Genomic DNA, 64,334 nt, shown 5'->3' with positions numbered 1-64,334 from the left:
CCAGGTATGCCACCTCAGACCCAGGGGAAATGAGCGGTAAGGTTGTGGCTAGAGGCCTAGGTTGGGACTTGTGTCATGTTCTCCAGGAACACAGATGGCTGCGGAAGGGTCAGGGAAGTAATGGACATTTAAATATGGTCTCCAGTTCCTTCCTGTGTAATTTGTCTGATATCATTTTTTTTTTTTTTTTTTTTTTTTTTTTTTTTTTTTTTTTTTTGCCTCTCAAGGTTTTAGTCTTACCCCACCCCACTCTGATTTCCTCACTTCCTCTTGCCTGAGGAAAAACCAAAACAGCTCTCATTCATCTCCAAATCCCATGGTGAGCTCAGACGTGTGATGCCTTCTGTGTAAGACCCAAGGCATTTCCTTCTCTCCACGTTCTTCTCACCAGTTTGTCCCAGTTTTGAAGGTGACAGTAGCTATGGAAGTTGTGATCTGAGAAGCTGTGTAGGGACAGTAAGAAATTATAAGAATAATTCTTGTAATTATTGCTTGCTGCAGAAAGGGCATTTTCCCCCAGGTGAGATTGCTGGCTAAGAACATTTCTCAGCCCATTTAGCCTATGGTTGCCATCAGTTCTGTGGGATTTAGGTAATGATTTTTCAGGGAGTGAGAACTGCAAGTCCAGCTTAAGCATTGCAGGCCCCTGCTCCCATCCCATAGCTAGAAAGCATAGACAGAAGCTCTGGGTGGTTGAAAGTACAATGACCTGTGCTGGTCTTTCAGCCGATTGCATCCATGGGTAAAATCCACTGATTGATTTCATCACTCTCCATGATGTAACACCCAGGCAAGCAGCTGTGAGAGTGGGGTTGGGCGTGGGAGGAGAGGGGGTGGTCTGAAGCTGGGACTCCCCCAACCCCAGTGGAGGGTTCCCGAAGAATCTGGACGTCAGAGTGAGGCCACAGATGACCACCACAGGGCAGGCTCTCAAAGCCTTTCCCGGTTAACTTTTCCTCTGAGAGACAAGTTCTCAATGGGGGTCCCCTTTCACTTAGAAGTCTTCTTTGTTTTTGGACACAGGGTTTCTCTGCGTATCCTTGGCTGTTCTGGAATTCACTCCTCAAAAATATCAGACAGATTACACAGGAAGGAACTAGAGATGATATTAAGATATACAGGCTGGCCTTGAACTCAGAGACTCCCGTGCCTCTGCCTCCTAAATATTGGGATTAAGGCTGTGTACCACCTCTGCCTGACGACTTTTTTTTTTTTTTTTTTTTTTTTTTAGTTATAAAATGCTTTGTGAGTTTGCATTTCATCTTTGCACAGGGGCCATGCTAATCTTTTCTCTGTTTTTCCAATTTTAATAAGGTGCTGATGAAGCAAGTACCTTTTGAGACAATTTTAAGCTGCCCAAATGAGCTTCTGGCTCAAATATTATTACTAGGATTCTGTGATGGGTCTGCCTACCTTTCGATGAAACAGTTCCAGCAACTGAGAATTAGCTTAGTGTGGGGGAGAAATGGTTTGTCTACCCAGGACAGATATAAACGGAATAAGGGAATTGGGAGGAGGATGCATGGGGGGGGTCTGCTTTATTTTGTGTGCAATGTCTCATATTCTTTTGATACCTCTGGTCACAAATGTTCAGACAAGTGTCCTCACAGATAGGAGATAAAAGGTGAGGAGAAAGATAAGGAAATGGAGGTGGGAAGAGATTGCTGGGGTGAGTTGGAGGCACCGGGCCTCAGCTGTTTCACTTCCTGATGCTTTAGTAGTTGAGTAGTAAGCCGGGTTGGTGGGGCAACTCCACAGTTGCTGTCTCGCAGCTGGAACCACTTCCAAGGCTGCCACTGACCTAGAACTTCAAGAAGCCCTTGACGTCAGCGGGTTCTCAACCGTTATGCAAATCGCATTTGGAAGACACTCCTAGACAGGCCTTTCCAGAAGGATGCCCAGACTCCCAATCCAGCTGAAGTTCCCCTGGGTGGTTAATGACTATAGATAATTCGTGTCTAACTCTCACTTTATGCCATGTACCTTCATGGTCTAAGCTCTTTACAAGCATTAACCTAAGTCTCAATAAATTCTGTGTAGTACATCTTATATTATGGATTACTAGGGAAACTGAGGTGCAAAGATAAGTCATTTAATAAAGACCACGGAACTGGGAAATGGCTAGACGTATTGCCCACCACAAAATTCTACTTTTAACAAGCTGTAAGGGCACAATAACTGAGCAGTTACTGCTGTATATTTCACCTTCTTTTCTAATCTGGATACCTCCCAGTGTTTTAAGGCTTTCTCTGCTACAGGTCTTTTTCTCATGGTGTCTCTTGGACTCTCTCCCTGAGGCTCAAATTCTACTTTAAAAAACCATTTGAAATTATTGTGTGTGTAGGTGTCTGTGTGCCTCAGGATGCCTGTGGGCATCAGAGGGCAGTCTGTCCAGGTAGCTCTCTCCTTCCACCTTTGTGTAGGTTCCAGGATGGACTTCAGGCTGCTAGTCTTCCGATGCATGCTAGGCAAGTGTTCTGTCTGTCATCATATCCCCAGGGATGAAGTCATGAGTGCTTTATCCGCCCACACCCAGTTTAGAGCTTCTCATTTAAAGTCTCCTAACTGAGCTTTAGTAGCAAGGATTATGGACCAGCTCATAATCTGCAGTTCAGTTGTTGTTCTTGTATTTCTGTTTTGTCATTTGGTTTTGAGACAGTTTCATTTAGCCTAGGCTGGCTTTGGATTTTCTGTGCTGACAATGAGCTCTTGATCCCCCTGCCTCCTCTACCCAAGTGCAGGTGTGTTACAGACATTCTCTACCACGATTAACTTCGTTTAAACTCCCTGTTCCATTATGCTGGATACTGTGAGGAAACTCAAGTGGAAGTAGATTTTGGCTCAGAGTTTATTGAGTGTAGTGTGGCAGTGCCTTGCTGAATACTCAGTTCTGGGGTCATTAAGAAGGGAGGCTTACAAGTTCAAGGCTAGTTCTGGCTCCCTATGGAGAATTTAGTTCAACAAACCAAAAAGTAACTGATTTACTCCAAGTATCTCAAGCTCCTTAACTCCCATGGGTTGTAAGGTCTCTCTCAATTATGAGAATTGTGAGCCTTCATTATGGAGATTTCTGTGAAGGGACTGCTTAGGTCTCTTAGCACCTAGGTTCTTTTTTCTTTTATTGGATACTTTTTTATTTACAATTCAAATGTTATCTCCTTTCCTGGTTTCCCCTCCAGAAACCCCCTATCCCATTCCCTTTCCCCTTGCTTCTATGAGGATGCTCCCCCACCCACCTACCCACTCCCTCCTGCCTCCCCGCCCTGGCATTCCCCTACACAAAGTATGGAACGCTTCATGAATGAATTTGCGTGTCATCCTTTCTCAGGGGCAATGCTAATCTTCTCTGTATCGATCCAATTTCAGCACCTAGGTTCTTATATGAAAATTTAAATCTACAGACTGTGAAGACAGAGGTCCTTTGAGTTAGGTGTTCTCTATTTTGGTGTAGGATCCCTTGGTATGTGGAATATCAAGTGCCTGTGTCCCCTTGCCCACCCCATTACTGTTTTGTTTTGTTTTTAGATAGAGTTTCAGGTGGTCCAGGCTGGTGTAGAATTCACTATGCTGCAGAGACTCCATAGTTGATCCATCTGCCTCAGGGTTCTTTCATGAAATTCTACTTGTCTGCTTTTATTTAAAGAGAGGAATCACACACAAACGGACACACATGAGAGAGAGAAACACAGACTTAAATTTATAATGTATGTGTGCCACAGTATGTATGTGAATGAGGACGGGGCTGTTGTCAAACTCACAGAAATACTTTCTGCCTCCTGAGTGGTAGGACTGCAGTCCCACTTAGCTTGGTTTTTGTTTGTTTAAAACAGAGTCTCCTGTAACCTAACTAGCCTGGGACTAGCTATATAGAAGAAGCTAACCTTGAACCGTAACCCTCCTGCCTATATCTCGGGATTACTGTCCTTACAAATGTACCTCCACTATGCCTGGCCCAAGAAATGCTTTAAGAGTTTATTATTGGTGAGTTCTTCCACAGGCACCCCACTTTATGCTACTTGTTTGATGGAAGGGTATTCACTGTACAGTTACTGGAAGCCTGTTCCTTGCTGTGTAGCTTAGGCTGGCCTTGAATTTGTAAGGGATGCCAGCCTCTGCTTGAACAATGCAGGGATGGTATTGGTACAGGGCCTTTAAAAACAGAAATGACACCCGAGTTTGAGGAACCTAAGACATTTCACAGCCTGGACCAATTCCAAAGCAGTTTAGTACACAGTCAATATCCCAGAATGTTAGACATGGTGACACGCTCTCACAGGAGAGGCAGACACGGTAGGATCTCTGAGTTGGAGACTAGTCAAGAATCCCTCAGCTCAGTAGACTCAGTTTACTGTTTGTCTCTCCGAGGGTCAATGTCCAGCTCCACGGTCTAGGGGGAATTTTGACAGTCTAGGAGACTTGTTTCTTAGGAAAATTAGGGGACCTCTGGGGACGATACAAACATGTTTGGGAATTTCAGATGGATGCCTTTAGAAATAGAGAAAAGGTGGCCACTTGGGCCACACTAGAAATCTGGCTCCCGCTTCCTTTTTCTTCCCCATATCTAGAAGTCATAGGAAATGCCAGAGAGTTTCGGGAGCACAGGGTCAGAGGTATTGGAACGGCTCACAAACACAACAAGATGAAGGTCTATAAGCCGGGAATGATGAAGGCCACGCTGGGAATACCCACCGGGCGAGTCCCAATGCTTTGCCTCGGGCGTCCCTTAGTCTAGTCACTATTCATGGAGCGTAAAAGCTTGTTTCTAAGTCTAAAGTTAATTTTGTTTAACAAAACTCAAGAGCGAAGGGATTACTTTTCGTAACACCAAGTAGGTCTGTGCCTGACTCAGTTTGTCCACGGTGGCATTCCGTAACCTTGTTTTGGCGGCGGAGCTTACGTCACAGCCTTCTCCGGAGCCGCCTGTACCTGGCCCCTTCTGATTGGCTGAAAGGAGCCCGTGGCCCCTGCTGATTGGTGGCGATGACTGCCAATCCGCCGTCTGTCTTGCTTGTGTTAGGTTGAGCCGAGGCGGGGGAGTAGTAGGGAAACTGGAATTTCCCGCGGAGCTGACGGCGTTTTCTCTTCCCCCTACTCGTTTGAATTCCACGCGCTCCAAAATATCCGCCATGGAGAAATCTTGGTAATGACCCATTCCCCGTAAGCATCCCAGGAACACGTCTTGACCTTTGCCCTAATCCTTCCCCTCCTGTCCCCTGCGCTGGGGGAGAATTCTGGGTAACCAGTTTCTCTGGTTCGCTCAAAGAATTCTGGGTAGCTATCCGTTTCCATTACTCCCCCGCCCCCCCGCCCAGTTTGTGGATAACTGGCCGTTCTTGTTACCCACCCCCTGGAGAATGCTGGGTAACCACTGTAAAGGATTCTGGGAAACTGACTTGTCTTGATCCCTTCACTGCCCAGCCCCTTTGTCTCATGTCCAATTCTAGGAAACAAGCAACTCAGCTCTCCACCAAACTTCAGCCCCTGTCATACCCGCTTCCTTCACCTTGTGGTTCAGAAGATAGGGAAGTCAAGAATTAGATCATTTGGTGGGGTGGTAGAAAACTTAGAAAGTTTAGAGGTGCGGAGTAAGGGTCACCGTTGTCTCACTTTACAACATTGCCCGTGTCCCCTTCCTGCATGCTTCCTTCCTTGCCTGGCAGTCTCATCCCTCTGCCTGCCTCGTTGCCCTGTCCACATAGAAGACACTTTCAGTACTTAGGCCTATCCCTGACTGAGCTGCCTCTTTCCCTTGCAGGCAAGGATGTCCATTCTAGGTTCACTGGTGCTGTCCTGCTGAAGCCTGGGTCAGGTGTCTGTAGGAACCCCAGCAAGGGAGGGTGTGTCTCAGGTCTGACCAGCGGCCATTATCGTCATGAACTTTGAGGGTCTGGATCCCGGACTGGCCGATTTTTCTCCAGCTATGCATTCTACACTGGACCCAGTCCTGGATGCCCACCTGAATCCAAGTTTGCTACAGAATGTGGAGCTGGACCCAGAGGGGGTGGCCTTGGAGGCACTGCCCGTCCAGGAGTCGGTGCATATAATGGAAGGTGTCTACTCTGAGTTGCACAGCGTGGTGGCTGAAGTGGGAGTGCCTGTGTCTGTCTCCCACTTTGATTTACAGGAGGAGATGCTGTGGGTGGGGAGCCACGGGGTAAGAACTATACCCCTTTCTGAAGGCTGAAAGGGTGTATTAGAAATCTCTATCTGGCCTTGCCCAAGAACAGCTGTTTGATGGGAGTCAAAACCGAGTTGAAGTGATTAGAGTTAGCTGGGTCTCTCAACCAAGAGGGGAGTGGAGAATTGTGGAATCTAGGCTCCAGAGATTAACTACATATTTAGTCTCATAAGGCATTCCACTCTGCCAGTTTGCCCATCACTTACTGTGTGATATCTTTCTCTATAGTCCAGACTGACCTAGAACTCAATCCTGCTTTTGCTTCCGAAGTGCTGAGTTTACTTGTGTGCAGCCATATCTGACTGCTGTTGATTGTTTTTTTAAGATGGGGGTCTCCTCTATCCCAGTCTGGCCTTGAACTTTATGTATGGCCAAGGATGGTCTTGAATTTCTGATCCTCCTGCCTCTGTCTTCTGAGTGCTGAGAATATAGGCACCAAAACTTTATTTAGTGTATGTCATGCTTGGATAAAACGCAGGACCTTGTACACAGCAAGGAAGCACCATGCTCACTTCTACATGTTGAATCCTGTTTTTGTCTTAAGATGGGGTTTTGCTGTGTAACCCAGGCTGGCCTCAGATTCACAGTCCTACCCTCATCTCCAGAGCTGAGGGGATGGGCACACCACTGACCGAGCTCAGCCATGTTTTCAGTACCTGTACCCATCCCTTCGTCTTTAGTTTTTTACCCAGTTTAGAATTGGGTGTGGGGTCGGGGTTTGAAACAGTTTTACTCTGTAGCACCTTCTGATCTGGGACTTACTATGCAACCCAGGGTGGCTTTGAACTAGGGGCAGCCTTATCTCAACCCCTCAGTGCTGGTGTTTCAGGAATGTGCCACACCTGGTTTATAACTGTAGAATGTTTAATGAATGTTTTTTGGATACCTATTGGGATTATTTTGTCTTCTCTTCCTGATGTTAGTCTTAGCAGTTATCAGTGTTAATTTTTAAATGTGTATTAATATATGTTATGAAACCAAATAGGTTCTGTAAGACCTTGTTTGTTTGTTTTTTTTTTTTTAACAGAAATCTGTGTTAGACTCCCATGGTTTTGTATAGACTGGTAGGAACAGATGCAGAAAGCTGTGTCAGACTCCCGTGGTATTGTATGGAATGCTGAGTACAGCATGCAGGAACCACAAGTAACTTTAAACGAATTGAGCCAACTAGGTAGCTCTGTTGCTTGCTATCTTTGCAATATACTGAATAATTTCCCTTTTACCTTTTTTATTCCGGGCTGGCTTTGAACTTGGTTTATAGCTAAGAATGACTTTGAACTCATGTATACATCTCCAAGCTGTGTTACAGTTACAGGCATATACCACTCTGCCTAGTTGAACTAGTCTTTTTTTTTTTTTTAAAGACAGGATTTCTTTGTGTAGCCCTGGCTGTCCTAGAACTCACTCTGTAGACTAGGCTGGACTCAAACACAGATCTACCTGCCTTTCCCTCCTCAGTGCTTGAATTTGAAGCAATCACCCCCATGCCTAGCTTTGCACTTTAAAAAAAGTAGATTGTGTGGAAGCTGAAAGGTAGGCATTTATTCATTTAACCTCTTTCCTTTGTCAGAGTGAAGAACACACAAAGTAAGATGGGGTGTGAATCACTGATAAGAAGTTTCCTGGAATACAAGAGGCCTTGGGGTCCAACCTTAGCACCCCTCACCCCCACAGGCCCTAGGATCCAGCCTTAGTTCCTACCCCCTACACACCTTGGGATCCAACCTTGGTGTCTCTCCACAGGCCTTGACGTTAGTATCCTCCCAGCCTCAGGCCCCGGAATCCTTTAGTCTATATGTTGAAGGCATGGGAAAATTCGGCTTTTCCAGTGCTTGAGTATTAAGGCCAAGACCTTACACATGCTAGGCAAGTGTTTTACAACTGAGTTATATCCCCACCTTCTGAAATTAGTAAGCCAACTGCTAGGTGCCATAACTTAATTATAAGGCATAGGTTTGTAGTAGGCAGTTAACAAAACAAAACACAACAATCCATGAATCAAGGCTGGACTGTTAGTCCACGCCTTTAATCCCAGCACTTGGAATACAGAAGCAGATGGATTTCTGTTAGTTTGAGGCCAGCTACATCTGCAAAATGAATCCCAAAACAGTCTCAAAAATATGTAAGTAAGAAAGAAAATAAATAAATAAATAAATTTTAAAAGAAATGGGATTCAAGGTGTGCACATGTCTGTCTGTAATCTCAGTGCTTGAGAATTCAAGACAGGTTGCATAAGGTCCAGGCCACCAAATACTATGTAGCAAGAACCTATCTCAAAATAAAGTAAAAGAAAAAAGGCTGGGGATCTGTCTAAGCTGAGTACTTGCCTAGCACATGTGAACCCTTAGGTTTGATTCCTAGTACTGAATAAAACAAAAGAAAAGCACAAATGTGATTAAAACAAAAACCTCTTGAGAGCAAATGAGGTTATAAGTGAGGAGGTTTATGTTTCAAGGGATCCAAAGAGGGGAAACTGTAAGGTAGTGACACAGATTTAATTCCACTCTGGAGACAGGCTGGACAGCCATGGCTGCATAGTGTGACCCTCTCTCAAACCACAACAAGGAAGGCACACACATAAGGAGTCAGAAAGTCATGTCGGAGGTCGGGAGTGAACGATATGCCAGAGCAGGGTAGGTGTCTGTCTGTTCTGGTCCATAGCCATTGACTGTATGGGTTGCTCACTTGCTGTAGAGATTAAGATTTAAGCAAATGAGACTCCAGAGGCAGATGCAGAAAGGTCTCTGAGTTTGAAGCCAACCTGGTCTTTATGACAAATTCCAGAACATCCAAGGATACACAGAGAGAGACTCTGCCTCAAAAGCAACAAAAAGGTTTAGCCATGAAGCAAGGTCTGATATCAGCACTTTGGGGGCTTAGGCAGGCTTTTCTGGACTATATGAGACTTTTTTTTTTTAAAATAAAGACCAAAAACACCACCCTAAAACTTGACCATAGAGTAAGTGGCGAGTGGAGGATCAGCTTATGTCCCTGGCCTTCTGAAGGAACACATCTCTAGTTACCTGAAGCATTGCCTGTCATCACCATCACAGTGAGAATAAAATGAAAGTTTATATAAGTATTCTGTGCTGGGTGAATGTGTTAAAATTACCTGTTGCCTTCCAGAGGATCTGGGTTAGTGTCTCAGCACCCATGTGGCAGCTGACAACTAACTCCAAGGGATCTGGTACCCTCTTCCAGTCTCTCTAGAACATACACACAGATAAAAAAATTAAAAACATAAAAAAAACTTGTATAAACCCTCATTTTATTCTCACTCTGACCATAATGATAGGTAATGTTTCAGCTAATAATTAAAAATAATTTACAAAAATAATAATTTGAATTAAGTAAGGCAGAGCAATTGTTGCTTTGTCACTAAGATTGACTGATCCCTAGCCTTATGCCTCGATTGGATAGGAAGGGAATCGGAGGAATGCTCAATCCTTGGCAAGTATATGCCATGCCCCTGCCTCACCCAGCCGTGTGTTTTCATTGTTCCCAGGGCCATGCCACTTCCTTCTTCGGTCCAGCTCTGGAGCGCTACTCATCCTTTCAGGTCAATGGCAGTGATGACATTCGGCAAATCCAGAGCCTGGAGAACGGTATCCTCTTCCTCACCAAGAACAACCTCAAGTACATGGCCCGTGGGGGGCTCATTATATTTGACTATTTGTAAGTGGCCTTTCGGTCCAGCTGGGAAAGGGGGACGTTACAGGGAAACTGTAGAGCTGGCAGCTGGTGAGGCCCTGGTGTGGCTCTTCTCACACAGGCTGGATGAGAGTGAGGACATGCACAGTCTCCTTCTGGCAGACAACAACACTCTGCTTGTTGGTGGGCTGCAGAACCACATACTGGAGATTGATCTGAACACTGTCCAGGAGACTCAAAAGGTATGAACTTGGGTCGTGCCCAGGAAAGACATGTGGGAGCTGAGGTCGTTGTGGGGCTATGCTTGAGCTGTAGTGTGTTGAGATATGGGTAGGACCTCTGTCTCTTAGTTGCGAGAAATCACGTCACTGGCTTCTCCTGTTTCTCTAGTATGCAGTTGAAACACCCGGAGTCGCCATCATGAGACAGACAAATCGCTTCTTCTTCTGTGGCCACACATCTGGCAAGGTAACAGATTCCATGTCTCTTCGCACCGTGGCCTGTTTCACTAGATATTGGGGTCTACTTTCTCTGCGAGTTAGAGATGAGGAGTTAAGTCTTGCCCTGTTTGGTGTGTTGAGATTACTCTATAGCTAGGTACCTTGAAGGCAAAAGGATAAATGAGCTCTCTGGACCATCCCTTCTAACCCTTGGCTTTTCTTTCCGCCTTTCTTTGCTCTGACAGTATCCTAGAGCCTTGGTCTTCCATGGCAGGGCCTCTCAGTGTTAAGTAGGTGGTAGGATCTCTTTTTTCTCACAGGTGACAGATAACAAGTCTTTTCTTCTTCAGGTTTCCCTGCGAGACCTCCGTAGTTTTAAAGTGGAGCATGAATTTGATGCTTTCTCAGGGAGTCTGTCAGACTTTGATGTTCATGGAAACCTGCTGGCTGCCTGCGGCTTCTCCAGCCGCCTCACTGGCCTGGCCTGTGACCGTTTCCTCAAGGTGTATGACCTGCGCATGATGCGTGCCATCACTCCCCTTCAGGTGCACGTGGATCCGGCCTTTTTGCGTTTCATCCCCACGTACACTTCCCGCCTTGCTATCATCTCCCAGTCAGGTACGATGGGCGCAGCTCTGGGTAGGACGGGTGCAGCTCTGGGTAGGACGGGCGCAGCTCTGGGTAGGACAGGTGCAGCTCTGGGTAGGACAGGTGCAGCTCTGGGTAGGATGGGTGCAGGAAGATGGTGAATTCAAGACCTGACAGGGCAACATAGTGATGCCTTGTCTTAAGAAAGAAAAACAGGGCAAGCCAGGGCTGCAACCAGATGACAGAGTGATTGCCCATAAGGTGGGAGGCCCCCTACATTATATAGTGTCTTTATACGCCAGATAGTGTCTCTCTACACCAGATAGTATCTTCTATATACCATATATATCTCCTATGCACCAGCATTTCAGTGTATTTATTGTTTTTGTATAGAACCAGAGTTGGGTTCCCAACACCTACAGGTTTGGTTGGAGGTCTCAGTGGATCTCATGCCCTCTTCTGGCCTCTGCAGGCACCTGCACTGGTGTGTATATCCCAACACACATACATATAATTAAAAAATAAGTCTTAGCTGGATGTGGTGACACATACCTTTAATGGCAGCACACAAGAGGCAGAGGCATGTAGAGCTCTGAGTTTGAGGCCACCTTGATCTTCAGAGTTTAGGACAGCAAGGGCTACACAGAGAGACCCTGTCTTAAGGCTAGGTGGAATGACTGGAGACGCGCCTTTGCTAGGAGTGAAGCCCCCACCCCCTGTCACTCCCTATGATTATGTCTCCTGATGTTAGAAGAGGGTAAAGGGTTTTCTCTTTTACTTTCTAGGGCTCACTGGTCTGTCCCTTTTCCCCTTCTAGGTCAGTGCCAGTTTTGTGAACCCACAGGCCTGGCCAACCCAGCTGACATCTTCCATGTGAATCCTGTGGGACCTCTGCTCATGACATTTGACGTGTCAGCCAGCAAGCAGGCTTTGGCCTTTGGGGATTCCGAGGGCTGTGTGCATCTCTGGACTGACTCCCCTGAGCCGTCCTTCAACCCCTACTCCCGAGAGACTGAATTTGCTCTGCCCTGTCTTGTGGACTCACTGCCTCCTCTGGACTGGAGCCAGGATCTGCTGCCACTTTCCCTTATTCCTGTCCCACTCACCACTGACACGCTGCTCTCCGACTGGCCTGCTGCCAACTCTGCTCCTGCTCCCAGGTTGCACCTCACTGCTGGGCTGGGGGGTCGAGGGGAATAGGGAAGCTTTTGTTAGCCTGGCTATTATTCCACTGCTGTAGTTATTGTTGTCTACCTTAAATGCTTTTTCTTCTTCTGAACCCATGGGTTGGGAACTGCATGGGTGGCTGTCATGGCCCCTCAAGCCTAGAACTACACTGGATTATAGGCGAGCACCACCTGTGGATGCAGAAATTCTTCGAACCATGAAGAAAGTGGGCTTCATTGGCTATGCTCCCAACCCTCGAACCAGGCTGCGCAACCAGGTGTGTTCAGAGACGAGCCCTACTGTGCTTTCCTATCTCTTATTAGTATTTGTTTTGTTTTTAGACAGTCAAGTTTGGGACGTGTGTGCAGAATTTAAGAAACTCTGCTTGTTATGTCTAATACATAATGATAAGGTTTTATTCCTTAGGATGGTTATTTGGTTGAAGAAAAGACATTATTTATATCTTGTTGTTAAATGCCAAACAAATGTTATGAGCACTCTGTACCAGAGCTTTCCAAAGGGAAGCTATAGGCTAGAGCAGTTAAGAACAGTGTAATGGGGCTGGAGAGATGGCTCAGTGGTTAGAGCACTGACCGCTCTTCCAGAGGTCCTGAGTTCAATTCCCAGTAACCACATGGTGGCTCACAACCATCTGTAATGGGATCTGATAGTGTGTCTGAAGACAGTGACAGTGTGCTCATATACATTAAATAAATAATTCTTTGAGAGAGAGTGCGAGTGTGTAGGCATGCGTGTATCACAGCACATGTGTCGGTCTGAGGATGACTTTTGCCCCAGTTTTATGGTTGTTGACAGTGTGATGTGAGTTTTATGGTGGTTGACAGTGTGATGTGCTGTTTTCTAAGGCAAACCAAAAGCATATTCTCAGTGCTCTTCCTGTCTTCACTGGCAGCATTTTGATGGGAGACCTTTTATATGTTTGTGACAGATAAAAGTAAAGTAGATGGCAGGGCTTCAGATCTTTAAAATCATAAATCACGTACAAATTAGACTTAGTTGCATTGCACTAACCAATGTGAATATATTTCTGCAAGCATGGTTCTGTTAAAATAAAGTTTTAAAAATAAGAAAAGAACTAAGTAGGCACTGGGTAAGGTGGCGTACACTGGCAACGCCCGCCCTGGATGGCTGAATGTTCAAGGTTTTCTTGTGTGCATATTGAATTTGAGGCCAGCCTTGGCTATATGAGTCCCTGTCTCAAAAAAAATAAAATTAAAAATAAATAAAATAAAGACAGAGTCAGGTGTGATGGCACATGCCTTTAATTCCAGAACTTAAAGAGGTAAAGATAGTTCAAGGCTAGCCTGGTCTACATACTGAATTTCAGGCCAACTAGGGCTACATAGTGAGACCATGTCTCAAAACAAAACAAAACAAAACAAAAAAACATCAGAAAGGAAAAAGAAGGGGAAGTCAAAGATGTTAAACAATCCAATGGAGTTTCTTTCTCTTTTTCAAAAACAAAAAACCAAAACTCCTAGATTCCTTATCGACTAAAGGAGTCAGACCATGAATTTGACAACTTCAGCCAAGTCACCGAGTCACCGGCAGGGCGAGAAGAGGAACCTCTCCACACAGTTTCTAAGAAATACCGGAAGGTGCTGGGGACACTGAGTCAGGGTCTGGTGGGGAGTGTGGGGAAAGGGTATCACATGGCATGGAATTGGATGCAGTTCCTCCACAACTCTAGACCCGGGAAGTCCAAAGTCCTCATTCCACTCAAACTGTGCCTTAGGTAACCATCAAATATTCCAAGCTAGGACTGGAAGACTTTGACTTTAAACACTACAATAAGACTCTGTTTGCTGGGTTAGAGCCTCACATCCCCAATGCCTACTGTAACTGTATGATCCAGGTAAGGGCTGGCTCTCCCTGAGCTTGCACATGCCTCCTGCTTTCTGTATTCCCACTGCCCCTTTGTTCCTCCTCTGTTCTCCCTAGGTCTCCTCTACTGTACCGTCCCTTATACCTCTGTCTCCTCTGTGAGCTCCAGTGGAGTCACACTTTGTATCCAGCAGCTCCCAGAGCCCCACTCCCATCTTTCCCTGCTCCCAGTTACCCACACCAACTCTCCTGCTCCCCCTCCAGGTGCTCTATTTCTTGGAGCCTGTTCGCTGTCTGATCCAGAACCACCTTTGTCAGAAGGAGTTCTGTCTGGCATGCGAGCTTGGCTTCCTCTTCCACATGCTGGACCTCTCGCGTGGCGATCCTTGTCAGGTCAGTCCTCTGTGACCTGGGACACTCAAAACAGCAAGGGACAGAAGGTAGATGGTTGAAAAGGGCACCGCTGTGCAAACAGCACATTTCTGTCAACATAACCCTCTTCCAGGGCAGTAATTTCCTCCGAGCTTTCCGGACTATTCCTGAGGCCTCAGCACTAGGTCTCATCCTGGCTGACTCTGATGAGGCTTCAGGCAAGGGCAGTCTGGCGAGGCTCATCCAGAGGTGGAACCGCTTCATCCTCACTCAGCTACATCAGGATATGCAGGAGCTGGAAGTTCCCCAGGCTTATCGAGGTGCTGGAGGCAGGTATGGAACTAGATGAGTAAAGCCCCCAAAGCAGGCTCCCTGGGACTGAGGGGTCTTCTAACACTTGGTGTGCGTATGTGTGTTACCCTCACCTCTCTCAGCAGTTTCTGCTCATCAGGGGACTCCGTCATCGGACAGCTGTTCAGCTGTGAGATGGAGAACTGCAGCCTCTGCCGCTGTGGCAGTGAGACTGTGCGGGCCTCATCTACCCTGCTCTTCACACTCTCCTACCCTGAGGGTAGCATCTGTGGTATTCCCTGCACCTGGGTCGGGAGGCTCCCTCAGATAACTTGTAACACCACTGAGGGGCTGGGGGGGGTATGGGTAGAGGGGAGAGCTTGGAGTGACGTGTCAAGTGTCTCCTCAGATAAAACCGGCAAGAACTATGACTTTGCTCAGGTGCTAAAGCGAAGCATCTGCCTGGAGCAGAACACGCAGGCCTGGTGTGACACCTGTGAGAAGTACCAGCCCACAGTGAGTAGCCATGGTCCCTTAATGCATGTAGGGTATGCCAGTGTTAGCATGGCTTTCCAGGGTCTACAGGGTGGGGAGGAACTCCACTTTTACGAATCCTGTCTAGGCTTTGTATTTTCTGTAGACTCTGCCATTTTTTGTTTTCTTCTCTCAGATTCAGACCCGAAACATCCGACATCTGCCAGATATTCTTGTCATTAACTGTGAAGTGAATAGCTCAAAAGAGGCTGATTTCTGGAGACTGCAAGCTGAGGTAGTGAGCAGGACTGGAAGCAGGACTTCCCAGGACTCCTTTGTCTTTACTTTTTGCGTTACGTCTGTATATGATATGTTCTTTCCTTTGTGTTCAGGTCGCCTTCAAAATAGCAGTGAAGAAGTTCGGAGGGGAAATGAAGAGCAAGGAGTTTGCTTTAGCTGATTGGTGGGTGCATCTTAGGGTTGTCAGATGATGGAACTACTTGCTGACTCCTCTGTTCACTGGCTACATATCTTTAGAGCACATTGCTACTTCTTTGTCCTAATAGGAAGGAACTGAGGAGTCCAGAGGGATTTCTCTGTTGTTCCTCCATTGAGGAGCTGAAGAATGTCTGGCTTCCATTTTCCATCCGCATGAAGATGACCAAGAACAAAGGGCTGGACGTGTGCAACTGGGCTGATGAGCATGAGGTACAGGCGGTTGGAAAAGTGGGAAGAAGAGAGGGACTGAGGGAGCAGAGGCAGAGTGGAAGGTGAGGCAGAGCAGCAGATGGAGGGCCTCAGAGGAGCAAGAAAAGGGTTAAAACGTGTCTCTCACCAGTTCTGGGGTTGTCTAGAAGAACTCAGTGTAGAGCTGGGAAGTCATAGATGGGCTAAAATGGAGATTACCTACCCTGGCTCCCCATTCCCAGGACTCCCTGCCCTCTTCCCTTTGTCCCCATCCCCCATCCCACACCCCATCCTTAAACTTAGCTTAACAGCCTGGGTCCCCTCACAGTGGGGTCCAGCCAGGGCAGAGGAGCATGGTGTCTGTGTGTATGACCTGACGGCTACTGTGGCACACATCCTGGACTCACGGACAGGAGGCAGCTTGGTGGCTCACATCAGAGTTGGCGAGACCTACCACCAGCGGAAGGAGGTGAGTGAAACGGCTCGGAGAACAGCACTCCTGGAGGACACGGCTGTGGTGCAGACCTAGTCTGTGCTCAAGCTCTTGGCAAGGAGACAGCTAGCTATCTCTTTGACTTTAGCCTGGCTCTTTACCTGCACAGGGTGTGACTCACCAGCAGTGGTATCTCTTCAATGACTTCCTTATTGAACCTATTGATAAGGTAAGTCAAAACGTGTTCTGTTCCCTGTCTCATTCTTTTGGGGAGGTTCAGAGTGGGCGTTGCTGTGTTACTCAGGTTGTTCTTGTATTCACTGGGCAGCCTAGGGTACCGTTGACCTGGTCTCTAGAGTGCTGCCGTGACTGCAGGTGTAATTACAGCCCATCCCCCTTCACCTGCCTGTCTGTCAGTGTCCTTCTCTTCGGGCCCCGTAGAATGCTGGGAAGGTTCATGATAACTCTAGAGAAGCTTTGGGAATAAATGGCATCAGGAGACTTAAAAAAAACTAGCACCTGGGGTCCTGACACAGTCTTTTTCTTTTCTTAAAGAGTGAGGTAGTGTTCAGAATTCAACCCAGAGCCTTAGGCACAGTAGGCGACTGACTGTTCTACCGCTGAGCTACCCCTCCAGCCCCCTGTGTTCTGTCTCCTCTAGTATGAAGCTGTGCAGTTTGATATGAATTGGAAAGTACCTGCTATCCTGTATTATGTCAAAAGGAATCTCAATTCCAGATACAACCTGAACAGTAAGTGGTACAGAGTGGTCCAATGGCTTAGGCAGTTTAAGTTGGACTCGGGAAAAAGCCTAGGGAACAACTTTGTAGTATTCGGGATTGGTAGCTGGTGCTAACTCTTCCGAGGATACTAAAGAAATTCGTGCTGATAAGATCTTAAGTTTGGAAGCTGGCTGCGGATGGTAGTTTACACCTGTAATCCCAGCATTCAAAAGGCTGTGGCAGGAGGATTGCTATGAGTTCATGACCTGAGCCTACCTGGGCTATAGAGTAAGAACCATTTCAAACAACAAAACAAAATTAAGTAGTTAATTTTGAATCTAGAAGTTCTGAGATGGAGTGCTGGATACTTGATAAGACTGGCTTAGGGTAACATTTAGATTCTGGACACCCCTGTCCTCTTTGGAGTGGTCTGAATGAGGATGGCCATCATAGCATAGCTTCCTTTTCAAATGAAATTTATTGTTGCTTTGTGTGTGTGTGTGTGTGTGTGTGTGTGTGTGTGTGTGTGTAGAGACCAGGGGACAGCTTTGTGATGTCAGTTTCCCCTTCCACGTTATGTGGATACCAGACACCCAAACTCGGCTTGTCAGGCTTGTGAAGCAAGTGCTCTTCCCATGGGGCCAGCTGGCCCCAGTTCCAGCCATTATCCTCAAGTGCTTATCTCTTCTGTGGGCATGGCTCCTTCAGAGGTACCAACTTGGTACCTTTAAATTATAGTTTCTCTGTAGCTTGTTTTTTTCTGAACTTTGTAAGCTAAGGTCCAAACTGAAAACCTTATTCTGTCTTTTCTACCATTTCTGTCTTTTTCTTGGTCTGTTTATTGATAATTTTCTGATTTGATCTGTTGTGTTAGCAGATATAGTTTCTCTTTAAATTTTTTATTAGTTTAATTTACTCAGTGTGTGGCATTAGTATGTGTGCCACAGCTGAATGTGGGATGAGGAGTTTGTGGGAGTAGGTGCTTTCCTTCCTCCATGTGGATTCGGGGGTCAGCCTCAGGCTGTAGACTTGGCCACCCAGGTATACTCCTTGTCCCCAAATGCTTTGGTTATCAAGAGATCTCAGTATTGACAGACAGCCTCTGAGCAGCCCTCTTGGGGTCTCCCCTAGCCACTTCCCTAGCCCCAGTCTCCTCTGCATTCTCTTTCCAGTCAAGAACCCCATTGAGGCTAGTGTGCTGCTGGCGGAAGCCTCTCTGGCACGGAAGCAACGGAAAACACACACTACCTTTATTCCACTGATGCTGAATGAGATGCCACAGGTTGGGGACCTGGTAGGCCTTGATGCCGAGTTTGTCACTCTTAATGAGGTAACCAAAGCTAAAAGATGGGACATGGGGACAGAGCTCTGAGGATATTAGGCGTTGTGTTTCTCTGGTGTCCGCATTAACCCTGTGACATAGGAAGAAGCAGAGTTACGAAGTGACGGCACCAAGTCCACCATTAAGCCGAGCCAGATGTCAGTTGCTAGGATCACCTGTGTTCGGGGCCAAGGGCCTAATGAGGGCATCCCCTTCATTGACGACTACATCTCCACACAGGAGCAGGTATGAGGGTGTGGGGGCATTGAAGTCAACCCTGCGCTTAACAGAGACTGCTTAAGAAACTGGGAAGAGTGGCAGTAAGAGACCATGCCTTCTCCAGCTCAGTGATTTGCCTTTTCCTTTGCTGCTAGGTAGTAGATTACTTGACTCAGTACTCGGGAATAAAGCCAGGAGACCTTGACGCCAAAATCTCCTCAAAGCACCTCACAACTCTCAAGTCTACCTACTTAAAGCTTCGCTTTCTCATTGATATTGGAGTCAAGTTTGTGGGTCATGGTCTGCAGAAGGACTTCCGGGTCATCAACCTCATGGTTTGGACAGGGCTTATTTCAGAGTGTCCTTGTTGTTGTCATTGTCCTTTGTTTCTTGTTTGGGGTTTTTTTTTTTTTTTTTTGGTTTGTTTTTGTTTTTGATACAGTGTCTCACTAAGTGGCTCTGGCTGCCTATAACTAGTTATGTTGAACAGGGTGGCTTCAGACTCACAGAGGTCCACCTGCCTCCTCCTAGTGTTAGGACTAATGGCATATCTTACCATGTCTGGTACTTCCCCCAACAAACAGCCTTCTTCCCACCCAACCTGCTCCCAGCACCCTCATTCACTAAAAATATGTTTATTGGTGTGTGCATTCATACCTCTTCCTGCAAGTACTGAGGTCATGTGTAGAGGTCAGAGGTCAACTTGTGCATGGTGACTCTCCCTTCACATGGGTCCTGGTTGTTGTTGTTTTTTTTTTAATTAATTAATTAACTTATTTATTTATTTAATGTGACTACACTGTTGCTGTTTTCAGACAGACCAGAAGAGGGCATCTGATCCCATTACAGATGGTTGTGAGCCACCATGTGGTTGCTGGGAACTGAACTCAGGACCCTTGGAAGAGCAGTCAATGCGTCAGTGCTCTTAACCACTGAGCCGTCTCTCCAGCCAGGTCCTGGGGATTGAAGTAAGGTTGTCAGGCTTGGTGGCAAATGGCCTTACCTGTTGAGCCTGCCTTGCTGGCCTCAGAGTTTCTCTTAAGGACCAGCTTCTGAGGTGCATATCTAAGAATGGGGTCATCTGTCTCAAGGCTTCTGTTCTTCTGGTCCCTGCCAGGTACCCAAGGACCAAGTACTTGACACAGTCTACCTGTTCCACATGCCCCGCAAACGAATGATTTCCCTACGATTCCTTGCGTGGTACTTTCTAGGTGAGTTGCTCTACTTTGTGTGCCCTATAGAAAGAACTGATTAAGAGTAGAAAACATTCAGAGCAGGGAATGGGGGGACTGGAGAGGTGGCTCAGTGGTTAAGAGCACTAACTGCTCTTCCAGAGGTCCTGAGTTCAAATCCCAGCAACCACATGATGGCTCACAACCATCTGTAATGGGATCAGATGCTCTCTTCTGGTGTTTTTGAAGACATCGACAGTGTACTTACATAAGACAAATAAATAAATCTTAAAAGATGAGGGGACGCAGATCAGTTGGTAGAGTACTTGCTTAGAGCCAGCACCACATGAAACTGGACAGTGTGGCATTCAGGAGACACAGAAGAAACAGAACTTTAAAGTTAGTCTCAGTATATAATGACTTCAAGGTCAGCCTGGGCTACAAAAGGCCTAGGGTTTTTTTTGTTTTGTTTTTGTTTTGTTTTGTTTTTTTTTAAGGGAGTAGAAAGCACAAGGAGGCTGATGCTTTCAGCCGTTTAAGTTCGAAGCCAGCATTGGCAGTAGAGGAGATATTGTCCTAACAAGAACAAAAGCCCAGGGATGGTTGTTCACACCTTATTTTCAACACTCAGGAGGCAGAGGCCAGCCTGGTCTACAAACTGAGTTCTAGGACAGGCAGGGGCTACATAGAGAAACCTTGTCTTTAAACAAACAAACAAAAAACCTACAACAACAACCAAGAATGGGAAACATTTTGGTATAAGGAGTAGTTATTTCTCAGTTTGAATTACCATTTTCTGCTAATGGCTTCAGTTAGCCACTATCTCTAACTTAAGAAGACATTGTCTGGGTCTGAAGAGTTGGCTGAGTGGTTAGGAGTTTCTGTTGCTCTTGCAGAGGAGTACTTAGGTGACAGCTCACAACCATCTGACACCCTCTTCTGACCTTCACTGTGACCATGTACACCCACAGAGCACATCCATAAATGCAGGGAAACATCCAGTAAACATAAAATAGGAAGAGTCTGCATGTGTGCTTTCTGGGTGTCAGGATAGAAACAGGGTGCTTTGTGAGTTCCCTAAATACTGTGTTTACCTCAGACCTGAAGATTCAAGGTGAGACCCATGACAGTATTGAGGATGCACGTACAGCCCTTCAACTCTACCGAAAGTATCTGGAGCTAAGCAAGAATGGTACTGAGCCTGAGTCCTTCCACAAGGTGCTCAAGGCTCTCTACGAGAAGGGCCGCAAGATGGACTGGAAGGTGCCTGAGCCTGAGAGCCAGACAAGCCCCAAGAGTAAGCCTGGGCCGAGGCAAGGGACGCAGGGCAGGGTAGGTTTTGGTGGCATATGTAGAGCTTGTACACCACCCTAGGATTATAGCAGTACTACTCGATCGTGAAGCATTGTTTGTAAGTCAGTGAGAGACACACTGGTGTGTAGCTGCTTGCCCAACTCTGAAACGTCTGAAGAAGGTCCAGGCCTTGCCCTCCTTCCTCATGTTTTTCCTGCAGAGAGAGTGTCCTGGTGCCTTCTCTGTTCACCCTGGTCTCCGTGATTCTGTCTCCTAACAGACGCAGCTGTCTTCTCCTCAGTGCTGGCACTGTGAGCTGCCTTCCCTTTCAGTGCTCAGTTCCCCAAACTGAGAGGTGGCGTCTCAAGTTGGCTTTACCCTGTCCACTTCCAGACCTGGATCTGCTCAGGGTCTACAGACGGTGCTATTAATAGACTGGAAAGCAGCAGAATTGTTGCAAAGGTTCTAGCTGCCAGACTCCCCCTTTATCCTCTGCAAAACAGTGGGCCAGAAACAAAGCGTAAAGTGACCCAGGTGGAGTGATTGGTGTCTGTCATAAATATCCCAGGTAACTGTTACCTATACAAGAGCTCTACCAGAACTCTCAGTTCCCAGCCAGCTAGAGAACTGAAATTCTGGGCAGTCACAGGGTGCAGAGTTCCAGACAGCTCAAGCATCCAACTGCTGGAGAAACAGCGGCTGGATGGACCAGCTTGTAGAGTCTCCATGGGCTAATCAAACCAGTGTGGAGGAAGTTGAGCTACTGGCTTCATTCCTGACCACAGCTGAGAAGTATCTGTCTTCCATACATTCTGTCTGGAGTTTTGTTTTATTTTTTAAAAAAATTTATTAAAACAGCATGTTTTATAAAATAAAAATATTTTTATCTCATTGGGAACCTGCTAGTGTGGGATTCTTTGGCTTTTGTCTTTCTTTCTTTCTTTCTTTGTTTTAACTTCACCAAACAATGAGAAAATGAACTGTTCAGATTCACACCTAGAAATGAAGATTCTGGAGTCCCAAAATGCTGTAGTTGGCTAGCACCCTAAATACACAAAGCGATCTCAAATCCCAGTTTATCTTAAGACCTGTGGAGACAGGCATGGTGTCAACCTATTACCCTAACAGCTGAGCAGCGGAGAGCCACAATTCCCAACCAGCCTGAGACAGGAGTTGAGTTCAAGGCATCTTGGGCTACATAGCAAGACTCTGCTTACTCATGATAGTACCAGAGATAGTATGTGCTGGGATTTCAGGGGAGAATTGCCCTTTTCACAGCCTGAGAGCTAATAATATTTAACATAACAGCACACACCCCCATTCTCAGAGGATAAATTCGAAAAATCTCCAAGAACCTGCCTGAAAAGGCAGATAATACCAAAGATTATTTTTCCAATACATACCTAATGATAATTTATTAATTTGGCACAAGAAGGGAGTAACTTTTTTTTTTAAAGAAAAGACCTGTAGCTACTGTCAGAGTGGTACTGCAGTGCTTCCTGGGAAATGTAGTTTGCTGTGTCATGAAATCTTGGGCATTGAAACCTAGGTTTCTCTCCCAGTACTAATTGCATCTGCTTGCAAAGCCTAGCCCACCTAGTCTGATGCAGGATCCCCACGCACCACTTGAGCCTAGTCCTCACAGTAGGCTAGGCTACCTTTGTTCTTTGGGTGGTCACGTGAACCGACTCGCCACGCAAGTCTGGGTCCTCAAGCCTTCCAAGGGGTCCTCGCTGCCTTGGAGGCGCCCCTAAAGCTGCCTGCTCGCGCGAGAGTTTGGAGGGGCGGGCTTAGGGTCAGTTTCGTGGGGGCTCGCACGGGACCCTCAGATCTCCGCTTAGGTGCCTAGTTAAGTGCAGGAAGCTGGGCCAGGCGGTCACTGGCCACCCTGAACCTGGCGGGCGCAGGATCACTCTGGAGAAGCTGGGACAGCCCCGTTCTTCCCAGCCAGCTGCTAGGGTTGGGAACCACAGAAAGCAAAGTGAGAGTCCGGCTGCTTTCCAGTGCCTGGGCCACGGCGGCGGCCGTGGGAGCAGAGGTGGGACAGATGCGAGCGTCAGAGGCAGTGGGCGCACTGAGGTTGGGAATGGATCCGAGCGAAGCAATGGCGGAGTCCTTACAAAAGGGGCTGGTCCGTGTGCACGGGAACTTCATACGTTCTGGAGATGGGGATTCTGGAACCCTTGGTGCTAGGTCCATATAGGCCCTGGTTATGGAGTGTTCTCGCTGTCTTTGTGGCTTGACTGATGGTTCCTTGCCGGCAGCCCCTTACTGCCCGTCATCCTCGCATAATCGTTAACCTCCATCTCAAAGCTACGGCATAGCTCTGTGAACCCTCAGTGTCCAGTGTTAAAGTATCAACATCCAGGCCCTCACCTGTGGAGGGCATAGTTTCTGGAGCTGAGTCCCGATCCTGAGCTCACTTCCTATTCCCCCATCCTGAACTGCGGTCCCTCGGGTGTTTGTAACGCGGTCTTCCGGATAGGAGAAGCCTTTGAAGGCCTTGGGATGAAGGGTAGCGGTCATGGGAAAAATGGATCGCTTTCCTCATACCTGTGCTTTATTTTCATAAAAATCCAGGTGGAGCGATCCTGTTCGGCTAAAGATGAAAGGCTGGGGTTGGCTGGCCCTGCTTTTGGGGGTCCTGCTGGGAACTGCCTGGGCTCGAAGGAGCCAGGATCTACACTGTGGAGGTAAAAGCACAAATACCAGTGGAGAAGTGGGAGGAAGCCGACCCTTGGGAGTCCTAAGACACAAAGCTTGAAACAAGCTCACCATCCCCATCCCAATTCTCTTCCCTGACACCAGCTTGCAGGGCTCTGGTGGATGAATTAGAGTGGGAAATTGCCCGCGTGGACCCCAAGAAGACCATTCAGATGGGATCCTTCCGAATCAATCCAGATGGCAGTCAGTCAGTTGTGGAGGTAACTTACTGTCCCTCAAAGTAGCTCATCTGGGCTTAGAGTATGAACTTGGTTTAGATCGGAAGAGAAAAGAAGCAGGGAGTCATTCGACCTGTAATGATGATCACCTTTCTGAGTTCTGGGCTAGATCATAGAATTAGGTACTGTCTTCAAAAAGAAAAGAAACTGCGCGGTGTGGTGGTGCATGCCATTAATCCCAGCAATGGGGAGGCAGAGGCAGGCTGATCTTGAGTTTGAGGCCAGCCTGGTCTACCAAGAGAGTTCCCAAACAGCCAGGGCTGTTACAGAAAGAAACCCTATCTGGAAAAACCAATAGACCAAATAAAAACAAACAAAAAACAATGAGCCAGAAGATTGTGTGTCTGAAGGACTGGGCTGTGAGCCAGTTATGGCATCTGCATGCCTGTAATCCTAGTACTGGGAGATAGAGACGAGATGGTCAGGAGTTTAAGGCCAGCCTGGACTACTTAAGACCCTGCCTCATAAACAACAGAGCAGTTGGGCTCTGCCTATCTGGAAGAGGCTGAGAAGTTATAACCAAGTATTTCTTGGCTCCAAACCTCAATGAATTATTTGAGCTGTAGAAATTAAGCCTTGATTAGTCCATTTCCCCACACCCCCAGTTCACATGACTCTGGTTTCACTATAGCAGTATTGATATATGTGTATAGATAGATCTCAGTTGATAGAGTGCTAAGCTAGCATGCTCAGAACCCTGGGTTTGGTCCTTAGCATCCCACAAACCCAGCATACTGGCACACACCTGTAATCCCTGGACTCAGAGTCTTCCTTGGAGCTAGAGAGATGGTTCAGTGGTTAGGGGTGCGCTGCTGTTGCAGAGGACTTGGTTCAGATTCTAGCACCCACCACGTAGTGTCTCATAATTCCTTCTGGGGAATCTAACATTCTCTTCTGGTGTCTACGGCCACCGGACGTGCGTACATGCAAGCAAACACTCATGCATAAAAGAAGTCTTTGTATTCAAGAAATGTATATTAGCTAGAAACATAAGTTAAAGCTATACCTAGTAAATAATATGCAAGGACATTTATTTTAATGACTTATTTATTTTTACTCTATGTGGGTTGGTGTTTTGTGTGTCTGTCTGAGGGTGCCGGATCCCCTGGAGTTAAAAACAATTGTGAGATGCCGTGTGTAAACCCTGGAACAACAGCAGGTGTTCCTAAACACTGAGCCATCTCTCCAGCCCCTTCAAGGAAGCGTTCCCATGAAGCATGTCAGTGTGCTGTCATCAAAGCCTGTACCATCTCTTTACATTTTTGTTTGTTTGTTTTTTAATTTTTTTTCAAGACTGGGTCGGGCTGGAAAGATGGCTCAGTGGTTAAGAGCACTGACTGTTCTTCCAGTGGTCCTGAGTTCAAATCCCAGCAACCACATGGTAGCTCACAACCATCTGTAATGGGATCTGATGCCCTCTTCTGGTTTGTCTGACTGACAACAGTGTACTTACATATAATAAATAAATAAATCTTTAAAACAAAACAAAACAAAATGACAGGCTGGAGAGATGGCTCAGAGGTTAAGAGCACTAACTGCTCTTCCAGAGGTCCTGAGTTCAATTCCCAGCAACCACATGGTGGCTCACAACCATCTGTAATGGGATCTGATGCCCTCTTCTGGTGTATCTGAAGACAGCTACAGTGTAATATAAGTAAACATAAATAAAATAAATAAATCTTTTTAAAAAAGTAACTTGAGAGGAAGAAAGGATGAGTAGACATTGTGACAGAACATTATTAGGAAAGGTTTTTTTTTTTTTTTTGCTTTTGTTTTTTTAGAATGAGTTGTTTGAGCTAGGTTTGAAAGGAAAAGCAAGAGTTCAAATGACTTATATCTGAGGTAGAAGAGGGCGATCACAGGCTTCGTCCATCTCTAGGTACCTTATGCCCGCTCAGAAGCCCACCTCACAGAATTGCTTGAGGAGGTATGTGACCGAATGAAGGAGTATGGGGAACAGATAGACCCTTCTACCCACCGCAAGAACTACGTCCGTGTTGTGGGCCGGAACGGAGAATCCAGTGAACTGGACTTGCAGGGTATTCGGATCGATTCAGATATCAGCGGCACCCTCAAGTTTGCGGTGAGTTCTGGCTGTAAGTAGCTGGCTCTTGGGAGTTCGTAGGGATTCCCGGGCAGACTGGGAGTTGGAGGTGGGTATGGTGACGCATGCTTGTCACCACTGCTTGTCACCCAGCACTCGAGGGGCAGCTGCACCTCGGGTTGGAAGATCAGCACAAGTCTGAGGCTGGCCTAGTTCATAGTGAGGTCTAGGCCAGCTGGGGCCATATAGTGAGACCCTGTCTATAAAATCCCAACCCCCACCCCAAAACCAGGTAGAGGGCTGAGCCAGTGTCTGCCCCGTCTGGGGATCCTGGGTCAGTTCTCTGTCTTCTTGGTCGGCAGTGTGAGAGCATTGTGGAGGAGTACGAAGATGAGCTTATTGAATTCTTCTCGAGAGAGGCTGACAACGTTAAAGACAAACTCTGCAGTAAGCGGACAGGTAAGTACCTTTCATTTCATGTCCTATGCTCCCAGCCTTGTGGAACCCCGCTTGCAGCCCTGACCCTCACCACACAGAGCGTGTGCCCACACACTCAGACCTCTGATAGATGTCCCACACAACTGGCTTCCATTTCCCTTAGCTTAGGGTTCAGAGGGATTTCTCTCTAATCTCTACCTGATGGTTTTCAGAATATGTCTCTGTTACCCTGGATACAGGAGAGGGAGTGGTGTGGGTAGTTTGCCACTTCAAAGTGTGTTCTTTGAAGAATGGTAGTTGTCGGTTGGCTTGGGGTGTTCTCTGGTAAAGGGTGTGTGGGTGTGAGAGTGACTGTTCCATTCACGTTGTTACGTGCAATTTGCAGATCTATGTGACCATGCCCTGCACAGATCCCATGATGAGCTATGAATCACTGGAGCAAGCAGCCTACACCACCTTGACAGAACGCCCCCAGGAGGGGAGGATGGTGGCGGTGCCTTTTATATTTTGTTTTTATGGAAATGAACTGAAAAACTCTTGGAACCAAAAGTACAAACCGTGTTGTCTTTTATGCCCAAGTGTAGCCTTTGTATCGGGTTTGCAGGAGGGAAGACAGTGGACGGGTGGATCGATAACATTCATTTAAGAGGGCCCTGGCCCGTTATTTCCCTGTGGGGTCCTGTTCACTTACAAGCTGCGGATGAGTGTTTATTCAGTGGTTAGCAACTGGCGGGTGGAGAAAGAGAACCTGAATGAATGCTGGAGAAGCACTGAAGGTGGGAGTGGTACGGACGGAAGCCACTCAGCTGGGTTGTCCTTTCCTTCCTTTCTCTCTCTCTCTCTCTCTCTCTCTCTCTCTCTCTTTCTCTTTCTCTCCCTCTCTTTCCCCCTCCCCCCTTCCCTCCTTCCTAGAATACTGTCGCCGTACTTCAGACACATCAGAAGAGGGTGTCATATATCCCATTACAGATGGTTGTGAGCCACCATGTGGTTGCTGGGAATTGAACTCAGGACCTCTGGAAGAGCAGTCGGTGCTCTTAACCACTGAGCCAACTCTCCAGCCCTCTGTGTTCTTCCCTCTCTGCCTTTTCCAGATGGAGGGTCCAAGAGCAAAGATAGGAAGGGAAAAGGATGTGCCAACCCAACCCGGTGGGAAAGCAAGGGTTGTATCAGATAGGGCAGATAAGGTGAGGGAGGCCACTTTTAAGAGGCCTTACTTACTGGCCCTCAGCTTCGATGCAAACAGCCACTGTAAAGTGCACCTTTCTTTGGCTCAGGAAACAGCTGAGTTAGCTTGTGTCACGTGTAAAGAGTCCTGGGTATGTCCACTGTCAAAAAAATAATCCATGTCAGGTAGGGTAGGACACTCTAATTCCAGCACCTGTGAGTCTGAGGCAGGAGGATTACAAGTTTAAGGGCTGCCTTGGTTACTTAGTGAGACTCTTAAAAATATTTCCCCGGTTAGCAGGAGAGATAGCTGAGTGGTTAACAACACTAGCTGCTCTTTCAGAGGCCACAGGTTTAATTCCCAGCTTCAATAGGGCTGTTCACAACCATCTGTAACTCTAGGTCTTGGGCATCTGATGCTTCCCACTGGCCTTTTTGGGAACCAGGTACACAGGTGGTGCACAAACATTCAGGCAAAACTTCCATACGTATAAATCCTTCCTGCCATGAAAGATGTATCGTTTTTTATATATCGAAAGCCACTGTTAGTCTAGACTATCCTATACTGGACTCGATGTTAAAATCTAAGATACCTTTTTTTTTCCCTGTGTAGCACTGGCTGGCCCAGAACTCACTCTGTAGACCAGGCTGGCCTTGAATTTACAGAGATTGCCTGCCTCGGCTTCCTGAGTGCTGGGATTAAAGGCATGAGCCACTGCTGCCCAGCCCTTTGAGACTTCTTAAATATCCCAATGCTGAGTTCAGAGTTTAGAATGAAACATTTGTCTCCGTCTTAGGAATGGCTCCCCTCTCAGATTTCCACTTTATTTTCTGTATTGGTTATCTTGCCTGTATGTGCTGGGTGCCTGTGGAGATCAGAACTGAAGTTACAGTCAGTTATGAACTAGCATGTGGGATGTGGGAACGGGGGAATTGAACCTTGAACCTCTCCAGGAGCAACAAATACTGACCCGTCTCTCCAGCCCCAGTGGTTGTTTTCTCTATGGAGTTGCTGGGGATGGGATGTAACAAAGTTTCGCTCTTTAACTTTATGTCTGTTTTGTTTGTGAACTGACTGCCTTTGGAGGTCAGAGGACAAGCTCTGGGAGTCGGTTCTCTGGTGGGTCCAGAGATCAAACTCAGGTCTACAGACTTGGTGTCATTTGCCTTTATCTGCTAAGCCATATTACCCACCCCTCAGGTTAAACAAAGACAACTTTTAAAGCTGGGTGTGAGGCCTCACACTAGTTATTCCAGCACTCGGAGAAATGAGGCAGGAGGATTGCCCAGAATTGGAAGACAGATGGACTGCTGCATAAACCTTGTCTCAAAACAAGAATACAAGGGTTGGACAAGTGGGTCAGGGAGTAAAGGCACCTGCTGCCAGGCCTGACCGGAGTCTAATCCTCAAGTCCCACTCGGGAGGAGGGAATTGTGAGTGGTGGCACTCAGGAGGCAGAGGCAGGGGGATCTCTGAATTTGAGGCCAGCCTGGGCTACAGAGTGAGTTCCAGGACAGACAGAAACCCTGTCTCAAAATAACAACAAAGGCCCCAGTGTTTTAGAATCATTTTAGAAAGAGACCTTGGGTGGGCACCATGGCTAGTGGCTGGGAGAAGGTTCTCAGGTTTGAAGCCAGCCTGAACTAGTTGGTGAGGCTCTGTCTCAAGAGCAAAAGAACTTGAAATTCATGTGGTTTACCTCTTCCCAGTTTATGAGGTCCGGAGAAGCTACAAATTCTAAAGTCTGAATTCAGTAGTAAAACTGGATCTATAATTTTCTTGCCAATCTGATTTAAAGTAGTTACAAAGTAGCTTTAAGACTTAATTTGTTGTTGTTGTTGTTATTATTATTGTTGTTGTTATTATTATTATTATTATTGAGACAGGGTCTTACCAGGTAGCCCTGAGTGGGCTGGAATTCAGTTCACTGTATAGTCTATGCTAACCCAGAGAGGTCTGTCTGCTTCTGCATCTCTAGTACTGGATTAAAAGCACATGCCACCAGGTTTGGCCAGAGCATTTTAACCCCCAGACTTATATGTGAGGTTGTCTACATATACATTTGTGTACCATGTGACTGCCTGTGGAGGTCAGAAAAGGGTGTTGCATCTGGAACTGAAGCTGAGCGTGGCTGTGGGTACTGCAAATGGAACCTAGGACTTCTGGAAGAGTAGCGGGTGCTCTCAATCTCTGAGCTACCTCCAGTCCCTGGAGCATATTTTAAAGAAGAAAGAGGGTAATTTGTATATGCATTCATGGACACATGTAGAAGTCAGAGGGCAACTTGATGAAGCTACTCCTTCCACCTTGGCATTGTTGGGGTCCAGGAGTCACCCCAATAACTATATGATCTCAGACTAGGATAGTTTATTGTGCATTTGCCCCAGGACTGATTGCTCACAGCTGCAGACCAAGCTTGGGAGCTGACTGTGACCTTGAGCCAGGATCCTATAGAGCTTTCAAGTCTGAAATCCACAAACATGTGTGCCAAGTTATTCCACCAAACAGGATTTAGGGACAAGGGATTTCCTTAGGAACATATCTTTGTTGTACCTTTGTCCTGTTCCCATTGTTTGGGGTATTCATCTGTGACATGGGACTTGGCTTGTTTAATATTCATGTTTTAACTTGCCAACCAGGATGGCAGTTACCCACATACATGTCTCTGCCAAGCAGGATGTCAGTTCCCAGGGAGGTCTTGTGAACTTCAAATTTACTTGACCCGTATTCAAAATGGAAGTTTTACTCCAAATGGCTTCTTATATTAGAGCAGGTATCTCTTATGGTTGGGTCCATCCCAGGGGCAGTTTTAAAGGCAAGAAACCATAAAAGCTCATACATAGATGTAGGAAGTGCTGCTGGGTGGTTGGTTTGGGTCCAAATTACTGTGGCTAACTATACAAAGCAGTTCTTTCTTTATTTATTTATTTATGTATGTGAGTACACTGAGCTGTCTTCAGACACACCAGAAGAGAACATCAGATCCCAGTATAGATGGTTGTAAGCCACCATGTGGTTGTTGGGATTTGAACTCAGGACCTCTGGAAGAGTAGTCGGTGTTCTTAACCACCAAGTCTCCAGCCCTACAAAGCAGTTCTAACTGAACTCTATTGTGATTGTGTTAAGGCCTAGGTAAAATGTTAATGGTTTATGCACTGTTACTTGTCTATCATGAAACTTTTTCATGAGCTGTTACGAGGAAATTTTCCTCATACACTGTTACTGCTTTACCAGAATGTCCTGTGCCTTGGTGTTCTTGGAAACCAATCACAGTAGAAGTCAGAACTGCTTTGTACAGTAAGCTTGGACCCACACCAACCATCCAGGAGCACTTCTTGTACCTATGTATGAGCTTTTGTGGTTTCTTGCCTTTGTAAGCTGCCCCTGGGATGGAACCCAATATAAGAGAGACACCTGTTTCAATATAAGAAACTTTTTGGAATAAGACTTCCATTTTGAATAGGGATCAAGTAAAGTTGAAGTTTGCAAGACCTTCCTAGGAACTGACATCCTGGTTGGCAAGTTAGGACATGAATGTTAGACAAGGTAAGTCCTCTACCATAGTTAAAATACCCCAACCAATGGGAACAGGACAAAGGTACAACAAAGACATGTTCCTAAGGAAATCCCTTGTCCCTAAATCCTGTTTGGTGGAATAACTTGGCACAGATGTTTGTGGGTTTTAGGCATAAAAGCCCTTTAGGATCTTAACATCACAACCAGTTCCTCAGTCTGGTCTGTGGCCCTGATATATCAATCTTGGGGTATGGCATTCAAAAAACCGTCCCTATTTGACTAAGATCTGTGTTTGAATAGTTTGTGCAAGAATTCCCAGACACCAACACTTAGTTTCCAAGAACACCAAAGCACAGAACATATGCAATCAACTAACAAGGCAGGAGAGAGTCTCCTTGTAACATTAGTAACAACACAAAATGGCAGGCTAGACAGGGGGCAGTCACCAGGCCTTAACAGACATGATTGGAATTGGAGCTGAGTTTTCAGGGTGTGTGTGTGTGTGTGTGTGTTTCATGTGCACATCCCTTTTTTTTTTTCATTTTTACTAATTTTTAGAATTTTTTTTTTTCATTTGCATTGGTGTTTTGTCTTCCTGTTTGTCTGTGTGAGGAGAGTGTTGGGTCCTGTGGAACTTGAGTTACAAGCAGTTGTGAGCTGCCAAAATGGGTCCTGGGAATTGAACCTGGGTCCTCTGGAAGAGCATCCAGTGCTCTTAACTGCTGAGCCATCTCTCCAGCCTCTCTGTCCCCCCCACCCCATGCTTCTTCTTCTTCTTTTTTTTTTTTTTTTTTTAAGACTAGGTTTCTGGTTGTTCTGGAACTCACTCTATAGACTAGGCTAATTTCAAACCCAGAGATTTGCCTGCCTCTGCCTCCCAAGTGCTGGAACTAAGGCATGCCTGGCTAAGCCTTTCTTCTTCTTCTTTTCAAAGATTTTATTTATTTATTTTATATATGTGACTTCACTGTTGCTGTCTTCAGCCACACCAGAGAGATCTCATTAGATGATGGATGTGGTTTCTGGGATTTGAACTCAGGATCTCTGGAAGAGCAGCCAGTGCTCTTAGCCACTGAACCATCTCTCCAGCCTGGAGACTATATTCTTAACTTTACAAATCAAATTCTATTTTAGGCATTAGATGCCTTATTTATTTCTCAGTAACGTAAAGTTTCAACCAATGTTTCCAAAATTTTATTACATAAAATTTTATTACATGAAAATGTAGTCCTGGTGGGAGTGATGGACCAGTGGTTTAGAGCGCTTGCTCGTACCGAGGTCCTGGGGTTGGTTCCCGGCACCCACATGGTGGCTCACAGCTGCCTGTAACTCCAGTTTCAGAACCTGACACTTCCTTCTGACTTGCATGGGTACTAGACAAGAGGCTCATTTAAACAAAAAGTTTTTGTTTTTTTAAGAAAGAAAATGTACAGCCTCATCACCCAGGGCTGCATGCCTGTAGTTCTAGCTAAACTAGAGGCTGATGTAGGAGGAGACTTGAAATCATGAGTTGGAAACCAACCTATGCAAAAGAAACAAAATCCCACTAGATTTTGTTATCCCATCATGTGGAGGCAGAAGCAGGAAGGTCTCAAGTTCAAGATCAAACCTGTGAGTAAGATCTTGTCTTTTTTTTTTTCTAAAGATTTATTTATTTATTTTATGTTTGTGAGTACACTGTTGCTGTCTTCAGACACAACAGAAGAGACACCAGATCTCATTACAGATGGTTGTGAGGCACCATGTGGTTGCTGGGAATTGAACTCAGGACCTCTGGAAGAGCAGTTACTGCTCTTAACTGAGCCATCTCTCCAGCCCTACATTTTGTTTGTTTGTTTGTCTGTTTGAGACAGAGTATCCTGGGTGTACTGGATTTCTCTCTGTAGAGAACAGGCTGGCCTCAAACTCAGAGGTCCACCTGCCTCTGCCTGCCAACCTCTAGGATCAAAGGCATGAGCCCAGCTGACAAACTGCATTATTTTAAAGATTTATTTATTTACTTTACGTGAGTACATCGTCACTATCTTCAAACATAATAGAAGAGAGCATTAGATCTCATTACAGATGGTTGTGAGTCACCGTGTGGTTGCTTGGAATTGAACTCAGGACCTCTGGAAGAGCAGTCAGTGCTCTTAACTGCTGAGCCATCTCTGCAGCCCCAAACAGTATTTTAAGGGAGGGCAAACCCAGGGCTTTGCTAAGCCAGTGTTCTACTGTTGAGCTGTGTATTTTTAGCTTAGAACTCTTTGCTGTTGAGAAAAAGCAGAGACAAAGTTCTTTGCTATTATTTTGTTGCTTGTTTGAGGCAAGGTCCTGCTGTGCACTGAGCTAACATAGAATATTGACACAATGCTAGCTGTTCTGGATCCCGTGTATCCCGGGCGGATGTTTAACTCTAGGACTTCCTGCTTCTGCTTCCTAAATGATGAAATTACAAATATACATACCACCATGAGCAGCATGATTTCACTTGATCTTTGTGACTCTATTATTTTTATATAAAAAACTTGTTTTCTTTTTAAAGATTTATTTATCATATATAAGTACACTGTCACTATCTTCAGACACACCAGAAGAGGGCATCAGGTCTCATTAAAGATGATGTGAACCACCATGTGGTTGCTGGGAATTGAACTCAGGACCTCTGGAAGAGCAGTTAGTGCTCTAACCACTGGGCCATCTCTCCAGCCTGACCCTGTTTCTTTAAAATACTTTAGGGTTGAGGTTGTAGTTCTCGTGTTTAATGCTTTCCTGGTGTTCATCAACCTTGTATTTGATCCCTACTATCTTGTTCACTGTGGTCATTTCAGCTGCTACATGGCTTGTCCTTTCTTTTCTCCCTTCGTTTCTTTCTTCTTTTCTTTCTTCCTTCTTTCCCTCCCTCCTTCCTTCCTTCCTATTCTTTCTTCTTCTTCCTTCATTTCTTCCTTATCTGTATGTGTTCTAGGGTGGGTGTCTCCAGTTACGGGTATCAGTTATGGATGTGCAAAGGTTTTACACGTGGGTGAGACTGCATAGTTCTTATCTTTTAAAGTACCTTTATAGCAGCACATTGAGCTGATGTCTCCAGGAGACCATAGACAGTGGTTCCAAAATCCTGTATGGCCAGGGTGTAGTTCAGTGGAAGAATATTTGCCTAGTATGCAGGATGCCTTGGATTCCTAGTATCTAGGGCGTAGATGGTAAAGCTTGGTTGGCAGAGAGACATGAGCTTTGGAATGAGGCTGGCTTGAATTCTAGCTAGGCCAGCTATGAGCGATGGGCCTTGGCCGGACATTTAATCTGAATTTCCTTCTCTTTAAAGGTACTATTACCTACGTATTATAGAGTTGTAAGGATTAATTAAGATGACTCATGTACCATAGTTAGATAGTAAGTTGAAACAGTAAGCACTAACTACAGGTTAGCTTTGTTCTGCCAGGCATGGCAGTGTATGCCTATGAGCCAGGTGCTCTACTGGCTGAGGCAGGGGGATCACAAGTTCTCCACCAACCTCGGCAACGTAGTGAGATTCTTGCCTCAAAATAAATTAAAATTTTCTTTTAGACAGGGTTTCATCTACCCCAGGCTGTTCTTGAATTTATTGTGTAACCAAAGATGACCTTGAACTCCAGAGTTTCCTGCTTCCACCTCCCAAATGTTGGAATTATACATACATGTGCCATGCCTAGTTTCTCAACATTTAAAAAATTCGTGGCCTGGTATAGCATATGTGAGACTCATATAACCATACATGATTCTGTACACACACAGAGAGCAAAAGCTACTGTCTAGTAAGTTTGTTTACCTATAGTAGACAATTTTAAGAGGATTCTAGAGCCCTCATGCTCACACTTGCTTCTGACCACCAGGGGGCACTGTTGTCCCTGAGCATTTTGAATCTTCCCAAGGTCACAATGATGTCAAGTCTTCTCTGTGGCCCCTTCTTGTTCTCACTCAGGTGTTTTTGGACCTAGAGTTTCCTTGGTTGTTATATACATGCGGTCTTAACTTTCCCGTCTATGTTCAGAAAGAGACTCTACAGGTAGGGGTGTGGTTTGGTGTTTGAGTATTCGTATAGCGTGTTAGAAACCACGTTAATCCCCAGCAATGAGGGACAAACTGATACAGACTGAGCTTAACCCCCTTCATCTCTGGGCTTTCACATTGACTTCATCACAATGAACACCAGGATTGAACAACCTAAATAAAAAAATTGATGTGAAAATATGGAATCCTATCATGGGGCTTAAAGCATTTACTGTCCCCACCTTCTCCTTGCAGTTATTAAAAATCCGATTACCATCATGGCACATCCAATAATTGTCCCTTCAGCAGCCTCACCTGATGGAGACAGCCTCTCGCTATGTATGGCACTGGAGTTCAGGCCTCTGATCTGACAGCTAGTCTCTGTAGATAATTAACTATGGGGGAAGGAACCAGGTCAGACTATTCTGGGGTTATGAGGAAACCCAATGTGAGATACTAAATTGGGACCAAATATTGATCAGTGAAGCTTTGAAGTTCCGGGGGAGGTAGTCTGGGTCATTGCTTCTCCATGGGTGCAGCTTCTCTTGATAGAGTCCTCTCCTAAGAACTAGCAAAAGATTTCCAAGCCAGAACACTGCTGGGCAGGTATGAATATGTATGTGAGAGAACTTGGGGAAATGGAGGTTTTCTTTATCCTTTTCCAAGTGTAAGCCACAAACTGCATCCTCTATAAACAAGGACTATCTGAACTTGGCTTACATGGATACTGAGACCTCTGCACTTTGCTACTGTCATGTGGTAAGATAAAAGGATAGTACATTTGGGGCTTGGGGTTTATAGATAAGGTGCCCTGATCACTGGGTCAGCTTCTCTCTACCCTTAGGCCAATTACACAGTGGGCACAGGAAAGTACAGAAGTTCTGAGGTGTTTCACCCAGGGGAATTTAAGAGTGATGTGTAAGATTATTAAATCCTTGTGTCCAGCAATGCAATGCTTTCCGGGGGAGCAGAAATAAGAGAGAGCCAAGGAGAAGTGTCCTAGAAGTGTCCTTTTGGAAATACTCTGAATGAGTCAAAAAGAGTTTCTAACTCCTGATTTTGAGTGGAAGGTTGCAGCTCCTGGTCCTGTGGTTAAATCTGAGATGGGATAGTTCTATGGGAATGTATGAGGAATGACATAATCATAAGGCCCAGGACCCAAAGACTGAAAAGGCTCCTTTTTATTAAGGGGGCTTTGTAAGACTTAGATTCTATATAGTTCACAAATAGCACTAAACATTCTGGCTTCTGGTTTTGCTCTTCTCCCCATAATAGGGTCAGTATCTGTAATATCAAAATTTCTTGCTCTTCACAAATGACCATCAAGCAGCTAACCCTGGCATCATAGCGGGGTTTTCTGCATGATGTCACCTCCATGGCCATGAAGTCTTTAACCAAAGACATTCTTTAAAAAAGCATGCCAAGTAGGTAGAGGAAGTGCAGTGGTCAGTCGCCGTGTGCCGTGACCTTCAAAAGTCAAGTGTTGGAGCTTTTATCTTTCCTAGTCTCCGGAGAATCCGAAATGTGTAAGGGCAAAGGGAAAAGCCAAAGAAGGAAGTTAACTGAGTTCTCAGGCACATCCTTAGACACCTACAATCCCCTCTCCACCCACTCTTAATTAGCCTAATCCGCATGGGCCAATCCTCCCCGCCATAACGTCTGTCAACGGCTCAGGTCCCGCCTCTCTTCCATCTTGGGCCAATGGCCGAGGCCGGGGTGGGTCCCCGGAGAGGGGCGGGCTCAAGTTTCGGTCAGGAGGCGGGGCCTCGCCGAGGACCCTGGGTTGGGCGCCTCTGCCGGTTTGTCTACCCTTCCCCTCGGCCGCCTCCTTTCAACCTTGTCGGCCCGTTGGCGCGGTGTCCATCGCAGCGGCGGCCGCTCCACTTGCAGCTGCAGCTCTCTGCCTTCCATCCCTTCCCGCCAGGTCCCTGCGTTCGCACTCCATGGCTCTACTCACTGCGGCAGCCCGGCTCTTGGGAGCCAAGGTGAGCTTAAAGGAGGGAGCGCGCCGTGGTGCGCGGGGTGGGGCTGAGGCGACCGCTGGGCCTTCGGCACCGGCTCTCCCTCCCACACCGGAGCGCAGCCCTCCGCGCCTTAAAGGGGCCCGGGCCTGGCGGGCCGCCAGCCCTTCCCGGAGCTCCTAGGCCATGTGCTGCGTGCCCTTCCGGCTGAGGTGAACGTTGCCGGCGCCGGCCTGCAGCCCCCGGCGGCCCCGAGGTCCGCCTTCTGTCATCAAGCATCCGTGGTGGAAGCGAGGGATGCACGGCCCCGGCTGCAAGGCCAGAGAGTAGAGGTGTGGCGTGCCCCCGGAGTTAGGGAGAGAACTGTTTGGAGGAGGGGTGGGGGGGGGATGAACAGATGTGCTTGCTTGGTCACTGGTGCTTTTTTGGCCTCTGCTTTATAGGGTGAGTCTTGTCAGTACCGGTTTCTCTTTCTCAGCGTAATTGAAGCTTTTAAGGGACCCTGCCACTTCAGTTTTGTTAGAGGACTAGAGCCCCCCAGCTCCTCTTTGTCCTTGGGACTTCTGCACTTAATGTATATAGGAGGAGCTTGGATAGGGTGGGGCATTTCTGTTAAACCTGCTGATTAAATATCACATAAGGCTCTAGCCAGAACCAGAAAGGTTGTTCCTCCAAGCTACAGGCCAATAAATGAAGACAGGCACAGGCGTGAGGTAGTAACACCAAGGTCACATGACTGGATTCTACTACTTACCAGGAGTACTTCCCCTTATTCCCTGAGGTCCTTTAATTTGACAGTGTTTGCCTTTTGAATTCTGAAGCTCAAGTCCAAGTAGGGATAACTCTTAATTTCACATTATCACTACTTTGGGCTCTGCGTACCAGAGACCGGGCTTATCGAGGGAATCTCGGGTCTCTAATCCAAGTGGGGACATCCCCACAAATGACCTTGGCATCCGTTTTAGTTTTAAGGAAATAGGTTTTCTCATCAGTTGACAACTTAAAGCAGAGTAGGCCAGGAGGGAAGAAAAAGACTTAGAATGGTTTTGACTTGCTGTGTGAGATGCGTAGTTGTTAGATGTACCATAAAACCTGTAGGATTGATCTTGGGGTTTTTCTCAGTGTCCAGTAACAAGGTAAAGACTGATTTGGTAGACACTTGTCTTACTTGGCTATTGCTACTCCTGCTGCCAGGGAACTGGGTAAGGAAACCTCTTGGGAAATGAAGCAAGTTCTAGACGTGTTTTGGCAGGATGGTGGACCTATAATTAGCTCTGCTCAGAGCTGCTAGCCCAGACCATAGTCTAACACAACAGAGAACTTGAAAGAGCCTTTGGATTTACTTTTTGAGTTTACCTTGCCTCTTAAAGCTCTAGGGAATTTCAGAATCCTTTGAGGGGTGGCATGACTGGGCCACTTTTGTATTGTCATTCTTTACATTTAGAAACAGAGTTGAAGATCCTAGAAACTTTAGAAGTCTTTTGGACTCTAAACAACTTTTGGTCAAGTTGTTTGAATCTGGGTGCTTTGCACCAAGTGTGATGGTACATGGTTGTAAGCCCAATGCTGGGGAAATGGAGACAGTGGTTACATAGTAAGTTTGAGGCCATCCAGAGCCTCTCGAAACTCCCATGAGGTGAGGCTTACTCTTAAAATCAGCAAAGACAGCCAGGTGGTGATGACACACACCTTTGCCTTTAATCTCCACACTCTGGAGGCAGAAGCAGGTGGATCTCTGTGATCTGGAGCTGGAGGCCAGCCTGGTCTACACAGCAAGTTACAGGACAGCCAAGACTACACAGAGGAACCTTGTATCAAAAACAAAACAACAGAAACAAATCAGCAAAGCTCAGAAGTAGAGAGGGTGGTGACTCTCAACTGTAAAACAAACTCTGGAGGCTTAGACAGGAGCATCGTTAGAAATTCAAGGTCAGCCTGGGCTGCACAGAGTGAGTTTCCTTTAGCTTGAATGCCAGGTGTGAGTGCTTGTTGTGTAAGTATAGGGCCTGAGTTCATATCCCTGCTTCTACCTAAAGGCCACGTTCAGTTACGTCACCTGTGACCCTTGTAGTGCTGGGGGTTGGGGAAGAGTGGAGATGGATGGGACCTCAGGGTCTCCTCTGCCAGTCCGTCTATCGGAAACAGGTCTTAATGTGACTTTCTATTCAATGTTAATAAGGTGGAGACCAGTGGAGGAGGACACCTGAAGTCACAGACACACAGGAAGAGAGACCAGCAACAATAAGACAGAAACACATCCTGAGTTCAAATCCCAGCAACCACATGGTGGCTCACAACCATCTGTAATAAAATCTGATACCCTCTTCTGGTGTGTCCAAGACAGCTACAGTGCACTTGTGTATAATAAATAAATAAATAAATATTAACTAGAAAAAGACAGAATCACATAAAACTGTCATGGAGAGGGCCATGCAGTGTGACTGGGAGTCTGAGGAGCCTTTCAGCATGTCTGCATTGCTCTCATTTGCCTAAGCTTTCTAAATTGGCCTACTGTTAGTCACCGTTGACCAGTTTTACTTTCTAACACTAAGAGAGAGGCTTTAAAGTGTGGTGGTGCATGCCTTTAATCCCAGCGTAAGGGGAGCTGGGGGCATAGAGGCAGGCTGGTCTACAGAGTGAGCTCCAGGATAGTGGGAGCTATACAGAGAAATTCTGGCGCAAAAAAAGGGGGGCGCTGAAAACAGGGAGCTAGAGCTCAGTGATAGAGTATTTATTTTTCCTTGGTGTACAAGACCTTAGGTTTTAAACCTTCAGTGTGTGCATCTGCACTTGGATTGCCTCACTAATACATGATTGTATTTCCAGGATTGAAGAAGCTAAGGTAGAAAGATCTCAGGTTCCAAAAGTTTCAGGCCAGCCTGGGGCTACACGAAACTTATTAAGGAAAAAAAAATACTAGAAAATGATTATTTTTTTATAAAAAATATATCAAGACCTATATATAGATATATAAGTAGATCTTGGCCAGGAGGTAGCTCATGTAGCTTATGCATGTCATACTTTTTTTTTTGTCCTGGTCTTTTCATAGGTAATTAGGAATTGGAATAGGGCCACCAGGTCACCTTCAAGCTTTTGAAGTCCACATGCTTAATCAGCACTATCTAAAAGGAATATTGCTTTAAGAATCTCACCATGTAACCCATGTCTGGCCAAGAACTCTTAATCTCCATGTTGTCTGTCTCAGGTGCTGGAGTTAAAGGCTTGTACCACAAACCCTTCCTAAAAGGAATTCTGTATCGGTGAGAATTACTTCTCTAGGCTAGGGTGTTTGGCACTTTGAAAAGATCAGTGCAGTTTTACATTAACAGTTACTTATAGCATGCCTACACACTACTTTCTTTCCTCCCCACAGACAAGGTTCTCTGTATGGAAGGCTGGACTCAAACTCAGATGTACCTGCTCTGCCTTCTGCCCCTGTGTGCTGGAATTAAAGCCCTGCAGCACTATGCTCAGCTTTACCACGCATTTTCTATAAGCCCTAGTGTGAAATTAATTTCAGCAAAGCAGGGTCATTTTTCTCCTGTGAAATAAGCTTAACACCCAGAACTTCTGAAAGCAAAGCTCTAGTCTGTGGCCATTTACCTTCCTTGACCGAGTGGGACTTAATGTTAATTGTGGGATTAATCTATTTGTTCCCACTGGCCTTTAAATTGGTAGCATATGACTTCACGGGCTCAGTCAGGTTGCAAGGACTGAAGTGTGGGTGAGGAAGTAGAGATCTATTGTCATTCCTTGTTCTTAGAATCCAAGGGTACAACATAGGAAACCAGACTTGGATCTCAACTAAAGCCATATAATTTCTTGTGCAACTTTAGCACCATCTTCTTAGCATCAGCCAGTTCTTTCCACTGCCCAGGTTTGCTCAGGCACCATTATGGTGCTTAGTGATTTGATGGGATTGTGATCCTGAAGAAACAGGATGGAAGCTGACAGCCTATATTACGTTTTGAACTGATATGTTTTGCTGGGATTACAGGCATGACCTACCATACCCAGCTTTATTATTTTACATGACTTATGAAAGGATTCATGTAAAACCTGGAGCAAAGTGTTAGCTAAAACTTGTTTCTAAAATATCTAGCAGCAGTGAGGGATCATTTATTATTTTCAAGCAATTGCTAAGGTGACGAGTCATCTACTTTGGTGTATATGTAATAATTTGTATCTGGGCACACGTCACACAGCACTTGTTAAGAGGACAGTTTATATTTGTTAAATTTTGTTCCTTCTACAAACTCAGTAAGTGCCTTTACCTGTTGGGCCTTCTCATCAGCCCAGGGATGAATATCTAAGTTAAAAGTAATAAAAGCTAATACATTAAACAGTAAATTGGATCTGGAGTGAGATGGCTTATCAGGTAGGAGCATAAGCTACTCTTGAAGACTTGAGTTTGGTTCCCAGCACTCATGTTGGGTTGCTTTACAATTGCCTTTCACTTTAGGTTCAGGGAATCCCTCGCTCTCCTGGCCTTCATGGGCATCTGCACCCATGTGGCAGACGAATAAATTAAAAGAAATCTTTAAAAATTTATAACTTAGGCATGTTGGCACTTACCTTAATCCCAGCATTCCAGCGGGAGACTCACGTGGATCTCTTATGAGTTTGAGGCCAGCCAAGGCTGTATAGCGAGAGCCTGTCTCCCACACATAATTTTAAAAATATGTAATAAAATAGACAGACTTACAAAGAATAGGATGGATTTCTGCTGAAACAAAAAATTAAGACACTATTTGTTTTCAATTTGGGCAATTCAGTCCTTTTCTGAGGTATGAATGGTAATCTTTTATGGTCTTCCTCTCTGAATAATTAGTGGACTTTATGCAAGACACTGTGAGAGTGACAGGTAGGAGCCAGCAAGATGGCTCAGCAGCTAATGGCACTTGGCTGCCAAGCATGATGACTACAGCGGTCCCACGTGGTAGGAAGAAAGAACCAATTTCTGTAATTTGTCCTCTGACCTCCACACCAAAACCATGGTGTCTGTGTGTGACTCAAGCACTTAAGTAATAATGTAATACAAACTTTAAAAGGAAAATGATAGGTAGATTTTATTGTATGACAGTGTAGCCCCTGCTGTCCTGCAATTCACTGTGTAGACCAGGTTGGCCTCAAACTTAGAGATCTGCCTGCCTCTGTCTCCCAGTGCTGGGATCAAAGGAACACCGCCACCACACGGGCGCCAGGCTTGACAGGTAGAATTATTAAGTGAATTCCTATTAGTGTTGAGGGGGTCAGAGTATAAAGTCTGGACTACTCTGCGTGGTCTGTGAGTGTCTGACCAAACATTGCAGGCTGGCTTCTAGCACAGCCATTGTGAAACACAGGCTGCAAATGGCTTCAGTTCTCTGACCTGATTCTGGAAACAGAGGAGTCTTTGTCCTGTGCCAGTTTACTGTTGTTGGCTGTTGGTTTTTCTTTTTCTTTTTTTGGTTGGTTGGTTGTTGTTTTTTTTTTTTTTTTTAATTTCCTCTATAAGTTTTTCTGAAACAGGGTTCCATATAACTGAGGCTGGTTTTAAACTGATCCTGTTTCTGCCTCCCAAGTTCTAAGGTTATAGGTGTGTGCCACCATAGCAGGCCTTCGTGTCTTATTTCTGAGATTCATACACTAAGGAGGCAGGTGTTTCTATTTTTTGAAATAGAGTCTTATAATGTGACTGTGGCTGTTCTAGAACTTAATGTGTGGACCAGGCTGTCCTCACGTTCACTGTGTCTCTAGTGTTATGATTGAGAGTGGGCACCACTGTACCCTGCCTGACTTATTTCACTATGACTGTGTCTGTATTTTTCTCTGAGAACGGTGGCTTCAGATCCCCCTGGAGCTAGAGTTGGAGGGGTTGTGAGCTATCCAGTGTTGTGCTGGGAACTGAACTCTGGAACTGCATCTTAGCCACTTAGCCTTCTCTCTAGCTTCATCTTTGTTTTAGGTTAGGTCTCCTGTGTATCCCTGGCTGATCTGGAATATAGAGCAGTCTGGCCTTGAACTAGAGATCTGTGTGCTTCTGCCTCCATAGTGCTGGGATTAAAGACATGGCTTTCTCTGTGTAGTCCTGGCTATCCTGAAACTCACTTTGTAGACCAGGCTAGCCTCAGACTCAAAGAGATCTGTCTGCCTCTGAAGGCTTCAATAGTATGCCCAGCTTCTCTCAAGGCTTAATGTCAGAGTTCTGGGAGTGTAGTCAGAGTTCATGGCTAAAGGGAAATAAATTGTCGTCTCCCTTCGTAGGAATTAGTGATAATAAGAGGGGGGTGTGGTATAAAAGTACACGTGTGCTCGCTTTGGCAGCACATATACTAAAAGATTGTGAAGCCTGTGAAGGTCTCTGTTCCCAGAATTGGTGGGAAACGCTAAATTGGTAGATCAGAGTTTAAAATAAAGATCTGTCTTTAACTTAAAAGAAAAAAATACACATGCTCAGTTATCAAATCAGATTCCAGAACGTGAGGTGTAAGTTCACTGACACTTGACAACAATTTGCCTTTTGTTCTACTTTAGTAGGAATATTCTTAAGGACTATAGAAAAGTTCTTCACAACATTACTATATAACTCATTGGTCTTTTTCTCTCTTAGCCATGTAAAATAGAAATGATAATACATTTTTTGATGTCAGCCCATTTGAGAACTGTAGTATACTTCCATCAATAATTGCAAACTCGCTGGACCAGGTACCTTGTACCTGTGATGCTAAGACAGGAGGATCCAGGCCAACCTTGGCTACATAGTGGGACCTCGTCTCAGAAATGAAACGGATCGGAAGTAGCTAGTCAGGTGTAAAACAAGCACACCTGTAATCCCAGCACTCTGGAGTCAAGCAGGAGGAGCATAGTTTCAAAGCCAGCTTGGGTTATTCGAGATCCTGTCTCATGAAATGAGCAAGCTCAAAGCACTACACGTGATAGAGGTTTGGAAACCTTGATGGTTGTGGTGCTTGCACTTTCCGCTGTAGGGAGGGAATCCTGGCTGTCAGCCATTGTTCACCAAGCTATGGTAGCAGCTCTGCCCATGAAGGAACTGGCCTATTGAGTGCACTGGCTGCCTGATTCTGACAGCTGCTGTTGAGTGAGGTGACTACTTGTGGCAAGCCACCAGAAACTGAAATCCTTGGTGCCATGCCTTCAGGGTGGGGGAGGAGCTGGAAGGTAGAAGTTCAAGAGTGACTCAGAGGTTTGTAATCTGCCTGTCCTGTCAGTGAGGATAACCTGAGTGCACTGTAAAGCTGTTCTGCAGCTGTGCAGGTGTGCCTGGTGTGGATGTGGTGCTCCTCAAGTACCTCCTGTCTGGAGCTGCAGGCATTTTAGAGGGTTTAGGGAGGAATTAGGCACGTGTTCCAGGTTAGTAAGGGTATCCTGAGTCTGAGAATACCCTTGGCTATAGAGTAATAACCCTGTCTCAGTGACACCCTCACCAAAAAAAAAAAAAAAAACAGAAATTGAGGAATTATTTCCTGTTTTGTTGCCAAAGGGAATGAGTAACTTGCTCTTTTCTAGTGGGTTCTAATTGATTCCGTTATAGCCAATTCAATTCTGTTTCTCTTCTTTTTTTTCCTTCTTTCAAAGTAGAGTCACACGTAGTTCAGGCAGCCTTGACCCAGATATGGCTTATACCTGAGACTGTTGAATTCCTGATCCCTCCCTCTACATACCTTCCAACTGTTAGTGGCCATGACACTTGGTTCTTTTTTTCTTTTTTCAAATACACAGCTCACTCTGTAGCCCAGGCTAGCTTAGCACTTGAGATTCCTGCTTCCGCCTTTATGGTGCTTGGATTATAGGCAGATCACCACCATGTTAACAAGGCCAGTGCAGTTTTAAAGACACGAATGTTGAGTTTATTACTTTTTTAGATTTATTACTTATACACAGATCAGTGTCTTGCATGCTTTTTTTGTTTGTTTGGTTTTGGTTTTGGGTTTTCCAGATAGGGTTTCTCTATGCAACAGCTTTAAGTGTCCTGGAACTTGGTTTGTAGACCAGCTGGCCTTAAACTCCAGAGATCCTCCTGCCTCTCCCCTTAACTGAGATTTTTCACCACCACACCTGGCTTTTATTTAAGACTCCTTTTTTAAACTTTACATATGAGTGGTTTGCCTGCATGTATGTCTGTAAACCACCTGCATGCCTGGTTTATAGGCAGATTAGATCCTCTGGTACTGGAGTCACCATGATGTGAGCCAGCATGGGGGTGCTGGGTCCTCTGAAAGAACAAGTGTGCCTAACTGCTGAGCCACCTCTCCAGCGCCCTGCATGCCTTCATACAAATTATTTCCTGTGGTTTATTTAGCTGTTCTGAAAGTGGCTTATTGTGTGTGGTGCGCACTGTATCAGTATGTAGGTCCATGTGCCAGGGTACAAGGGTGGGTGACTGTCATTATCTGCAGATGCTTTGAGACTGGATGCTCACCCTTTGCAGGCTAGGTTGACTGGCTCTTAGGATCCTCCTCTTTCAGCCCTACAGCTTCTGAGTTATAGGCACAAGCAGCATGCCTATTAGCTACTGTTTTCTTTAAACCTACATAATGACAAGATACTAATTATGGATAGAAATGCACTTAAAATTTAAAATGTTTTGAAAATAACTTACAGGTTAATTATTTAATAACAAAATGCCTAGTGATTTTATAAAACAGGTACAGCTTAGTATTGGTGCCTTGGGTTGGAGACTGGGTCCTGGTTCTTGTGCTTGAAGAGCAGACACTTCTGCCCACGGAGCCACCTCCCAGGCCCTGGGATTGGCTTATTCCACTTTAGCGATTTAAAACATCAGACTGTTATGTTGGGTCTTATAGCTAAGATAACAGAATGAAGTGGTAGAGGATTTTTGCGGTGGGTTTTTGTGTGTGTGTGTGTGTGTGTGTGTGTGTGTGTGTGTGTGTGTGTGTGTAAACTGCAGATTGAAATTAAGTCTTAGACCCAAGTCTGCATTTCCATTCATTCCTTTACTTTTGAGACATGGCACAAGGCTGGGCTCAAACTCATGCAGCTGAGAATTATCTTATTCTGATCCTAGTTCCTCTGCCTCCTGAGCCCTGGACTGTGTCACTACATAACATGAAGTTCATGGTGCACTCTGAGGGAGCAGAGTGGGGATCCAAGCCCTTGTGCACGTTAGACAAGTACTTCTGCGCACCATCTGTGCCTGTAACCTGTGGAAGCCGGAGGAGGCATGAGATTTCGTAGAACTAAAGTTACAGATGGTTGTGAGCTTCCATTTGGCTGCTGGTAATCTTTGGTCCTCTGGAAAATCAGCCAGTATTTCTATTTGTTTAGCGCTCTCTCCAGCCACCTCTGTTTTGATTTTTGTTGCTTAGACATGTCTCACTCTAAATGTTGTGATTCTATGTGTTCCTCTGAATGTGTGCCTCTGTGTTCCAAGTGCTAGAGTTAAGGTGTGCATTGTCCTATGCTGAGCTTTCCTTCCCAAAGCAAGTATTCTGCATTCTTTGTAATTAAAGTTGTTCTAACTTGAATTTTTCTTTTTTATTATTTTGTCTAGCTTGTTAGTCAGGGTCTTAGAGAGTCAGTAAGATTGTGTGTATGCACTTGTACAGTGCACATAGATAGATAATAGATAAAAATGCTAGTAGTGGGTACCAGAATTACCATGATGTGAGCCAGCACTTGGGAGGCAGATACAAGCTGGTCTATATAAAGAAACCTTGCTCCCCTCCAAAAAAAGCAAAATAAAAATAAAAATATATTTGTATGTGTATCTATACTTAGATATAGATAGATAGATAGACAGATAGATATAAATATAGATACACATACATGCGTGCACATGCTCACACAGTTATAGAGGCAAACAGGATACGTGGAATGACTGTGTGCTTCTGTCTAAGTCCATAAGCTGACACCAGAGAAGTGCCAGTGTCTGTCAGTCATACTGTTCACACCAGAGGTCTGCTGCATGCCAGGAGAAAAGCTGGGAGAGAGACAGACTGGTTTACCTTTCTGGTTTGCTTTTGTTTTTACTTCATTCTGTGGGGCCCACACTGAGGGTATGGACTACCCCACCTTTCCACTTAGTCCCCTCAGACTTATGTTCTACATTCTTCTAGAAACACCCTATTTTTAACACTCAAGTTGACACCTAAAAACAAATGTCATACATAGCTTCCAGGGATATTTACTACCATTAAAATTCCTCTAATTTCTTTTATTTTTCTGGTAACTTAAAATTTTATGTGTATGGATGTTTTGCCTGCGTGTACCACTTACATGCCTGGTGCCTGCAGGAGCCAGAAGTGGGCATTGGGTTCCCCAGAACTGAGATCATAGGATGGCTGTGAGTCACCATGTGGGTGCTGGGGTTGAAACTCAGGTCTTCTGCAAGAGCAGGTAGGTAGTGCTCTGAGCCATCTCTGTAGCCCCTCCCTTGATTGTCTTAAGTAGTTGCCTGTCAGTTGCTTCTTTGTAGATATTCTATGTGCTTTTAAAACCAGAAGGGGTCGTCAGGTGGAATAATCCTTTCCTACTTCTTCTTTTAAGGGGCAGGACAGAACATGACAATTGTAGTAATTAGCATCTTTGTATAATCAGACATTCAGCACCTGAGTTGCTCCTATCTGGTTCTCTGGAAATAAATTGGGGGGGGGGGGTTAAAAATGCTTTGTGAAAGGACTGGACAGGGTAATTGAATAAGGAGACTTTAATAGTGGGGCCACTCAGAACTACTGACAGTTAAATGAGGATGCGTCAGGCACTGTGAGAGCTCTTGCTGAGGAGCTCAGCTGTGTGAAGTATACAGGACAGCGTTCTTACAGGAGCAGGACATTGGATATGAGAAGCAGGATTACCAAGGGTTTTTTTGTCTTGTCTCTTTGCAGAACTCATCCTGCCTCGTCCTTGCTGCCCGGCACGCCAGTGCTTCTACGGTAAGATCTGGCAGGGACTGCAGAGTCCTCACAGCGGTCTGACTTCAGGATAGAATGCTTGGCAACTACTCACCTAATTACCTAAGTCTGATGGAATAATTATTGTTACTACAGTTTAAAGAAATGTTTTCAGTGGAGTATGCTGTGGGAATAGCAAGTGTTTCCCTCCCCTCTTTGCTTTTTGTAATCCTGAGCATTAAAGCCAAGACCTCAAATGTGTTAGGGAAGTACTTTACCACTAAATGATACTCATAACCCCAAACAAAGTAAAATTTACAATTAAAGGTTTTTTTTTTTTGTTGTTTTTGTTCGTTTTAATTCCTGGTACAAGGTCCTGTTAGGTGGCCCTTTTATTAGATTCACAGTGGCCTGTTGCCTCAGCCTCTTGAGTGCTAGGATTATAGGTGTGTGGCCACCATTTCTGACATTTTAATCATTAAGGGAGTTTTTATGCTCATATCCAGGACATTTTCATCTCTGCAGAATGAAGCTACCCATTCCCTCCTCCCCATGCCTGGCAGACAAAAATACTAACAAGCATTCTGCACATGCCTTCTCTACAATAGGAAACCCTATAGATTTTTCTTCTATCACTTAACCCTCTTTTTCTGTTTCTAGAATCTGAAAGATGTTCTGAGCAATCTGATACCTAAGGAGCAGGCCAGAATTAAGGCCTTCAAACAGCAACACGGGAAGACAGTGGTGGGCCAGATCACTGTGGACATGGTAAGGGCTCCATGTCTTAGGTGAGGAAAGTAGCCCTGTAATGTGCCACAAAGGTAGCATTTTCTGTACTGGTGGTTCAGAAGTATTCTGTTCTGTACAATGAAATGCTGGGGTTTATGTTATTCATTAGAGAGTAGTTCTTTTCTGTAAATTTAATAATTAAGCCCATCCTCATTCACCTCTGACAAAGATGAAGTTTCTAGTTCTGCTCACAACTCTCTAACTGTTGCCCAGACTGTTTTCTGGTTGATGCTATGCCCGCCAGCAAGCTAGACTGTGCCCCAGTGCCCTCTAGCCTTTGGGTAGCTTCCTCAGTTTGGGCGTTCAGCTGCCGGTGTCTAATTATTGCCTCCTTCCCTCCCTTTGCCCACAGTAGATCCAATTCCATCTAACTTAGTGTTAAGGGTGGAGGAAGCCAAGAATGGTCAAAGGGGAAAAAATACCTTAAGAAAAGGAAGCAAACAAAGGCAGATACCTAAGAGACAGTAGTAACTCAGCATGAACATCCCCTTCTAAACTGCAAGAAAGAGAGTGAACGTCCTCTCTGGGCTCCATGAAGCTCCACCCAGTTCTAGTCTGAGTCACTGACAATTGGCTTCAACTTCCTTCCTTCAGATGTACGGTGGCATGAGAGGCATGAAGGGACTTGTGTATGAGACGTCGGTTCTTGATCCTGATGAGGTAAGACTCTATTGTCTGCCGGTGATGGTCAGGGCTTCTGACCATACAAACCATGGAAACTGGCCAGCACAGTGCAGACTAGGTATGGACAGGAACTGAAGAACATGCTTTCTTTCTCTTTAGTATATCAGAGTACAGAGTAAGAGCAAAGGCAGGAGTAAGGATGTGAAGTATGAATATTTGAAAGTACTAGGTGTTTGTTTGGCTTAGTTCTTTTTTGATGGTCTTGTTTTGTTTGGTTTTTGAGATAGGTTTCACTCTGTAGCCTTGACTAACCTGGAGCCTACTGTGTACACCAGACTGGCCTTGAACTCAGGGCATTTGGGTGCAAGCATAACTTTTTGCTTTTTGCTTTTTTTTTTTTTTAATTAAAAAAAAATCCTCAAACTAAAAAACCCTGCTTTTAATGCCAGCATTCAGAAGACAGAGGTAGGCAGATCTCTGAGTGAGACCAGCCTGGTCTACAGAGTGAGTTTCAGGACAGTCAGGGCTACACAGAGAGAGACCCTGTCTTGAAAACAAACAAGCAAAACCATATTTATGGGACTAGAGAGGTGGCTTAGCAGTTTTAAGAACACATACTACTCTTGTAGACAGATACCAAGTTTGGCTCTCAGCACTCACATGATTTGCCTCACAAACACTTCTTTCCTGCTCTGTGGAGATCTGATGGCTCATGAACCTACACTCACCTACACACACACTGAAAAGTAACATGAATAGCCAGGTGTGGGGGTGCACATCTCTCTGAGTATAAAGCCACCCTGGTCTACATAGTATATGCCAGGAGTACGTTGATGCACTCTATCTCAAAAAAAAAAAAAGCAAATGAATATTTTTTTTGAATATTTTAAAATTACACATTTTTTGTTTGTTTTTTATGAGACGGGGGTTTTTTCATGTAGTGCTATCCTTGAACTCAATCTGTAGACACAGGCTGGCCACTAAACAAGAAATCCTTCTGCCTCTGCCTCCTGAGTGCTGGGATTAAAGGTGTGCAGCAACACACCCGGCCCAGTAAATATTTTTAATAAATACTTTTATTTGTGTATGTGCATTCATGCATGTGCTCAGTACAAGTGCTACATCATCAGTCTGAACACCAGAAGACAACTTGTGGGAGTCCATCTTCTCACACCACTGTGTGGACCCCAAGGGTCAAACTCGGATCATCAGCTCAGTGACAAGAAGTGTCCAGTATAATTAATGACCAACAGATTAATAAATTTGGTTGTAATAAATTTATTAATAAATTTGGTTCTCACTCTTCTTTCTCAAGGGCATCCGTTTCCGAGGCTATAGTATCCCTGAATGCCAGAAAATGCTGCCTAAAGCTAAGGGTGGGGAAGAGCCCCTGCCTGAGGGCTTATTTTGGCTGCTGGTTACTGGACAGATGCCCACAGAAGAACAGGTACAGACAAGAACATTGGCTCTTGCCCTCCACCTTCCTTGTTTTCTCCACAAAATGTACTCCTCACCTGCCCATAGCTAGAGTTTATAATAAGTGTGTGCTTTGAGAAGTATCAGTAGATCTGACTGATTCTAAATGGATTGTACTGAACCCTGCTGGGTTATCTCTACTCAGATATTACTGTTCTGTTTTTCTGAGCATGTCTCCTTTTTCACAGGTATCTTGGCTCTCACAAGAATGGGCAAAAAGGGCAGCTCTGCCTTCTCATGTGGTCACCATGCTAGACAATTTCCCGACCAATCTGCACCCCATGTCTCAGCTCAGTGCGGCCATCACAGCCCTCAACAGTGAAAGCAACTTTGCCCGGGCATATGCAGAGGGGATGAACCGAACTAAATACTGGGAGGTAGGAGCTTTGAGTGGGATGAACTGTTAGAACTGGGGTCATAGAGGACATGCTTACCATGCGTGAGGCCCCAATTCAGTCCCAAAAACTACTAATCACTGTAAGATAGTTGAGTCATGAAGAACATAGAGCCTGGGGGCTCCTGGTTTTCTTTCCCCTTCCATCCTGTTTATTTGAGCACTTACTGCATGTGACGGTCAGAAGTTAATTTATGTGGGTAACAGGGATCAAACTCAGTTTATTGGGTGCCATTATCCATTGTGCCATCTCACCAGCCCAGCTGAGGAGCTTTTCTAAAGCCTTAGGTTTGGGTGAATGTTAGCAAATCAGCTACAGTCTAGGAGAACTAATGCCCAAGTCACTGTCAGGGCTAGAATGGTGACCAGCATCCTGCTAATAGGATCCCAAAACAAGCTTCATTTACTGAAAGTGAGAAGGACCCACGGTCATTGGAACTCTGTTATTGGTGGAAAGATCACGTGTGCTGTCCCATTGCATAATACAGTGCACACTGCCACAGTCCTTTTTCAACTCCACACAGACCACAGAAGTGCAGGTTATGTAGCTAGGTTTACAAGAAGACACCCATTTGTCTTTGTTTGTGTGTAGAGGCCAGAGGTCAACTTCAGGTGTCTTCATTATCCTTTCTGCTTTATCCACTTTATTTTTGCGGTAGAGCTTTCACTGAAATGAGCTCATTAAATTGGCTACCCTGCCTGGCCAGTAAACTCCAGGGATCCAGCAGTCTCTGCCTTCCCAACGCTGTGGTTACAGATGCTATTGCTGTGCTTGGGTTTCACATGGGTGCTGGAGATCTAAACACACGTCCTCGTTTTGAGGAGTAAGCACTCAGCTGATGAAGCCATCGTCTCAGCTCCTTTTGTTTATTTGGAAATAGGTACTATAGGGAAAGTAAATGACACATACACACAGACACATAAATACATACAATAAACACCTACTAGCCATCTCTCTAGCCCCATATTTTGAAAAAAAAAAAATTTAAGTGCCAGGTATTGGGCCCGGTTTTCTACATGCTGCACAAATTTTCTATTGAAGTATACATGTATCAACACCCTATATGCTCTAACCTACCTAAAACAGCAAAGCTTTTGCTAGTCAGTAATTGATCAGTACCTTGATGTTGACACTGAAATGTAGAATTGATTTTAAAATGTTATTTTAAAGAAACAGAATTTTTTTTAATTTAAAGAGGAAAAAAAAAGTCCTTTCTTGTTCCCCCCTTTGTCTGTTGCCCACTTTTGTCCCCTTCCTCCACAATAAACCTCTCTCATGTGAAAAAAAAAAAAAGAATTAATTTTAGGAAGTGGGCTGTGAGATGGCTCAGCATGTGACGGCATCTGCAGTCCTGGAAACGTAACTTCAGCCCCACAGGAGAGGATCTCCGTGTGCTGTGCCATGTGCAGCTCTGTGTACATAAGTGTGACATCTTAGCATGTGTTTAGTATGCCAAACTTACAGCATCCTGGAGAAGACCACTGCTGAGCACATGAGGGTTCAGATTTCAGTTCAGTAACTAAGGTCTGGGAGCCTCAGCTCTCATCTTTGAATGGATGGAGACAGTGGGGGTTGTGTGTTAATCTACAGCAGACATTATCAGCCTGGATAACTGTGGTTTACTGGGTATATGCATAATGTTATTACATACTCGTCAGCAAGCATCCCAGCCTAATGCTTTGTGAGTAATCCCTGTCTCTCCTCCTCTCTTCCCTCCCATCAGCTTGTCTATGAAGACTGTATGGATCTGATCGCCAAGCTGCCGTGCGTGGCGGCAAAGATCTACCGGAACCTGTACCGGGAGGGCAGCAGCATCGGGGCCATTGACTCTAAGCTGGACTGGTCCCACAATTTCACCAACATGTTAGGCTACACGGACCCTCAGTTCACTGAGCTCATGCGGCTGTACCTCACCATCCACAGGTGAGATCCAGTTAGTGCTATGCCCCAGTGCCTGGATCGATGGGAAAGTGTGTTTTTGTTTTATTTTGTTTGTTGAGATAGGATCTGTCTATGTAGCCCTGCCTGCCCTGGAACTCACTCTGGAGACCAGGCTGGCCTCAGGCACATAACAAACTGCCCTGCCTCTGCCTCCCAAGTGTAGGGATTAAAGGCATGTGCCACTATACCCAGCAATGGGAACTAGGGATTGGGGTAATTGGGGTATGTTTCTATGTTTTTTGGGGTTTTTTTTGTTTGTTTGTTTGTTTTGTTTTGTTTTTTTACTTTTTAAAGTCATTATCTGGGAACATATGGCCTATAGCAAATGGGAAGGGTCATTTTGTAAGGGTTGGAACTAGTCAAGAAATAAGGAAAGAAAGCTGAAAAGCCTAGGAAAATTGCCTCTGGGAAAAAGGAAGCTACTCACATAAGGGAGTCCAGCTTCCCAAGAGCGCCCTCTTCCGGTCACCACTACTAAACTGGGATGGGTAGCTGAGAATGTGTTTGACATCCCTTTTGGGGGGGTGGGGGGGCATCAGTGACTGGGCTCTAGGATGTTGTAACCCCATGAAGCCAAGATGACAAAAGAAATGTCTGTGTCATAATCAGCCTTCTCTTTCTCCCTTTGGCTCTGCCTTACATCCCCACAGTGACCATGAGGGTGGTAATGTAAGTGCCCACACAAGCCATTTGGTGGGCAGCGCCCTTTCAGACCCTTACCTGTCCTTTGCAGCAGCCATGAATGGGCTGGCAGGACCTCTACATGGACTCGCAAATCAGGTGAGACTGGCCTTTCTTTTTCTTTGTGGTCTGTGTTCCGTTTGCACGTACATGCTCTGTCTGTTATCTCACTGCTTTCCTTGGCGTGTGTGTTCACATTTCTCTCTGCCCACCTTTGAACTTAACATGTAGGAGGTGCTTGTCTGGCTGACACAGCTTCAGAAGGAAGTTGGCAAGGACGTGTCAGATGAGAAGCTACGAGACTACATCTGGAACACACTCAACTCAGGACGGGTAAGCTACCAGGAAAGAGACTAAGACCCAAACACTGCAGTTTGAAAGAAAATTTCAGACCATTGAGATCTTGTCTCAAAGAAAAGGATACAGAAAGAATAAAAGCAGTCCCTGCATTAGCCAAGAAGGGGTTTTTTTTCTATTGTTTCTTCATGTGTTTTCCTTGTGAATTTAGGTTTTTTTTTTGTTTTGTTTTGTTTTGTTTTGTTTTTTTAATAAGGCTAGGGCTTGAAACCAGCATCTTATGGTTAGGCAGGTGTTCATCACTGAGCTGTATTTCCAGCCTTTACTCCATTTACTCTCAGACAGGTCTCACTGAGCTACCAGGTTGACTTTGCATGTGCAGTTCTGCATGAGCACCAGGACCAAATCACCCTAAGAACAGAGAGAAGAACTTCTACCTGAACATGCTAACTCTGTTATTCCTGTTCTTCCCAGGTTGTCCCAGGATATGGTCATGCAGTACTGAGGAAGACCGATCCACGATATTCCTGTCAGCGAGAGTTCGCTCTGAAACATCTGCCTAAGGATCCCATGTTTAAGCTGGTTGCTCAGCTGTACAAAATTGTGCCCAATATCCTCTTAGAGCAAGGAAAGGCTAAGAACCCTTGGCCCAATGTAGATGCTCACAGTGGGGTACTGCTCCAGGTGAGTCCTCTCCTCCTACTTTCTCTCTCTGTTGTTCTCTGACAAGCACAAAATCAGCTCCCTAACAAGAGCCTCACATGTGGCCTTTTTTTGAGATAAATCTCACTCAGTAGCCTTGACCGGCTTAGAACTCTGTGTAGACCAGTCTGGCCTTGAATCAAGAGATTCATTGCCTCTGTCCCCAGAGTCAGGGATGAAGGCATACATGTGGCACCAGGCCTGGTGCTTTTGCAGTTAGTGGTGGTGAGTGTGCTCATGTGTCTGTCACATCCAAGTGCATAAGGATTCCAGGGGTGCTGTCAAGTGTCTTCCTCTATTGTTTTCTGTCTTATTTCTGGAGATGGGGTCTCTTACTGAACCTGGACAAGCTCAAGTGGTTCTCCTGTCTCCAGAATTTCAGGCACATGCCACAATCCCGACTTATGTGCAAGCTGGGAATCAGAACTCAGGCCCTCAACCTGGCAAACATTCTACCAACTGAGCTGTTTCCTTGGCCTCAGCCTCTTAAATAGATGGACCTTCCTGTCTACTCTGCCAGGCTCCCTCCTCACAGAGCCCTTTGATATGGCTGCTGTGGCAGTGGCTGGGATTGAACTCTTGACTGACTTGTGACCGCTTTACTTTTCCTGGTGTTCTTTTAAGACCGACTGGGCTAAGACTGGAGAAGACGGGTGGCAGGGTGTCTCTTACTGTGGACTTGTATGTACCTCTGTCTCACGAGGCTTCTCTTCTGCCTTAACAGTACTACGGTATGACGGAGATGAATTACTACACAGTCCTGTTCGGAGTGTCGAGGGCACTGGGTGTGCTGGCCCAGCTCATCTGGAGCAGAGCCCTGGGCTTCCCTCTAGAAAGGCCCAAGTCTATGAGCACGGATGGTCTGATGAAGTTTGTGGACTCTAAGTCAGGGTAAAATGGGAGATGGGGGCATGGGGACTGACTATAAAAAAATGAGGAAGCTTAAAAATAAAGTATAATTTTGTTTTGTTTCAGGGGCCTTTAAGACTTAAGATTAAACTGTATCTGAGGCACTGAAAATACATTTGAAGTTAAAATATAAACTAAGACTTGAAAGACGAAGTGACCCCCTCTCCCCTCACCAGCTCACCTCCCCCTCCTGGTAGGAATTGCCCACCAGCTGTAGGATGACTGAAACTGATGCATGTGGCCAGGGTTCGATCTGGCTACCACCATCTCTAGAGCAAGAGTCTGGCACCTCTCTTTAGGTCAAAGCAGGTTACAGAAAAGCTACAGTCACTCAGTGAAGCTTTAATTTCTACTCTCTCAGTCCCTGCACCATTTAGGCCAGGGACAAGCCCCCTTTATTTCCATAGACATCACGGTGGATGTCAGCTGTGTCAAAGCTAGGGCCTTTTCCCATGTCCACAAGCACCTGCTACCTACAAGATCTATTGGTTATCTGGAGATGCTTTGGCAACTTTCTATGCTATCAGGTGACCATAAATGACATGGTATTTATTGTGACTGGCACCCAACATTTGAATCTATTTCTCCTTTTAAAGTATACATTAAAGTTAAGGTCTGGGGGTGTTCTGTTTCCCTCCAGGCTTTCTAAACCTGCTGTGCCTCAAGCTGAGGATGTTCTGGGTCTCCCTGTCCTGGACTGTGCTAGGGTCCTCTCTTAGCAGGTCTATCCCATCTGTGGTCTTCCCGGTCATTTGGCTTTATCGGTCCTTAATGTGAACTTGGTCTTTTACTTCCATGGAACATAAGCCACTATCTTCTGACCTTGGTTTCTCCTGTTAATATGCTCTGGCACAGAACAAGGGCTTAGGAAGGACCAGCCTCTTTGCAGTCTGGTCCCAGGGGTTCTAGCTTTTCTTTTTGAACAGCAATTACACATAGTTCCCATTGACTATCCGATGGACCTAGGGCTGGGGGCATTTAAAACAGCAACCCTTCTTCTCATCCCGTGGCAAGGAAATGGTCCTTTATTTATCAGTCTTTTGCTCTTCCCTTAAGTAAGAGCTCATAGCACGGCATTTATTTTAGCCACCCCATTTGCACAGATTTTCAGTGACTCAGAATGCTCTACTACCTTTTCTTTGAGAAAGGGTTGAGATACACTCCTGTTGTGCCCTCTCCTTGTCCCAAAACTCCTGCCTGTATTTGTGTGGAATCCAACTTCAGCACCACACTGTTGAGATGAACACGCTGTAACCCCTGGGTAACTGTTAAAGTCATGATGCAGACTTCAGGTTGTTCTGTATAAAATGAAAAATAATAAATGTTTTTATTAACAATGTTTGAGCTTGCTATTGCCTGAGGCCTGAAAGACTCATGAGGAAGGGGGTCTGGTTATCAAGGTCTGAAGCAGGGGGTGACAAATGATTCTGAGCATTCCTCTTCAGGCAAGCTGGACAGAGGAAGGCTGATTTCCAAAGCTGTTGAGTCTCTTCCCAAGGTTAAGATGACTTTACCTTTAACTCTCCTGATTTGGACATACTATATAACAGAGACCTCACGAGTACTTGCCTGACCAGTCCAGGAGCTGGTCTAGCCCAGTGGGTGAAGGGAACAAGAAGTGTACCAAGGGCAAATGTGGGAGGACTGCTGGCTCCAGGCCTGGACACTAGAGGGCACTGTAGTCAGTGTGTCTCCTTGCTTTCAAGAGAAGCCGCCCAAATAAGGGTGGTCCTGGGGGCATTAGATATGCAAAGTCTAAGACCATGTGAACCTGTCCTGAAACTCCTGCTGTAGATGGCTTTCTGGAAACGTCTATAAATAGGCAAGAGGGTAAGTAGTAGGTCCTGGCACGTAGGATGTGCTACTATAGTTAGCAGGGACACTGTGTCCAGGAGGCTGTCTTACACCTTTACTCCTCAGGAAAGGAAGCTACAACTTTCTGCTGCTTATTTATTATCCCTCACCCCTTCCCCAAGAAACAATACCCCCCCAAATGATAAATTCACACCGTCACCATTTATTAGAGTTTTATAAAAACTCAGGCCACATGGAAGAAAACAGTTCGTCCCAACAGTGTGAACAGCAGCACTGTTGAGTGATTTCTCCTCCTTTGCTCTTTGGCGCTGTGGTAAAGCAGCTCCTCACTTTCTACCTGTCAGACAGCATGGACGTGATTCTAAACTGAGGCAGGTTGCCTTTCCTCCTGAGAAATCTTAGCAGGGTAAAAGTTACTTGCCAGCCAGTATCTGTGTGTAAGGAAGTTACTTCTATATCCCTTCCCTTGAGTAGTAAGGTTTCTTGACCAGGCCCAGAGATAGCTACAGCCCTGTTTTTTATTTGTTGTGCAATGGCCGTGGGCATGTGGGGCTTTCAGAATGTGCCTGACCCTTCCTTATGTATCTGTCTCACTTCCGTATCTGCCACCTTTCCTGTGTCCAGGCAGCATGCAGCCCAGTTTAGGAAGAATTGAGAGGTGAAACGTAGACCTCTGAGAGCAAGAGCCAAACCAAATAAATACAATTGGGTGGGAAGAGGGGTCGGAGGCAAGGGAGCGACCCCTTGTCTCAGGTTTGGTGCACTTCATGGAACATCAGTTCTCGGGGGATGGCTGTTTCTGGGCCAAACTTGGTTGCTGCCCGGCGCTCAAAGGCAGCAACGTTCTGTTTTACAACCTCATCAAAAAACATGGTCGCCAGCTGGGAGTGGAGCAGAGAACGAAATTCAAAGGAAATCTGGAAACATGAGAAAGACAAATGTCAAGACCATGGTGAATAGCTCCTGGCCAAACCAAGAACACTCACTGATCTGTGGTGTGTTTCCCTCTTCTCCACACATCACTTAAAAGCCCTATCTCAGAACTAAGCAAAAAGGTAAATCCAATAGACTTAAACCCCTGGGTACTTGATGACTTGAAGTGCTCAGTGCTTAGTTCTAACCTCAGTCCCAGGCCTGTGTCACAAAACCTGACTCACTGAGAAGTCCACAGTGCAGGTTCGCGGGTAGGCAGGAATACCAGGGCTGAATCTCCAGATCGTCTCTAAGTGGTTGAAGAGCTTGCCATCAGTGCAGACAGCCTGGAATAAAGCACATTGACTACATTATGATTCGTAACAGCAGCAAAATTACAGTTATGAAGTAGCAACAAAAATAGTTTTGTGGTTGGGGGGTCACAACATGAGGAACTCTATTAAAGGGTCTCAGCATTAGGAAGGTTGAGAACCACTGAGCTAAAGGGGTTAGCTTGGTGGGACTACTTACACAGCATATGTGATATCCCAGCGCAGAATGTTTATCCCTTTAATGTTCTATTCGGTAACATTTTTTACACAGACATCAAAGCAATTACATGAAAAGCCAAAGTAGTCTTTGACTAAAACCGCTAAGGAAAATAAAACTTGGTGGGGAATCCCTTCCAGAGAGTCCTCACCTTGACCATGTGTGGTTTGACCATGGAGACTGCAGAGGTATAACGTTCCAAGACAGGTGGAAACCCAACCTCCAGTTGGGCTTTCAGGTGACCCTTACGGCTGGACACTACCAGTGACTTCTTACACCATGGCACAAACTCTCGGTACTCCTGGACATTGGACACCACCTCAAACATCTCCTGCATTGAGTACCTACAGCAAGAGGAACAGGAGGCCAAGGAACTACCAGCAGGTCAAGGCTTCCTTCCCTGCACTGGTCTCAAAATAAGACCTTTGCCTACTAACCAAGGCACACAAATGAACCCGGGTGATGTATTTTACAATTAGAATGAGAACTACCCACCCCCACCCAACAGGGTCTCATGTGGCCCGAGCCAGCCTTAAAGTCTGTATTGAGGTGATCTTGAACTCATGATGTTCCTTCCTCTGATTCCTAGAGCTGAGATTACAGATGTGCATAACACACCTGGTTTGTGTTGTTAGGGACCAAATGCAGCCTTGTGCGTGCTAGGCAAGCACTCTCCCAACCAAGACACATCTTCAGACCACAATGCTGCTTTTGTATTTTATCGAGACATAGGCAGACTGTAGATGACAGATTGTCAAGTTTTTTTCCTGTTTTGTATGGAACATGTGTACAGGTCAGAGAACAATGTGCATTGTGTGGATTTGAGGAATCTGAATCAGGCCTTCAGCCTTGCTGGCAGGTAGCTGAGACACTAGAGTCTTTAAAAGTCTTGTATGTCCCCGGCTGACCTTACGCCCACTGTGGAGTCCAAGTTGGCTTCAAATTCCTGATCCTCCTGCCTCAACATCATGAGTGCTAAGAACACATCCCTAAAACTAATGGCGTGCCCTTAGGTAAACCATCTGTGCCTCCATCTTGTCTGTAGCCTATAACATTGTGGAGCTAATACTTGGTTCAGGTGCTCATGAGGCCCTGATGAGAATCTGTGAAGTGCCTATGTGTGTGGCCTGGAGACGAAACTCAATAGGTAGATGCTTGTCTGCCATACAGGAAGCCTCAGGTCCAGCCCCCAGCAGCACATAAATGTGTGGCTGCTCTTGCAGAGGACCCAGGTTTGATTCCCAGCACCCACATCAGGGAGCTGATGGTAGTTTACAGCCTCTAATTCCAGCTCCAGGAGGATCAAACAACTCCCATCTCCAAGAAACATGCATGTGTGTGCACACACCCCACACAGGGACACGCATTTAAAAATCTTTAAGAAGACCAAAGATGAATGAGTGTGGCAGTACTCAGCACATGGGATCATTTACCTATTCACCTAGCGGCTTGTATGTAACACATGCTCAGAGCACAGGTTTTCGTTTGTCAGAAAAATAATGTTACTCCAAGCATGGTACCCACACACCTTTAATCCCAGGACTAGAGAGGCAGGTGGATTTCTGAATTCGAGGACAGCCAGGGCTATACAAAGAAACCCTGTCTTGGAAAACACCACAACCAATAATTGATAGTTACTGTGTAGGTGTGCAATCAGAGGAAAGATTGCTAAAGAGTGAGTTCCAGGACAGCCAAGGCTACATAGAGAAATCCTGAGTACATGTATCTGTATATGGGAGCACATGTGCAATGGTTTGACCCAGAGGTCAGAAAACAACCCCTAGAAATTGGCTCTCTCCTTCCACCATGCAGATCCAGGGGGTCACACTCAGGTCCTGAGCCTTGGCCACAAATATCCGCTCGAGAGTCACTTCACCACCTCCACCCCTTTCTAGATAAAGTCTAGCTGGACAGCCTGCAGTGCAGGTTAGTGGGAATGTGTATGCTTCGGGGAAAGGACGTACACGGGTGCAGGTGCCCATAAAATCCAGAACAGGACACTAGACCCTCAGAACTGTGCGTCACAGGCTGCCTAGTGTAGATGCTAGGAACTCAGCAATGCAGGCTCCTAACCTAAAGCCGTTTCTCCAACCTCCCGCTCCCAATATTTTTATAGTTAATTTTTTTTCATTATTTTATGTGTATGAGTGTTTTGCCTCCACATTTATCTGTGCACCAAATACGCTAGTGCTTGAGGTAAGCCTCCACTTGGGGCTGGGAAACGAACCCAATCCTTAGCGGCAATGAGTGCTCTTCACTGAGCCAACTCTCCAGACCCTACCGTTTAAATTTTAAAAGCATTTTGTTATAGCTGGGCATGGTGGTACATGCCTTTAGTCTCAGCACTTGGGAGACAGGACAGCCAAGCCTAAATAATGAGACCTTGTCTCAAAACAACAACAACAACAACAACAAAAAAAAAAAAAGCCTGGCAGAGTGGTACAAGCCTTTTAAGCCCCAGCAATTAGGTAGACAGCCCGAGGTATATAGAGAGACCCTGTCTCAAGCAACAACAACAGCAAAAGGCCGGGGCTTAAGAGTGGTTTCTTAGCATGTACAAGTCCTAAGTTCAGTCCCCAGCACAGCAGAAAAACAGCCTCGTGGTAGCACATGTCTACAATCCTAACACTAGGAAGTTAAGTTTAAAGTCTTCTTGACTACACACACACACACACACACACACACACACACACACACACACATATTAACTTCAAGGTCAGCCTAGGCTTTGTGAGAACTTGTCTCAAAGTGTATGTGTGTGTGTGTGTGTGTGTGTGTGTGCGCGCGCGCGCGCGCGCGCGCACGCACGCGCACGCTCTGGCTATGTAGTCTTGGGAAGCTTCAACCTTAGGTTACAGGCTGTGCCATCACACCCAACTATCTAGTGGGTTTGTCAGCTTTCTATGACGTAACCCAATCCTAGACTAATGCACGTGCAGTGAAACTAAGGTGGGAAATTTAGGTTGAAAGGCTGGCAGCAAAAACGTTGCTCGGGAGGTGAGTGGCTCAATATGAATCTTACCCACTACTGGTTCATGGTTACTTATTTGAAGGGGAAAAGAAGGATGCTCACCCCATGATCCTACGTTCCGAGTAAGCCTTTCGCTTGTTGGTGAAGGGGGCAGCAAAGCCCATGAAGGAACGACTAGGAGGTAGGCCAGTCTCGGCTGCCCATACTTGGGCAGCGCGAGGAAAGAAGAGGTTACAGGAAATCAGAAACCTAGCGTCAAAAGGAAAGGAGAAGCAGCGTCAGGATTCTTTTTTTGTATTCAACCAGTTCCAGGTGAAGGGGAAGAGGCATACAACACGGAGGAAGGTCGTTCGGGCAAGCTTTTCTCCCCTTAGCACCTGCTGCAGCGAGCAGGGCTGGCTGGCCAGGCAGTCACGAGTGCGAAAGGTCGAGGGCAGCTGAGGACAGGGCCAGGGCTGGGGATGGGAAAAAGAAGGGCAGGTCCGAAGTGCCAGCTGCCTTTGGAGCAACGCTACTGCTGTAAGCAAACTGAAGCGTCTTTGACTCCTGGGTCATGCCAGGCACATCAAAGCCAGAGCGCCCGCGAAGGCCAAGAAGTGGTTGGCACGCACCCGACCCTAGCGTCTAAGTTGGACACGTATCTCCAGAGCTCCATTCGAGCTCCCAGGGCACCAGCAATGCCGGCCCTTCTCCGGCCTGCCGTCCAAGGGCTGCCACCCTCCACCGCAGAACTTCGGGGTGCCGGGCGACCCCCTCCGGTCCTGCCTGGATGCCTGTGCTTGCCTCTCACCTCATTGGCCGCGGCGGCCGCGGAGGGCCCGGGGGCGGGGTCCGGACGGAGCGCGCACCCCGGCAGAGCCAGAAGCCGCTGCAGCTCCGGACGGCCGCGCGCGTCGGGGCCGGGATCCTCCGCGCGCCCGCGGAGGCCATGCGCGCACCCCTGCCTGGCACACTCCGAGCGGCGGCGAGCTGCAGGGGAGGCCGGGCAGGAAGGGCGGCGCGGACTCCCGGCTGCCTTTGCCCTGTTCCGGCCCGCGCGCACGCTAGGCTGTCAATGAAGCGGTGACCGCAGCTCCCGGTCCCCTCACGTCACGCCGTTGCCAGGGATCGGGAGGAGAGCGAGGAAGGAAGGGACAACGCTGCCTGTCGGGAGATGTAGTTTCTTTGGCACCTCTGGAGAGAAAGAAAGGGCTCTGGGCGCGTGTCTGAGGAACTGCTGCAGAGATGGCTCGGGGAAGCGAGGTCGCCTGGCACAAACTATTTGGCGAGTTTGTGGTCACAGGACCTGATACGTAGGCGCAGAGGCGACGTCGTGGGCGTGTCAACGGCAGATGGCTGTAGATGTCTCTCAGAGGGACAGGCTCTGTTCATCCTAGTGACCTTCGCAGTGCCTGCTGCCGATTTACATCTTTGGGAAAAGATATTAACGTTGCATGTTCTGGACTGACTTGCATAATCTCTTCTCGATCTACAGGCCCTTCTTCCCCCGCTCTCCTTATTCGAGACAAGACAATTCAGGCCTTGAATTTGCAATCGTCCTTCATGAACGTTCCTAGGAGCATAATTTCCTCACTGATATTTATGGAAAGAAGTCTGAGGCAGAAGCAGGAGGGTTACCACGAGTTCCAGGTCAGCCTGGGCTACATAGCCAGTTTTAGAGTAGCCAGTATACATTGAAGCAAGCCCTACTCTCAGACCAAACCAAACCTAAGATCTGGTTTGTTTTTTGTTCTCTGAGACGCCCACACTATATAGGTTTGGTTGCCCTGGAACTCTTGGAGATACTCCTGCCTCTTAGCTGCTGAGATTACAGACATGCGCCCCAGGAGGGGATGGCTTTGGGGTGTTTGTTTTGAGACACAATCTTGCTCTGTAAATTGTGCTGGCCTTGAACTCATAGGAATCATCTAGCCACGGCTTCCCAGTTGCTGGAATTACTGGTGTGAGCCACCACTAGCCAAATTTCACTTTTAGAGAAAAAGAACCATCATTGTCTGGAAAAAAAAAATGTGTATTCAATGGAGGATGAGACATCACAGGCAGAAAGCCCAACAGTGAATATCACGTCCCGGTATTCAAGGAGAAACCAACTGCTCTTGGGAAATGTACAACCAAAGGGGAAAAAAGAAGGGGGGTGGGGAAGCAAACTACAAATTAGGAAGAGACTAGCCTGGATGGGCGCGAGAGCAAGCAAAATCCTCCCGTGTGAGGCTGAACTGAAGGTAGTCGGGACTGCCCCAGAGCAAGCTCTGCTTTCCCTCAGCTGGGTTAAAGCTCCCCACAGTCATTCCAGCTTTGCCTGACCAATGGAAATGTACTGGCCAGAAGGAGACAGGCAATCAAAGCTACATTGTGATACAAGTCAAATGCTTTACACAAATAAGATCATAGACCCAGAGTCAAGATGAGGCTAGCCAGATGGCTCAAGGGGTAAGGGTGCTTGCCACCCAGTCTGACCTGAATTCACTCCCCAGGAGCCCCCAGTGGAAC

At 46.0% G+C, this 64,334-nt stretch overlaps 4 protein-coding genes across 10 annotated transcripts; 3 read left to right on the top strand and 1 right to left on the bottom strand.

Moving 5' to 3' along the window:
- The first annotated feature begins 5,023 nt into the window (after positions 1-5,023).
- On the top strand, positions 5,024-21,396 carry PAN2 (poly(A) specific ribonuclease subunit PAN2). Of its 6 annotated transcripts, none has more exons than XM_080935133.1 (26): positions 5,024-5,140; positions 5,756-6,154; positions 9,684-9,853; positions 9,951-10,071; positions 10,220-10,297; positions 10,620-10,887; positions 11,675-12,017; positions 12,205-12,301; positions 13,527-13,643; positions 13,781-13,900; positions 14,134-14,262; positions 14,375-14,574; positions 14,679-14,812; positions 14,942-15,048; positions 15,203-15,301; positions 15,399-15,469; positions 15,573-15,714; positions 16,022-16,162; positions 16,296-16,355; positions 16,788-16,878; positions 18,021-18,178; positions 18,272-18,415; positions 18,544-18,723; positions 19,506-19,599; positions 20,660-20,857; positions 21,134-21,396. In XM_080935133.1, exons 2-26 carry the CDS (start codon positions 5,873-5,875, stop codon positions 21,166-21,168), a joined length of 3,579 nt encoding a protein of 1,192 aa, XP_080791259.1. In that variant the 5' UTR covers positions 5,024-5,140; positions 5,756-5,872; the 3' UTR covers positions 21,169-21,396. The 6 variants fall into 6 exon arrangements, 5 of the variants coding, with proteins under 5 accessions (XP_080791259.1, XP_080791257.1, XP_080791258.1 ...); XM_080935131.1 differs by having other exon boundaries at positions 20,660-20,892; XM_080935132.1 differs by having other exon boundaries at positions 14,676-14,812.
- A 1,246-nt stretch (positions 21,397-22,642) lies between these two features.
- On the top strand, positions 22,643-26,820 carry CNPY2 (canopy FGF signaling regulator 2). Of its 2 annotated transcripts, none has more exons than XM_080935584.1 (6): positions 22,643-22,891; positions 23,434-23,546; positions 23,662-23,777; positions 25,675-25,878; positions 26,202-26,298; positions 26,663-26,820. In XM_080935584.1, the coding sequence occupies exons 2-6, from the start codon at positions 23,459-23,461 to the stop codon at positions 26,704-26,706; spliced, it is 549 nt and encodes a 182-aa protein (XP_080791710.1). In that variant the 5' UTR covers positions 22,643-22,891; positions 23,434-23,458; the 3' UTR covers positions 26,707-26,820. The 2 variants fall into 2 exon arrangements, with proteins under 2 accessions (XP_080791710.1, XP_080791709.1); XM_080935583.1 differs by having other exon boundaries at positions 22,643-22,932.
- A 9,928-nt stretch (positions 26,821-36,748) lies between these two features.
- On the top strand, positions 36,749-56,936 carry CS (citrate synthase). Its single transcript, XM_080935581.1, has 11 exons — positions 36,749-36,954; positions 47,778-47,825; positions 48,444-48,551; positions 49,167-49,232; positions 50,512-50,643; positions 50,861-51,049; positions 52,791-52,990; positions 53,659-53,788; positions 53,921-54,022; positions 54,461-54,670; positions 55,413-56,936. The coding sequence occupies exons 1-11, from the start codon at positions 36,913-36,915 to the stop codon at positions 55,581-55,583; spliced, it is 1,398 nt and encodes a 465-aa protein (XP_080791707.1). The 5' UTR covers positions 36,749-36,912; the 3' UTR covers positions 55,584-56,936.
- A 658-nt stretch (positions 56,937-57,594) lies between these two features.
- COQ10A (coenzyme Q10A) lies at positions 57,595-63,095 on the bottom strand. Its single transcript, XM_080935582.1, has 5 exons — positions 62,635-63,095; positions 61,947-62,093; positions 59,025-59,217; positions 58,570-58,671; positions 57,595-58,329 (listed from the first exon to the last, which is right to left on the bottom strand). Exons 1-5 carry the CDS (start codon positions 62,772-62,774, stop codon positions 58,162-58,164), a joined length of 750 nt encoding a protein of 249 aa, XP_080791708.1. The 5' UTR covers positions 62,775-63,095; the 3' UTR covers positions 57,595-58,161.
- Positions 63,096-64,334: the final 1,239 nt, after the last annotated feature.

Source organism: Micromys minutus (assembly GCF_963924665.1).
Source record: "Micromys minutus genome assembly, chromosome: 22".
NCBI lineage: Eukaryota > Metazoa > Chordata > Mammalia > Rodentia > Muridae > Micromys > Micromys minutus.
The sequence above is the reverse complement of the archived record's forward strand: the minus strand, read 5'-3'. Positions and strand labels throughout refer to the sequence as shown.

Coding starts and splice junctions, on each gene's coding strand:
- CNPY2 (XM_080935583.1), top strand. CDS start 22,901: ATGCGAGCGTCAGAGGCAGTGGGCGCACTGAG. Junction 22,933..23,433: donor GAGGCAGTGGGCGCACTGAG/GTTGGGAATGGA, acceptor ATAAAAATCCAG/GTGGAGCGATCCTGTTCGGC. Junction 26,299..26,662: donor ACTCTGCAGTAAGCGGACAG/GTAAGTACCTTT, acceptor TGCAATTTGCAG/ATCTATGTGACCATGCCCTG.
- PAN2 (XM_080935130.1), top strand. CDS start 5,873: ATGAACTTTGAGGGTCTGGATCCCGGACTGGCCGATTTTTCTCCAGCT. Junction 13,644..13,780: donor TTTCTAAGAAATACCGGAAG/GTGCTGGGGACA, acceptor ACTGTGCCTTAG/GTAACCATCAAATATTCCAA. Junction 18,416..18,543: donor ACATCTCCACACAGGAGCAG/GTATGAGGGTGT, acceptor CTTTGCTGCTAG/GTAGTAGATTACTTGACTCA.
- CS (XM_080935581.1), top strand. CDS start 36,913: ATGGCTCTACTCACTGCGGCAGCCCGGCTCTTGGGAGCCAAG. Junction 53,789..53,920: donor TACATGGACTCGCAAATCAG/GTGAGACTGGCC, acceptor CTTAACATGTAG/GAGGTGCTTGTCTGGCTGAC. Junction 54,023..54,460: donor ACACACTCAACTCAGGACGG/GTAAGCTACCAG, acceptor TGTTCTTCCCAG/GTTGTCCCAGGATATGGTCA.
- COQ10A (XM_080935582.1), bottom strand. CDS start 62,774: ATGGCCTCCGCGGGCGCGCGGAGGATCCCGGCCCCGACGCGCGCGGCC. Junction 62,094..62,634: donor CGGCCGCCGCGGCCAATGAG/GTGAGAGGCAAG, acceptor TTTTGACGCTAG/GTTTCTGATTTCCTGTAACC. Junction 58,330..58,569: donor CCTGCACTGTGGACTTCTCA/GTGAGTCAGGTT, acceptor TCATGTTTCCAG/ATTTCCTTTGAATTTCGTTC.